General features: G+C 39.3%; 1 protein-coding gene across 1 annotated transcript; it reads left to right on the top strand.

The window, feature by feature from the left end:
- Nucleotides 1-39,380: 39,380 nt before the first annotated feature.
- Nucleotides 39,381-68,097, top strand: LOC148865183 (26S proteasome regulatory subunit 4 homolog B). Its single transcript, XM_088975066.1, has 6 exons — nt 39,381-40,259; nt 43,211-43,456; nt 46,969-47,138; nt 47,244-47,460; nt 47,586-47,726; nt 67,805-68,097. The coding sequence occupies exons 1-6, from the start codon at nt 39,780-39,782 to the stop codon at nt 67,886-67,888; spliced, it is 1,338 nt and encodes a 445-aa protein (XP_088831192.1). The 5' UTR covers nt 39,381-39,779; the 3' UTR covers nt 67,889-68,097.
- The last annotated feature ends 3,992 nt before the right edge of the window (nt 68,098-72,089 follow it).

Below are 72,089 nucleotides of genomic sequence, written 5' to 3'. Positions count from 1 at the left end.
TCAATATAAGGCACCACATATTCTTTTAATCTTAACCCTTCAACCCTAGATGTTATAATGTACACCCTTCAACCCCACAACCATCTTATCCATCCATTAGAAACCCTAGGGCATCCCTAACTTTGCTAAATCCCAACTGTCGCCCCCCCATCTTTCTCCCTATTTCTAGTTTTGTCCACCCTTCTCTATGAAAATGGTTTCGGGGGCCCTGTAGAAGGGGTTGGTCAATTCACCCAAGTAAGAAGGAAGGCTGATCTTAAGAAGTTCAAGGGTAGAGGAAGAGGAGGATGCCAGGCAAGAGGAGAGGTTCCTACTTGTAGTTCGCCAACACCACTGCTGCCACCTCTAGATTTGAATCCTAACCATTTTTTCTTCAGTTTTAGAATTACTTTTTGTTCTTTAATTTCTAGTTCATTTTTCCTTCCTGTAAATTTTACTTTTATTAGATTTAATTCACACTTTATTTCTTTTCTATAGATCTGAAATTCGGCTAGGTAAAACGGAAGGCCTAGCTCAAGAAGTTCGAGGGTCAAAGAAGAGATCTGGAGACTGCTACCTCTGATTGGATTCTCAGACATTTTTTATTTCGTTCCTTTTATTTATTTGTTTCTGTTATTTATTTATTTTTATGCACGTGTTATTCTCAACACTGTTCGAATTTGTTTATAATGAATTCAATTTTTTAATTAATCAATTTTATATTTCTGCAACTCCCCTTTGTGTTCTCTCTCCTAGATCTAAGTATGTAATTATTTTCCCCTGCTTCCCTGTGGATATGACCCGTTCTCATCACTTTACTGCGTTATTAGTTGTTTGAGAATCGGAATAAAATTATAAATGTTTAAACTGGTGTTCCGAAGTGGTTAACGACATGCTCCGGATCATACCAAGTTTTTGGTGCCGTTGCTGGGGAGCCACGATTGGCCCCAAAAATTGAAAGACCCAGGTGCTCCTCTTATTAGTTGTATAATTTCTGGAATCACCTTTGATAGGGCTCTATTGGATCTAGGGGCTAGTGTGGACCTGCTTCCGTCCATTATTTATGAAAGGTTCAGGGTCGACGAGTTGAAACCTACCCTAGTAATTCTACAACTTGCTGATCAGTCGGTCAAGACTTCTCGAGATGTCATCGAGGATGTCATTGCTAGGATATAAAACTATTATTTCCCTGTAGATTTTGTTGTCCTAGACATGACCCCAACCGAACAACTGAACTACAACCCGATAATCTTAGGACGACCGTTTTTAACAACAGCTAATGCAAATATCAATTGTAAATCAGGGGGAATGGACATCTCATTTGGGGAGCAGAAGGTCCAATTGAATGTTTTTAATGCCTCCGAGTATCAAAACCTAAGGGAAGATGAAGGTAGTGTGGACATAGCGGGCAATCTCATGAATGACCTATCTACCCCTTGGTTAGCCCAACCTGGTCCTGGTTGGTATGAAAACGAAAGTGAGTATGAGAGTTTGGATGAGAGAGATGAATAGTTGCATTTGGTTGAAGACGTTAAACTTAGTGCTGGTTGGGAGGCAACCCAACGAATTTTGTTTTTAGTTAATTTTAGGATTAGAGTTTTTTTTCTTGATTCAAGACCAGGTGGCATACCTTGAACCCCTCAGAAAAACCCTACTCATTGTTCCCTTTGGCCCAAATCTTCTTTGCATCATTCTAGTGATGCCATTAGGGACAATGGCATTTAAGTTGGGGTGAGGAAAGAGAGAAAAAAATTGAAAAAAAAATGAAACTAAGCCTTTAAAGATGGAGAATTAAAATTTCACTGAATTTTTTAAAATTTTCCATTAAAAGAGATTCCCAAACAAAAAAAGTTAAGGAAACTAATAAAGGAATATTGAATTCTGTAGAAATTGGTAGCAAGTGATAGGAGTCAAAATTGGTCTTGTTTGAATATTGTCAAAACCGTTCGGAAATTGAAAAATACTCCCAAGTTTGCCCATGTCAAGATAGGAAGAGAAAGATTGAGAAATTAGACAAATTTCTTCAAGTCAATCCCTAGAAGACGAGCATCAAGTCAATCCTCAAGGCCCAGTAAAGGAGCATCAAGCCCTACCAAGTCGTCAAGTCAGCACCATGCAGCAAAAGAGTCAACCATTTGATCCCACCAAGTACATTAGGCCTATCCAGTCTATGAAGGTGTTATCAATAGCCAAGGAATATGCAGCTTTTGATCTGACAAAACTCATCAAGCTGATTCAAAGGTTAGGAGAAGAACCCCCCCCCCCACACACACAAAAAATGGTAATGCACATTATCACTGTGATGCAACAGAAAACTGAAGAAGATCAATCATTTGATCCAACTCAATTCATCAAGCCCATAAAGTAGATAGACATCAATGAACTAGTTCAAAAAGAACATAATGTGCAATCTGACCAACTAGACTTAGAACAAGGTTCTATTGCTTCAATTCAAGTGATTCCCACAAACCGGAGGCAAAAAAATCTCAGTACGAGTATAGACCAATGGCAAAGTTTTGCCCTAAAATCTTAATAGGCCACCTTTGAATTTGGTATAGGAGATCAACATGGTATGAAGCAAGACATAGACATATGGCATGGTACATGGAAATTGGAGCAAGACTCAAATTGGGTCGATCAGGACCTCATCACTAAATTAGAAGGTCATCATGATGCATGGAAAGAAAAGCTATAATTGAAGCAAGCTGACCTAGAGCCCATCTCAAACATAGACACAGAAGACTGGCATGACACATGGCAAGTAAACCAAGAGCCTCGGTAGAACAATCTAGAGCCTATCCCCGTCATGGAAATAAAAGATTAGCAAGGCAAAAGGCAAGGAAAGAGAAGCCAAAATTGGTTTCACCAAGATCCTACCACTGTGAGAGAACCAGAAGGTAGGAAACATCAAGAGCAGGTCAACCATGACCCTAATCAGCCTAACTTGGGGGTAACTGACAACTTGAGTCTAGAGATGCAACATGGAACCTATCATGCTGAATGGGCTAGCCATGACCTGGATTTGTTTGATCTTAAACCCATCTATGACTCAAATATAGAAGAAATGACCCTGGATCTCCTACAAGAAATTAAGCAAATCAAGCTTCTCCTAGGCTGCACTTCAGATCTTCTCATTAACCCGAACATCAAGGTAGAACTCTTGGATTAGTGGCCAAGCTAGGCCTTCGTGGCCGGGCGATAACTGGGTGGCCATGTGTCCTCGGGACCAGCTTAGTCATGACCCAAACACAATTATACATAGTCAAATTATTCATTTTGTTACATTTAGTACATATGTTTTTTATATATATTATTATAATTGAATCAAGATTTTTTCGTTATTCATTTAATGAATTGGACATGGTTACCCCTCTCTCTACTTGGCATATCATTTAGATAAATTTACCATATGACTCACATTTAGTATATCCCTTTGATCCTTTTTTATCATCAAATTGGACATTAAGTTTTCCGATGCATCACATGGGTATCTACTAGTTGATAGATATAGATGTCATGTGTTTTATTTATTTATTTTTGGTTAACATCATTCTTTATTTAGTAGAGGATATAAATGGTAAATTTAAAAAAAAAAAGCCTAACCCCAAAATAATTCCACTAAAGTTGCACTACTTAAAAGCTTTAGGCATGGCATAGTATTGCCATTGAATATGCGAGCATATATATAGCCATCCAAAGGGTTTGGGGATATCCTATTGGTTTTTCATTTTGCACCTCCTCTCTCTCTCTCTCTCTAGTTTTTTATGGTGGTGTCTGTGGAGGATAGCCATATTTATGAGTAAGAACAGTACTCTGACGACTAGACTTTCATTGCCGAGGTCAGTCTGCTAGTTGGTGACCATCCAATATTAACTCCTGATGTCGTAGGGGTAGTGGATCTGCTAGGTGGTGATGATGGTCATCCATTTCACCATACGATTTTTAGAGAATATGGAGTCCATGATTTTTGGCGCATTAAGTGGTCTTTCTTTCTTAGAATTTTTAAACTGTATTTCACCTCAGAATTCTGATTTGAAATGCAGACCTACAATAATTCAAAATTTAAAAGTAACTCCACCTGTAACACTTATATCCACCCGTGTTGGCATCAATTCTGAGCTACCACCTATACGATAGAACTAAGATTTCTGTGGTAGACTGAACAGTAAAAACTCCTTCTTTCTTTTGGTTCCTGCTTTTTAACTATTTGTGGTAGATGGAACATGTTGCTGGTTGATGGATATAAGGTGCAAGAAGATGATTACTTTTTTTGGGGAATTGGGAGGGCTGGATGGGATCATGCGTTTTGGGCTGTAATTGCATGTTTTTCCTTAGCCCAACTGGGGATCTTGGACTTTTCCATTAATGGAGGTATCTAATTCATGGGCTGGTATTTTCTTGTATCGAGCTTCAAGCCTTCAACTAGTTGGGCCCATCTTGGCATCTTGGCTTATCTATGGTATAGCAAACAATCTCATATGGACCTCATTCTTTTGGTTATGTTGTTTTGGGATTCATCATGTTCACTTTGCAAGAGACTTGCTTGTTGAGAGGAAGACATTCCTCCTTTTTGGTAATTCAGAAATTCGTGGCCATTTGCAGAGGTCTCAGAGTTCTCCTTTTCCCGCTGCTTAGATTTGCATGTTTACTTGCTTCAACAGATTGGTCTAAATGAATGGATTGGTTTCTTTTTCTCTACTCTTTGTCTTGGTCATTGTTTGGTCTTTCTTGCTAATTGTACAATCTTGATGTGTATGTATTTGAGTATTACTCAATGAATATTGCCTTACCAGGCTTCAAAAGAAATAGAAGAGTCATTTAGGTAGAAGAAAAAATATAGTTTGAGTAATTGATAGGGAAAAAGTTTTAATTAAGGAAAAAATCCCGATTAGTACCCTATATCAGGCTTCAAGTGTCATCTAATTCTCTTTATCAGCCATCCAAACGTTGATAAAAAATAAACAGTCTGAAAATCTTGCCTCTTCTATTCAAGAAAGTTGAGGACATGTCTCAGTGGGTATTCAAGAAGAGACAAGAATTTGGGACTGCATGTTCATCTTTTATCAATGTTTGGAGGGTTGATAAAGAGAATTAGATGACACTTGAAGAACATTTGTGTCTTTTCAAATGCCATTTAACAGCTGGTTAATGGACTAGTTAACGACATGTACTAAATTGACACATTTTCAAAGCTTGGGTTCTGAATTATCACATTTTAAAGTTTAGGGACCAAAGTGGCACTAGGCTACAGGGTATTAATCGGGAATTTTCCCTTTAATTAATCTAGGGAGGCTTTTTTGGATGAGCACACCAAATATTGCTTTTAAACCGGTTTGGTCAACTTTCAAGGCATCATTATCACAAGCAAAGAATGCTAAAAACAAAATTTTAAGAGATGTATCATGACACATGCACTTTGAAAACACATGGTCATGGTGGATGTACACATGAATATATTAGGGGAATACATTAATCACAAAAATACCTCAATAACAATAAATAACACATAAAAGGTACAGACTTCAATTAATAGTTTTTTTGTGAAGTATGATGACTGAGATACACTTCGGAAGCATAGGTGAATGGTAAAACAATTTAAAACATTCATATGTATCTTAGGAAATCGACTTCGTTAGTGTGTGAACTTGTCTTACTGTTGGAATTAATTTAAAAATTCATTAAATACATCAGTTTGAAAATGGAAAGCCGAAGGTTGGAGGTTGAGTAAGTTGCAAGTAAAAGTTCCTATTAATATTATTAATTAAGAGCCTAGTTATTTATTATTATTTTTTTGATAGTTATGGAATTACAGAAAACTAAAAGAAAAAATAATAGAGAGAAGTAGAAAGAAAAGAAAGGAAAGACTCAAAAGTAGGGGTGTAAATGGATCGAATTCGAATCGAAACAAGCAATATCCGAATTCCAATAATCAAATTTGATTTGATATCTGATGGATATTGAAATTTAATATTTGAATTCGAATTCGATTAAACATTCCAATATTCAATTCGATTTGAATTTGACCAATTAATTATTTTAGGTAATTAATAAATATTTTATTTATAAAAAGTATATAAATAGCATATAAAATATTTTAAATTTTTTTATATTATATATAAAAATTAATTAATTGGTCAAATTTGAATATTTATCAAATCAAATCAGGTCATATCTAAATTTGAAATCCAATCTCAAATTCAAAATCGGATTTTTGAATGCCATTGGCACCCCTACTCAAAAGGAGGAGTTAAAAGAGGAATTAAAAGTATAAGTAAAAGGTTATAGTTATTTCCTTGCAAGGAATTTTGTACAAGCCTTATTTGGGCCACACATCTCCAAAACAAATGTCTCCCATCTTATGTTTTTAATATTTGAGTGATATTTTCAGCTCAATATTACTTGCATTTTTATCTCTATTTTCTTTAAAGATCCTTGGCAGTGTAGTCTAGGAGGGTCGTATCAGATTAACACAGTTGACACTAAAATTTTTTGCCAGTCTATGAAATCATAAAATATGTACCACTTCAATCAAAAGGAAAATTCTATGAGATCATTGTAAGGCTAGATATGTTAATTCTATGAAATCATAAAATTCTATGAGATCATTGTAAGGCTAGATATGTTAATTCTATGAAATCATTGTAAGGCTAGAATGCATGGTAAAACTAAAAAGGAAAGAGTTATAAATGAAATCATATGGAGGAACCTAGGAATAACCTAATAGGTGTTAAATGAGAGATAGATTGATTATCTCATATATATATGAGTCAAGTTCATTTTCCTCAAGCCCTATATATCTTGTTCATAGTTGAACAATTGGTCTAGAGAATGAGCGCCTTATAAGATAGTTCACATCATTCAATTGGCAGGTTAAGTCGGGTGGTGGTCAACCCTAACCCTACCTGAGTCATTGAACCTCCAACATGCATTAATCCTAACCCAACCTAATGACTTAAGGTTTTGGGTTCAGATTGGCCTGATTTTTTCACTCTATTTTTCTAAAATTTCCTATTTTTAACGCATTATTATATGTACACAAGGGCATAGTTGTGGTATACTTCTTTTATACTATAAAGTTTTTGCCTTTAAGGGGGTGTTCTTTTTTAGAATTTTGAGAGGGGGGGAAGTTGGTCAATGGGATTTTGGTTCCCATTGACCAAGAATCCTATATTCTTTTTTCAGATTTGTGTGGTGACCAGGGGAAGTTTATTTTTCTGGGTATCATACTCATCTCCTAGGTGGGCAAATAACCTTCCCACATATGGGGAAAGTTGCCAACACTTGAATGGGATACAAATGCCCCTTTTAATAATGGATTTTTATGGCTAAATTAGTCATTGTTTTATTTACATGAGAAATAAAAGAGCATGAGTAACTGCACTTACCCGGGTAAGTGTTTCTCAGGAAAAACTTACCCAGGTAACTACATTTACCCGGGTAAGTAACTTACCGAAAAATGAACAAGGCCTAAATATAAAATTATGGTTGCATATATACTAACATGTACATGCCAGGTTCAGGTTGGGTTAGGTTGCAAGGTCGTCTCAAACTCTAACCTAGACTCAAGTAAAATTGTCTTCTTATGTTTTTAACCCTAACCCCTATTCGAACTTCTGATCAACATGTTTTTGTTTTTTGTTCTGGTTGGATTCAAGCAAACCCCAGCCCAAGTTGCAGCCCTATATAGTGAAAACAGGTGAGCAAGTATATAGATTGGATACCAAATCTAGCGTACTACATGGTATATCCTAAGAGAGTTGATCTAGAGTACTGTGATGCCGGAAAAACATGATACGGAAAACCTTAAGTTGAGTAAGAAATGGGTTCAAAAAGGCCCAAGAACAGTTTGCAGGCTAGAGAGAAACAGAAAAGAAAATGATATATCATACTCTCTATTTGATAATAAGCCTGTTGAAGTTGGAACATTCTGACCCGCCAAAGGAAACGATATCATACGTCTATTGAATGGACTGACCAGTTCAGCGTTCAGACCTTTTGTGGTTTTTAGTTGGTTCTTTCCTTATGTCTGATTAGTTTAGAAGCACTGTTTACCATTTTACCTACTACATAAAGTTGAGGCTTGGGTCATTAAAGCTGAAGCCAAAATTGTACTACATTTGTTTCAACTTTCAAAGAATGGAGGAAATCCTCTTAAATATACTGTGGTTGGTTTGTATTATTACCACACTGTGTGTGGTAAAAATTTTCACGACCCAGAATCAATGTATGAGCTGGGGCATTGTTAGAAACAAAGTAATTACTGTCACCAAACCGACTGCTGTGTATTTACTCTCTCTCTCTCTCTAGCTTGAGTCGGGCTCTATTCTTAGAGCTTGGATAATAAGGCCCAAGTGACCAGATGTTATGTAGATGCACTTAGTGAGACTCACAAGTCACAACCAGTTTCTCCTCTCTCTCTCTCTCTCTCTCTCTCTCTCTCTCTCTAGCTAGCTAGCTAGATTAATATTGATAACCTCTATGATTCCTTAAGTAAGGGAGTAGCAAAACCAGAAAGAGAGTAGCATTTAACGTCCCTTAAATACTCCTACCTGTCACGTACCGTTTGGTCAGTCAATCGTCTATAAAAGAAACTCAAGCACCAACTCAGGTGCTCAAGTGAAGTCCACTATCTCTTGTGTCTGTCTGTCTGTGTGCTCTGTGTTTGAGAGAGAGAGAGAGACTGAGAAAGATGGCGAGGTGGGGAGTTATGTTAGTGCTTGTTCTAACAGTTGTCAACACAACCGCTAGAAACCTACCTAATAAGGACGCTGGCCTCAACGACCAGAAGAACTTCATCAGCTATGGTGGCGTTGGCGGCTATGCTGGCCTCGGTGGAGGGCTACCATCACTTGGTGGCGGTATTGGCGGGGTGGCCGGTGTGATGCCCATAGGCGGCGGATTTGGAGGCACCACCCCGTTGGGTGGCTTCGGTGGTGGCAGCGGCGGTGGAGCTGGTGGTGGTGGTGGCCTTCCTCTTCCTTGACTGCTTCTAACTATCTTACATGTCTGTCTTAGCTAGTATATCGTTATCTCTATTCTCTACATTGAGCTCTTAACGGTTTGTTTTGAAAGTTAAGTAATCAGTTAGGCGTGTGTGCAAGTGTTTTAATTGCTAGTTTGCTTATGCTTTTTGCTCTTTTTTTATGTTGTCACAAGGTCTTACTTCTCATGTGATTTTCAGTCGTCTCATATTTCACAAGAAAAAGATCATCTCCATTTCCATGGCTTTCACTTTCATCTCAATCTCATTTATATATATATATATATATATATATACGAGATCGATTTAAGATGTGGGTGCATGATCTAAGGATATATGGTACCGGTCCTGCGAGGTCTGTGGGCTCCATTTGATGGTGGGTCCCACCTTTATCTTTATTTTGAGGTCTCCATTTGACAAGGACATGGAAATCTGAATTCTGAAACCTCCTTTAAATTTAAATACTAGTACGTGCAATTTAATTCAATATTTATAAGGATTGACTGAAAGTTGGAAGCAACTTTTAATGGGCTGAATCAGTAATAAATTGAGCCTGTCGTTGGGCTCTTTCCCACAGAGGTTGAAGCATAATATTAATGGAGGGTTGCTCTATCAACTTGGTTTCATATCCATTAATTCCACCGATATAAGACTACGTACTGCTACAGTACATTGTCTTAAAGAAGAAGAAACATATGACAACCTGCAGGCTGCAGCCACCTTGTATATATGGAATGGTGGCCCAGCCCCTTTAACGAACCAATCTAGAGATACCACTTGAAGAGTTCTACAAGAGTCCACGAAAATTCAAGCAATCTTTTGCCATTGCAAAGAAAAGAAAATAAAAAAAAAAACAATATCAAAATTAAAACCCAAAACCCAGCAAAACCGGAAAACCTTACTCGAGTCAAAGTTGATTAAACCATACATCACCATTAATTTCTGTAGCAGATCTGAGTCAGATTGGAGCACCCAAATCTCCACCAATGTTCATTCATGGCCTGACTGAACAATTGGAAGCACAGCCAACAGCCTAACAAAATTAAACGACCCTCCACTTGGGTAGTATGTGGAAGAAAAGTCAGGTGCCATTGGAGGCATATCATCAGGTCCGTGTTTGACCAGGATTACTGTCAGTGATGGTCATGGCAGTAGAAATGGATCATGTAGCAGAACTAAATTGCTAGCTGCTGCTGTAATCGTTGGGTTACCGATGGGAAATTGATTATGTAGATTATCAACCGGATATGATTTAAGTTTTGTGTTTCACCCGTGTTCTAGCCCATACAACTGAATATGAGAACCTCCAAACAAATTAATTAACTTGTTTCCAGTCCACTGCCAAAGCTTGTATTGTTATTGCAAATGCTAGCCTTACGGCCAAAAGGTAGCAAGTTTTGAAGCATTTAACATGGCTGGTTTATTTGGTTTAAAACCAAGGCTGCATTTGGCATTCTTTATTTTAAGGACTTATCTCCTTTTCACAGTTAAGATGGCCCTACCAACATTGAGTTTTTAAATGCAAAAAGGAGATACGTTCTTAAAATCAAATAAGGAATACCAAACTGTTAACTTAAATAGTTTACTTTATCAGAAGAATGAGACCCTCACTTAGGGATGCCAACTGGGTAGGGGTGAGCATGGGCCAGTTTGGTTTGGTTCCATGGCAAAACCTGAAACCTACCCTATTGTGGCTCGGATTAGTCGAGGGCAACGAGGTAAATTCACTCCCAAGTTTCGAAGGTAGGCCGAAGGTTCTAAGGACTCAGAAGGGGGTAAGCCAAGGCCGACGACTGTAGGCCGAGGTGAGGTGCTCCCTTCTAAGTACAGTAGGAGCCGAGGACTATAGGTTGTTGTCTCGGTAACGAGGTTCCTGGAGATCCGAGGTACTACAAAACAAGAGGTTTCAGAGGCTTTGGGTGGAAACCCGAGGCGGAAGCTCCGATGCTCAACTTAGTACAAGGTGTGAGGTAGGAGGAGGTGTAGACGAGGCCTCGATGGTAGTCCTCGGATGCACTGGGTCCCTAGGAGTAAATGCTAAGGAAGTGAGGTAGGTGCTGGAAGTAAATGAGAGAGTTGTAACAGAATTCCGGAATCTAGATCCCTTGTCAAGGGAGAGATACCTCTTATTTATACTTGAGCGAGCTGGAGGCAGGTGGAGATGAACGGACGAGATGAGGGCCATACGAAGTCAGGTGACAGGTCCTTGCGAGTATGCCTAACTGCTTCGCGATTGGCTCCGTACGAAGGTAGCAGGGCTTCCCCCCTGTTGTGGTTGGCGCTGTCAGGTGTTAGTAGGTTGGGCCTAGCTATCCCACATCACTTGCCCCCCACTCCCAAGGCCGAGACGAGGCCTTGGCTTCGACAAGTAGTGAAGATGATGGCTGAGGTAAGGCCTTGGCTTCAGTCATCGGGAGTAGCAGTCGTTATGCTTTCGGATACGTTAGCCGAGGGGTATCCTACAATGGCATCGCTTTCACTTCGTGTGCGTCTTCCCTCCTCATCAGGTCAGAGATGCATGTGGCGTGGATGCCTCGGGTTAGCGGGGATGGTATGTATCACGTATGGTTAGGCCACGTCAGCGGTCCATCATGTGAAGGACTGTCACCCAGATAGGAACGCGCTTGCCGAGCTGAGCGATCTGCCCAGTGGGTCACGATGGGTAGGCCACATGGTTCGCCCTGCGGGTTGTGGCGGATGAGCCTCACAGTTCACTCAGCGTCATTTCGTCTTCTGATGGCACACGCTAAGAGGTGCGATATAGTTGGTTCGTAGAAGCAGAGAGTCCTCGTGACTGTCAGATCCGTAGTGGTCTGAGTCGTTGCTTGGGCGTCGTTTCAGCTTCTGAGGACAAGTGCTGGGTGGTGCATTATGGTTGAATGGCGAAAGCGGAGGTGCCTCAGTTGTTGGATACAATGAGATCTGGGTCATCCATTTTCCTTTAAATAGGGGCCCTAGTGATGACTTTCCCCGTCATTTGAACTTAGGCGCCCTTGTTATCGAGTCAACTCATCTCCCAAGCTCTCAATCCTTCACGACATTCCTAGGTTCTCCATCCTTCAGGACACCCCATCTTCACCTTCTTCACTGTCTAGGAATTCAATTAGACAGTTGTATGCCCTTAGCTTCAATCAGAAATATGTACATTATAAATTTATTGTAAATGAATAAAGTACACATTTGATTCATGTTCCTGTGGTATGTTTCTGTGTAATACCCTTAAACTGGACACTTAATGAGACTTGTGTTAGTTTAGAATGTTCACAACCATTGAGTAAGTCTGGGAAGATTTATCCTGCCAAGGCTGACACTGGTGTGCTGCCAACTGTTGGGGTGGCTTGTCTCAGCTACCAGGGTGAGACCCGAAGCACATGTAGTGTAGGATTAATAGAACCTTTGAACCGGACCAGATTTCTAGTATTGCCCTGGACCTTGGATATAGATGAACAAAACTGGAAAGTTGCCCTGGACCTTGGAGATAGATGAACAAAACTGGAAAGTTGCCCCTGACCCCTAGACTCGATTATGATACTACACTAGGTGTCGGATTGGGTCATCTTTGTACCAATCAGTGAGATCCTTAGCGGAGGTCAATACCTGGGTATTTGGGACACTCCGAGAAATCATCTGAGCGGGTGATCATAGTGACAGGATCAGCCCCTTTGTCAGACGAAGGTAATGATCGGGGATGCACTCTCTCTTATGGAAACCAAGACTGCCAGCAGCCGATTTCAATTGTTGAGATTTTGTTTTGCAAAATATATTTATGTAAAGATATATATATATATATATATGTGTGTGTGTGTGTGTGTGTGTGTGTGTGTGTGTGTGTGTGTGTTGACTTTGAAATGATTTGCAAAAGGTTTTAATTCCCGGGATCCATGTAAGCAGAGAGTGCAACACTGTTCCTTGCAGTCGAGGGAGAGGTCCTCCCTTGTCAGGCAGTGTTTGATCATTATGGGCTGAGAGGTTAAGTGTAAGACCATTGAGGATAATACCTAATGGGCTAATCTTGCATCTGCCCACAGTCCCTAGGTGTTACAAGGTAGCTTGGCCCAGGGACCACTTAGGGTAAATGTTGGGCCCATAGAGCCCATAAGATGGGTTTCAGGGGGTGCACTGTCCATAATAGTGTATTCGGCCAGGCCTTGTAACAAAGGCTGGGCTGAACCCATGTGGTTGATGTTTAGATCAATGTTTGGGTCCCACGCCATACAAGGAAGTCCAACTGGGTAGTAGTTTGGAAGGCTAAGTGAGTACATAACCTTAAATGGGCCTTAAGCCCATTTCGAACTGGACCGATTTGATCAATCAATTAAAAAGGGGGTGAATTCTGAGATGGATCAGCTAATAGGATTGGGCCTAGACCCTATCCACTTAGAGAGTCCAAGATCTAATTTAGATCTTGAAGCCTTCTAATTGGATTAGGAGATGGTTGATCTGATCTGCATATAAGATAAGTGTTATCCCTTATCACTTAAAGGGACTTCTAATCCAAATATGATTTGGATCAACAACTCCTAATGGGATTAGGAGCTGATTCCTTTAAGATTATGAAAGGAGAAAGGGGCGGCAACTATTATTGATTGATGTTCAATTCTCTTCAGAGCTGAAATCACAAGAAGAGAGAATTTTGCACCCTACGAATACTCTCTTTCCGCCTCCATCCTACAGCCGCCACCTCTAGTAGTTTGATCTCCTACTCTCTACAGGAGTAATCGAGATTTGATCTTGATACCAATCTTTTGGGGAAAAGATTGATTGGAATTGTATTCACAAGCCATCCTGTTGATTCTTACGAAAGGTCAAGTTCTTTTGGAAGAGCATTGTTGATTCTGCTCCATCCTATACTACGCCATCTTCAGTGGGAGCAGATTTTGGATCCTTCCTTGGGCGTGAACACCTCCATTGGGAGATATTGTTTCTCCGTATCAAGTACACCCTCCCTCCTACTCCTTTTGGTTCAGATCTGGTTTGGTTCATGGTTCAAGATTGATCCTTAAAAAATATGTTTTTCTAAAATAGGGAATTCGATTCCCTACAAAGATGGGAGAAATTTTTTGAAATTCGCCCAGTCCATTCCGCAAGACTTGGGCGTCCATGTGATGGATATCCCATCCCTTCAAATTCACTATATCGTTCTCAGACTCTGGCCCTAAATGCCATGAACTTCCAAACACCTCAGGAGGGAGCTTTCCTAAAACCCCTTCCCCTCTCTCCTCCTTAAGATCTTTTACCCAAAGCCCCTCTTCGGCAGGAGGTAGTTGTATTGAGAGAAAGGGAAGCCTCGGGGGGTGCCAAGGGCTGCCGTTGGGGCAATAACTCTCCCCATGAAAGCGTTGTTTCGGCGTCGCCGAGGGAGCCCAAAGGGTCTCCACTCTCTAAGGAGGAAGATGTTGTAGAGATTGCCGCTAGACCGGTGGAAGGGAGTGCTACCCAAAGGGTAGCTGACGCAGGTGTTCCACACTCGGAGTTTGGCAGCCGTGGACCCCAAGGAGGGGGAAATCTGTGTCTACCATAATTTTTTAGAGTCTGGCTTTAAGTTTCCCCTCCCTTCCTTAATCTCTGAGTTATAGGAGTGGTACGGTATCATTATCAGTCAAATCATCCCCAATGCCCTTAGAACCTTCATAGCAATGCTAGTGTGGGCTCGGCTTCGGGGTGTGGAGTTGACGTCGAGAATGTTCAGCACCATGTTCGCTCCGAGGAAGCACGTTTCCGAGGCCAAAATGTATTACTTCCACCCCAGAGAGGGAAGTCGATGTACAACCCCTTGTTCGTCAATGGGTGGAAGGATAAGTTCTTTTACGTCTCCTACCCCAAATGCTAGAGTTTCAGGTTTGATTGGGGGGAGGCCAACGTAGTCATCGAGAGATGTCCCCCTCCATTCCGAGATGAAGAGGCTACTGTCGTAGCTCATCTGATTGTGACGGAGACATTCCAGGTGAAGTCGTTGGTGGAGGAGGAGGTCCCCCGAGTGTTTGTTGGGATTAGCCTTGCCCCTCCGGTAGGAGAGTTTTGTAGTTACTTAGCACGCCTTCAACGTATTTGCCTTGTTATACTAACCGTTTTCTTTTGTTGTTCATAGAAGTGCCAGTGGATGCCAAGCAACGACGAAGGCCTGGGCAAAGCAAGTCAGGAAGAAGGTCAGGGGACAAACGCCGAAGCGGCCCGGCGAAGAGGTTGCCCCCTGTCTTAGCGAAGAGGAGAACTCGGCAGGTCCCCGCCAAGGGGAAGCAACCAATGGTGGCATCCCAAGAGCTTGCCAGTGGGGTGAAGAGGCCCTCGGAGGGGGCCAAGAAGACATCAGAGGCGCCGAAGAAGCCGGTCGAGGGGGTCGAGGTGCTGAAGAGGCCCACAGATGGGTCTGAGGCGGGTCGGAAGAAGCTCACCGTAGATACGCCAAGGGAGGAGCCGTCGCGGAAGGTGGCCAATGTGGAGCGCCAGGCAGAGGAGGTGGCGAGGTGGTCCACACCTGGGGAGTGCCCATCCGGGCCATCTTCAACTCCACCATCAGTACAAGGGCTCCCCGAGAGAGCCGAGGGAGCCAATAAAATCTTCCGTCCACAATGGCAGCTCCAAGAAGGGGACTCCATCCAGGATAAGGGGATCAGCCAGGCCCTAGTGAGTGGGGCAATCTTGCTGAGGGACCACTACCGTTTGTTGCATAGTGACCCCAAGGCCATCTACGATGAGGGCCTATACTACCTGGTCGTGGTAAGACACATACATTTTTGTTTTATGTATTTCCTTCTCTTCCTACTCTTTCAGTCACTAACCGGTTCTATTGCAGGCCTGCCTACACTTCGTCGGTTTGGGGGACCGGATGAGGCTAGCGATGTTCCGCATTGATAAGGTGGAGAAGGAGAAGAAGTCTGTCGAGGAGAAGCTCTAGAAGGAATGAGAAAAGTTCCAAAAGACAGTTTCTGCCACCGAGGAAAAATACCAAAAGTTTAGGAAGGCGTTCTTGGACAAGCAGTCCGTCCGGGAGTGCCTCAAAATACAGCTAAAGGAGGTGTGGCAAGGTCTTTCCAAGGAATAGGTGGAAAGAGTCTGGCTGGAGAGGCACGAGGAACTTTTTGGAGCTGAGGTAGTCCGTCCGCGAGTTTTTTAGGACTTAGGACAGACATTCATTCAACATTTGAGGTGAAGAGGAACATTTTGCTTCATTCATTCATTACTTAGCCTTAGGCAACTACATTCATTGAAAGTACATTTGGAGGTTCTCCAAGTTCCATGTCCGTGGGACAGGTCTTCCATCCAAGTGTTCCAAGTGAAATGTTTTAGAGCCGAGGATTCGCTTGAATGTATAGGGGCCTTCCTAGTTGCAGCCCAACTTTCCTACTCTAGGTTCGGAGACCATGACCTTTCTGAGAACAAGGTCCCCTTCTCGGAAGTGTCTTTCCTTTACTTTCGAGTTGTAGTAGCGGGCCACGCATTACTAGTAAGCAGCTACCCTGATCTGCGCCTGCTCTCGGGCTTCTTCTAGCAAATCCAGGTTGGCTCTGAGGGCTCCATTGTTCTCTGCTTCATTGTAGGCTTCGACTCAGAGCATCGACTGGTCGATCTCTGTTGGGATTACCTCTTATGTATCATAGGTGTGGTTCAGTATGCCAAGAGTACATTGTTCAGTTTGTCGGCCCATAGGCCTCTAGCTAGGTCTAACCTCGTCTTCAGTCCATCTTGGATGGTTTTGTTGGTGACCTCGGTTAGGCCATTTGTCTGGGGGTAGCCCACTGAGGTGTACTGATATTTGATGCCGAGGGAGGCACACCACTCTTGAAATTTGCAATCATCGAACCGCTTTCCATTGTCGATGACTAGAATGTGAGGGAGGCTGAAGCGACAAATGATGTTTTTCCAGAAGAATATCTGGATTTCCCAAGCTATGATAGTGGCTATGGGCTCGGCTTCGACCCAATTTGTGAAGTAGTCCATAGCGATGACGAGGTACTTCCAGCCCCCCGTTGCTTATGGGCAAGAGCCAAGGAGGTCCATTCTCCATTTAGCAAAGGGCCAGGGGCCGTTGAAGGCTGAGAGGGTTATCGCAGGTTGATGACATATGTTGGCATGCCTCTAGCATTGATCACATCTTCGCACAAGTTCGGTTGCATCTTTGGGAAGTGTTGGCCATAAATATCCCTACCTCAACGTCTTCTAGGTGAGGGTCCTACCGCTGAGGTGGTTTCTGCATATGCCTTCGTGAATTTCTTTCAGAACGTACTCCCCCTCCTCGGGGTGGAGGCATCGGAGGTAAGGCAGGGTGAAGGATCTTCTATATAACTTTCCTTTAAGCAATGTATAGTGGGCCACTTGACGTCGGAGTCGTCTAGCCTCGTTCCTATCGTCGGGCAGTTGTTCCATGAGGAAGTTGATAATGGGGTCCATCCATGATGGCTCGACCTCTATTGATAATACTTGAGCTTCTCTAGTGGTTGGCCGAGGTAGCGTCTCCATGCAAACAGTGCGGCTGAGGACCATACCCGAGGTGCTTTCCAACTTGGATAGGGCATTGGCCCTCACGTTTTCAGCTCGTGGGACTTGTTGTAGGGTAAAGCACTGGAACGGCATGCTATCTCTTGGACTTTGGGGAGGTACATGGACATACTTTGCTCTCTGGCTTCATACTCGTCGTTCACCTGGTTGACCAACAACTGAGAGTCGGTGAAGGCTTCGATATGCAAGGAGCTAAGGTTCTTCACCAGTTGCAATCTGGCGATGAGGGCCTCATACTTAGATTCGTTGTTGGATGCTAGGAAGTCGAACCTTAGCGCAGATTCGATGATTGAGTTGTCCGGGGTGAGAAGGATAAGGCCAGCACCACTTCTTTTGGCATTAGACAACCCATCTGCAAAAAGCTTCTAAGCAGGGGGAGCATCTCCAGCTGAGTGCCCTTCTCCGATTCATCTTTTGGGGCCCGGGGGAGAGCTCAATTGAAGGTGCGCACTGTCATAAAATCTGCGAGTGCTTGTTCTTTGATGGCGGGCCTCAGCTGGTACCATATGTCAAATTCGGAAAGCTCGATGGCCCATTTGATCAGATGCCCCAAGGTCTTAGGCTTGACGAGGACAACACTGAGGGGATAATTTGTCAACACCGTGATTGCATGAGCTTAGAAGTATGGCCTAAGCTTTCTGGCTTAAACCACGAGAGTAAAGTCTAGTTTCTCCACCTCGAGGTATCTGGTTTCGACATTGCACAATACCTTGCTAACGTAGTATATCGGTTTCTATGCTCCATCTTCTTTGATCAAGACTGAGCTGGGATCGGGCAGGCAAGGAGGGGAGGTGAAGCGAGGTACTCCTTGAGTTCGTTGAAAGCTCGCTGACATTCCTCCGTCCACTAGAAATCTTTTAGTTTCTTGATGGCTCAGAAGAAGGGAAGACATCGGTCAGCTGACTTTGACATGAAGCGGTTGAGCACTTCCACTTGGCCAGTGAACTTCTGGGTTTCCTTCACCGACCGAGGAGGTGCCATGTCCAATATGGCTTGTATCCTATCAGGATTGGCCTCAATACATCGGTGAGTGATGGTGAAGCCTAGAAACTTGCCTGAAGTGACACTGAAGGCACACTTGTTGGGGTTAAACTTCATATTAAACTTTCACAAAGTGATGAAGGTCTCAGCTAGGTCTGAGCTGCGGGCCTCGGATTTTAGGCTCTTCACCACCATATCATCTACATAGGCTTCATCATTCCTCCCCATCTAATCCTTGAACATTTTATTAACAAGACGTTGGTAGGTAGCTCCTACATTTTTAAGCCCGAAGGGCATCACCTTGTAGCAATAAGTACCATGTTCGGTGATGAACGAGGTCTTCTCTTCATCTATGGGGTGCATCTTTATCTGATTGTATCCAGAGAAGGCATCCATAAAGCTAAGCAATTCATATCCTGCAGTGGCGTCAACGAGGTGGTCTATTCTTGGCAAAGGAAAATTGTCCTTAAGGAAGGCTCGGTTAAGGTCTGTAAAGTCAATGCAGATTCGACATTTCCTATTAGCTTTCTTAACCAAAACACAATCGACAGTCAGTTAGGATAGTATACCTCTTGGATGAATCCGGTGTCGAGTAGCTTTTCAACTTCCTTTCCTATGGCCTTCCATCGCTCCAGTGCAAAATTCCTTTTCCTCTACCAAACCAGCCTAGAGCTCGGGTCCACACTCAGCTTGTGAATAATGACCGAAGGGTCAATTCCGAGTATGTCAGCAGCGGACCAAGCGAAGACGTCGGCATTAGTTTTGAGGAAACTTACCAGTTCAGATAGGCTCTTTGGGGAAAGGTTGGACCCGACACTGACTGTCTTCTCGGGCTCGTCCTCGTTCATGGGAACTGAGATGAGGTCCTCAGCCGGTTAGCCTCAACTCACCGGCTCTTCCCTGAGGTCAAGGCCGACAAGTGGAAATCCTTCTTTGTTCTTGTTCTTTAGCACCACCACATAGCACTAACGGGCGATATATTGATCCCCCTGAACAACTTCGACACCATACTCAGTTGGGAATTTGAGGAAGAGGTGGTAGGAGAACATGACGGCTCACAGCACATAAAGGGTTGGTCTCCCCATGATTGCGTTGTAGGGGTAGTTGATCCTCACGACAAGGAACTCTGTCATCCTTGTCACATGCCAAGGCTTGGTTCCTACAATGATTGGTAGGGTGATCTTTCCTTCCGACCTAACGACATTGCCAGAGAAGCCGACCAACGGGATGTCAGTAGGTTGAAGATTCTCTGGCGCTATCTTCATTTTTTTAAAGGCTTCATAGAAGAGGATGTCTGCCGAGGAGCCAGTGTCGATGAGAATCCTCTTGACCAGGAAGTTAGTTACTATAGGCAAAACCACCAGTGCATCATCATGGGGGACTGTAATCCCATTAAGGTCCTCGCCTGTAAAGGAGAGGTCCTCATACTGCTTTGGCCTCTTAGGGGCTGGCCCTAGGATGTTCAACTGCCTGGTGTAGGCCTTGCAAGCTGAAGTCGAGGCTCCACCTAAGGCCGAGCCCCCAACGATGACGTCAATGACTCCGATGACCTGTTGGTGTTGCTGCTACTGTTGTTGTTGCTGCTGGGAGGACAAATCGCCAACTTCGCCTTCGACGAACTGCTTTAAGTGTCCGCAGTGAATGAGGGACTCTATTTCGTTCTTCAACTCATAGTTGTCCTCAGTGTCATGGTCGACATCGTGGTGAAACTTACAGTACTTTATGGGATTCCCTCTTGGGGTTCCTCTTCATCTTTTCTAGCCACTTCACAAACTTCTCCTCGCCTATTTGCATCAAGATTTGAGTCTAGGAGGAGTTAAGTGACGTAAACTGGCTGTAAGCCGTGGTCGAGGCTGACAGCTTCCTGTTATCTTTGCCGCCATCACCATGACAATCTTCATTCTTTCTTTCCTTTCCCAAGGGCACACCATTGCATTCGGCCTCCTTCACCTGGTGGTCCCCGACTAAAGCCTCTTCGTCCGTAAAGTACTTTTGGGCTTTTTTGAGGAATTCTAGCTTCGTTTTTAGCGAGGTCTTGGCGACCGAGCACTTGATGGCGAAGCCAACTTGTAGTCCATTGATGGCGGCATGCATTGAAACCACCTCGACCTCTTCCATTTTAAAGCGGTCAATGTAAGACCGCAAGCTCTCACTTGGCTTTTGTTTAATGGACATGAGCAAGATGATGCTCTTCTGGCACTATCTGCTGCTGATGAAGCGAGCGAGGAACATATTGGAAAACTGCTCTCACAAACTGATTGACCTCGAGGGGAGGCTAGAGAACCAGCAACGTGCTGCCCCCTTGAAGGTGGCTTGGAAAGTTCAGCACGTCAAGGTGTCGGAATACCCGTAGTGTATCATTACTGATCGAAAACTTTCTAGGTAGTTGTCAGGGTCCGAGGAGCCATCGCACATCTCCAAAGTATGAGCCTTGAAGTGTGGGGGGAGAGGCTCCGAAATGATTTCCATGGTGAATGCATCCATACGGCCAGTGGAGTTGTCGTGACTAGTTGAGGCATCGGTCGGCTTTCCTTGACTTGGTGAAGCTCGTCTTTGACGACTCCGAGCTCAGCTCGCAACTCGGAAAGCCCCAGACCAGCGAAGGTGTGGGCCCCACTTCTGTATTCACGGACTCGGTGCGTATCAACTCAGATTCCTGAGTACTCTGAGGTCAGGTTGTCCATCATCCTTGGGAACCTCCCTTCGGCGGTGGTGGTGCTGCCCCGAAGGCTAGTGATTGTCTTCGGATCAAGCAAGCACTTCTTCCCTTCGGTTGGGAGGTTGGGCATTCCTCTGAGGTGAACTGGGGGGTCGGTTATTGCTCGACTTTGATTGCTTGGCCAGCAGGTTGTTGCCCTGGCCGAGGGTTGAGGGTCACGTCAACCTTGATCCTTTGACACCCCAGTAGGGCGGTCGCCTTGAGAGGGACCTCCTGCTCGAGGCAAACTTCTTCCACGCACTGAGTGAGGTGGTCTAAACGATCAAGGATAGCCTGAAATTGCTCATAGGTGACTAGTTTTTGGTTATTCCTGGTTCTTCACACCAAGATTTTTAAACTTAGGAGGGCTTAGAGATTTTATAAATTGTTTTTTTTAACAAATCGCCTTAGCAACGTTCCCAAAGACGGCGCCAATTGTTGCGGCTTAGATTAGCTGAGGGCAACGAGGTAAATTCACTCCTTTGAAGGCAAGCCAAAGACTCTGAGAACTCTAAAGGGGGTAAGCCGAGGCCGAGGGCTGTAGGCCGAGGTGAGGTGCTCCCTTCTGAGTATGGTAGGAGCCGAGGAAGGTGGGTCATCGTCTTGGTAAAGAGGTTCCTAGAGATCTGAGGTATTGCAAAACAAGAGGTGCCAGAGGCCTCAGGTGGAGACCCGAGGTGGAAACTCCAATGCTCAAGTTAGTATGAGGTGCGAGGTAGGAGGAGGTGTAGACGAGGCCTCAATGATAGTCCTCGGATGCATTAGGTCCCTAGGAGTAAATGCTAAGGAAGCGAGGTAGGTGCTGGAAGTAAATGAGAGAGTTGTATCAAAATTTTGGGATCTAGACCCCTTGTCAAGGGAGAGTTACCTCATATTTATACTTGAGCGAGCTGGAGACTGGTGGAGATGAACACACTAGATGAAGGCCATACGAAGTCAAGCGATAGGTCCTTGCAAGTACACTTAATTGCTCCACGGTTGGCTCTATATGAAGGCAGCAGGGCTTCCTCCCCCCTATTGTGGCTGGTGTTGTTAGGCATTAGTGTGTTGGGCCTCCCAACCCGTAATGGGCTGGTCCTGGCTAGCCCACATCAGGTAGTATGTGGAAGAAAAGTTAGGTGCCATTGGAGGCATATCATCAAGTTTGTGTTTGATCAAGATTACTACCAGTGATGGTCATGGCAATAGAAACGGATCATGTAGCAGAACTAAATTTCTAGTTGCTGCTATAATCATTGGGTCACCGATGGGAAATTGATTTTGTAGATTATTAACCCGATACAATTTAAGTTTTGTGTTACACCCGTGTTCTAGCCCATGCAACTGAATATGAGAACCTCCAAACAAATTAATCAACTTGTTTCCAGTCCACTACCAAAGCTTGTGTTGTTATTGCTACTATTGTATCATCTCTTTCTCTTTCAGAAATAGGGAAATGCTAGCCCTACAGCCGAAAGGAGGCAAGTTTTGAAGCATATAGCATGGCTATTTATTTGGTTTAAAAGACCAAGGCTGCATTTGGCATTCCTTATTTTAAGGACTTATCTCCTTTTTATAGTTAAGATGGCCCTACGAACACTGAGTTTTTAAATGCAAAAAGGAGATAAGTTCTTAAAATCAAACAAGCAATGCCAAACTGTTAACTTAAATAGTTTACTTTATTAGAAGAATGAGATGCACACTTAGGGATGCCAACTGGGTAGGGGTGAGCATCGGCCAGTTCGGTTCGGTTCCATGGCAGAACCAGAAACCTACCCTATAGGAGTCAGATCCAAGTTTTTGGAACCAGAACCTACCATGTGAAGGTTGGTTCCAAGGTTGGTCCTAGCCTTGGTGGTTTTGGGTCAGTTCCAGGGTCTACCCATGGAATCTATACTTTCCCCTCTTTCACAAAAAAAAAGGGGGAAAAAACATGTTCTTTAAAAACTTGATTTTTAAGAAATATAATATATAGTTTAAAACTTATATTATCTTTATTGATTAAATTGAATAACTTAATATGTAAATTATCATTATATGGTTAAAAACTTATAAATTAAAATTAAATTTTATAAATATTACCTTTTACACTACTTATTGTACACATTCAAATATTAAAATGAAAACAAATCAAATCACTTAATAACTCAATGGTCAAGATACACCATGGCCTTTGTAACCATGAATTCTTAGGTTCAAATCTTCACAACCCCAAAAGTATTCTAGGGTTTATTTCAAGGAATGTTTGGTTCCAAGGCAGGTTCCAACAAGGTCAGTTCCGTTCCACTAAGGTCAACCAAGGCTTGTTCATCGGGTCATTTCGGGTAGGTAAACCCCTCGACCCTAGAACCAGCCTAGGTGGGGGTCGGTTGCAAGAATTTGGAACCAAACCCTACCTTGTAACAGATTGGGTAGGGTCAGTTCAAGGATGGTTTGAGGTCGGTTCCATTCGATTCCGAGTAGAACCTCCCCATTTGCTCACCCCTAAAGAGGGGTAAAAATATTTCAATGCTACAATGCCAACCGATTATGATGATCATGGGTGCACCTCAACCCCGACCCAGCCGAAATCCGTGCAATTAAGGCTGATCTAATCCTAACCTAACTAGATCAAGTTAGTGCAGGTTTATCACTTAACCCAATCCACTATACTCCCACCCTCACACTAATGTAACACTCACTAGTGGGTCCAAAACCTTTGATTAGAGGAGACAAGCATTGTCATAACATTTGAGTATTAAAACAAAGAATTGAGGTTAAAATGTTTTCATTCTAAACATTTGAAGAGAAATAGATACATTTGACCTCTTTGAAAAATAATTACCACAAAATTATCTTCTTAACAACATCAATATTTTTTATGAAATGTGCCTAACATTTCAAGGATTTTGAAATGAAGTCTGAGTACAAAAAAATCTTTTTACAGCTTAAAACTGCCATAACAGAAAACAAAAGTTGGCCTTATCTTCCTATAACTAAAAGTCTGACTTTGACCAACTGTTGACAGTCCCAGAAATCCAGCAGTAGTAATCTCCCTTGATGAAAGCCCTCCTGTAATACAACTAGCTTGAGATTTGGAGGGTTTCCTATGTACTTTTTAAGCTTCACTATATCCAAATTTCAGCCCAATCCAATTACTGGATTGGGAGAAATTGAATATGCAAAAATATGCCCAGGCATTGGACTGATGACTTTGGCATGCATTGAAGCTCGCCTAAAGGCAAAGCTCAAGGAGAATGCCTTGAGGTTGATCACACCTCAACTTCTATCAAAATTAAAGGAACCACCATAGTTGAAATTGTAATCATTAATTCTCTGCCCAATTTGTACATCCTTCAATCAAAAGGAAAAATGCTAATAGAGGTGAATCCAGAATCCAAATACAAATAACCACACTTGCCATTAGAGCCTAAAATAAAATTAGATCCATGGGAAATTCTATAATTTTCAAGACAAATGCAAAGAAATATAGTGATTAAAACTATGGGAGATGGTGAAAATAAAAGTAAGCTCCTATGATTCCATAGAAAAAAAAGTGATATTAGGAATATAACATTTTAATTTACAACTATCTGACAATTGTTTTCTTTTGTAGCATCTCCCTAATTGGTGATAACAAAGAAAGTGATATTTGATGGATTTGTGGTGCCATTTTCAGTTGCAGTTGTGTGGGTTTATGCACATATTGTAACTATAGCTAGTGCATAAAAGGACAGACCTCTTTGAACTCAGATCAATTGTCAAACCTATCATTCTGGGCTCCTTTGTTGAGCTATCTCTTCCATTTACTTAGAATAGCTCCTTAAAACAATAAATCTGTTGTGGATTGGAAATCTCCAAAAGATGACTTCATCAAATTGAATTTTGATGGCAACAGTCTAGGGAATCAAACTAGTATAGGGGGAATTTTAAAAACTCTGAAGGTCATGTTGTTATTGTTTTCTCAGGTCCAATTAAAATAGGGGACTTAGTTTTGTGGAGTTTCAAGCTGTCTTACGAGGAATACAGATTGCTAGAGAATTAAATTATGATAATGTTAGTTGAAGGTGACTCTAAACTGGTAATAGGGTGGTCGAAGGAACCTAAAACTATAGCTTGGATATACAAAGAATATATGAAAAGATTCAAATGGCTTGTTAAAGGCATAAGAATAGTTGTCCAATGGGAAAGGCATTCAGCTAATGGAATGGTTAAATTCTTTGCAAAATAGGGGAGTGCATAAGTATGAATTATTTTGGGCCCAGTAGGAATTTTGTTTCTAGCTGGGGCTGCATCTCGTGCCTCTGCTGGATGTATTCCGTAATCATGTGATGCTTCCATTTGTCCTAATAAAAATTTTATCATTTATCAAAAAAGAAAAAAAAAACTCTTTCATTTACATCCAACCAAACACAAACTTGTGAATAAATTATCTCCTTTATCAAATTGTATCTTTTGCAATTTATCTCATCTATTTTGTCTTAAAACATTATATTATACTTGATGTCCTTGCTTACTTAGGCCATGTTTGGTTCAATTCTCATTCTTTCTCATTTTAACCTAAGATGAAATTCTAAAATGGAAAAGAAGGGGTAAAAAAAGGCCGAATGAGAAAATACCACTATGAAGCAAACACTTTTTTCCTAAAAATAAATTCTTTTTAGACTGACAAGTGTCCTATGTTGCTCATTTTCATTCTTCAAAAAAAAATTGTCGGTATTCACAAACCGCCAGTCTAGGTCTCCAATAGTCAATGTTTACTAATTGGCATAGATGTTTTGTAAAAGTACTTTCACAAAAGTGCTTTTGTAAAAGTACTTTCCTAAAAGTGCTTTTGTACTTTCATGAAAATACTTTTGTAAAAGTGCTTTTATAAAAGTACTTTCATAAAAGTACTTTTGTAAAAGTGCTTTCATAAAAGTGCTTTCATGTAAAAGTGCTTCGTAAAAGTATTTTTGTAAAAATTGCTTTCATAAAAGTATTTTTGTAAAAAGTGATTTCGCAAAAGTAAACATCTATAGCAATAGTTTTATAGGTAGAGTTTCTTCAACGAATGAAATGAGCAATGGGGCATGATTTTTTTCATGTTGTAGGCTAGTCAACTTTTGTGCTATGGGGCTGACTTTTCATTCTAAAAAGAATGTGGTTGTGGGCAAGAATTTTGTAACATGTTATTCATTCTTGTCCATGTCATTAATTTCTCAACTATGATGTAGCCATCTAACCATGTTAAAATTTTATTTTTCTATGATTTGTTTTTTACATTTTTAGCAAATTTTTTGCACCTTCTTCATTTTTTGAAATATTTTTGCATTTTTTGTTTCTTTTGTATATTCAGACTTCAGATTTACCAAATGCCACCTAAGATGCAGCTAAATCATTTATGTAGTAACATAAAATTTGAGCCTATTCCCCATCATTAAAAATCAAGGTTATTGACATAAATTGTAAACACTCTAGCTATCCATATGAGAACCAGGATTTTCAAAATAAATGCAAAAGGAATGCTATTTTGAAAACAAGAACAAATAAAGAAAATTAAAACAGGTTTGCTCAAGAATTTATTCACACTATATCCATATGAGAACTAAGATTTCCAAACCAAGTTGGAGCTCTAACAGTTTCTGCAAATGAGATGAGATGTTCCATTCTACCACATGGACTTTTTTTCTTTTCCACTTTTTCAGTGCAAAAGGAAAGAATGGTGAACCTTTTTTTTGTGGAGACATGTACCAAAAACTAGTAGTTGTTCAAAAGAGGTTGTGACAATAGGCATTGTCTGTTGGCAGAGGTAGCTTGACCTTGGATGTGAGGCAAGTCATTTGATTTCCCCACCAAAGCTAAATCTTAGAGGGAGATAACAAATCATCATCTCATAAGACATTTGTGCCTTGTATATATGGGACAATTAGTTGAGTTTGAAACATGGTCGTATGTTTCAACTTATAAATCTTTTTGGGCAATTCAAATTTTTTGTAGTTTAGGTTGTGATCATTGTTTACATAAGCTAGGTTGGTGCCTAGGCTAACATCAACAGGATTAGCTTGATAAAACAATTGATACTTTGTAATCTTGTCCCTAGACTTAGGATGTCATATGTGGCCAACCCATATCCATGACATTAATATCAAATTAAGCTAGTTGGGTTGAAGAGGACAACCATTACAAAACTACAATTGGATTTGAAGTTCACTAACTGTGGTTTTATGCTAGAGGGCTTAGCCATTGCCAAAAGGAATGATATTTTGAAAACAATATGAAATAAATGTAAGTTAGACAAGAGAAACAATGCACATGCATCCACAAAATTACATGATTTCAAAACATCATATAATTTCCATGCCAACTATTTTAACCATATGAGAACCAATATTTTTGTTACCTAGATGAACCTTAACCCTGTGAGAACTTGTATCAGAGTGGACTCATTGAAATAGAAGGAATTGTTGAGGGATACACTCACCTTTGCTTTCACCTAGGTGTTTACTGATGTAGTTTGTTTGTCTAAGAAGAAATTGCTTCAAAAATCCCTTTGGTGTCTTTTCCAACTTGACTATGGTGAAGAAGAAAGGGGATCCAGTTGTTTTCAAGAATTGTTGGGTGATCAAAGTGTAAGTGAAAAAGGTAAAATCACCCGCACAAATAATAAAAGGACAACTTTGACATTTAAAAAGCTTTAAACAACCAAATTAGAATCTTTTCCAAAATTAATTGACAGAACACTATCAAAAGGGGATCTTTGTTGCAACATAAAAGTTCAAGAGGTCTTTGTTGCAAAAGAAAGTACAAGAGGTATTTGGTGTTGACCCCTGGAGAAAGCAATTTAACTAGTCCCTATGGGGATCCACCCTACATTGCCTTGGTCAAGGTACATTTTTTAACCATTAATCGGAGTTTGGGAAACCCAAAACTCTAGGAATCAAGGATGGGGCATGTGTAGTATAATATATAACTATTAATATATATATATATATATATATATATATATATATATATTATATTATATTATACAAATAATACAATATAGTTCTAGGTAGGTTTTAGAAAAATAAAAAATATATATATTTACAAGTAAGAATCACTAGGCCAGGGTGAGAGAAATTCGAGATCCTCATGTATTTGCATTTGGGGTCAAGGACAAGATTTGCAAAACCCAGCCAAACCCTACCTTGCTACCATTTCTACTAAACCTATAGTACAAATTCAGATTTTATCCTTGCAAAATCTGAACTCTGTCTTCATAGCTCTTATAGTCATGCATTGCAAAGAATGTGATTTGTAAGGATGAAATTTGCGCTCCTAGTTCAGGGGATCTTTATAATTTAAATTAAATAAAATTAAAATACATTTAATAAAATAAAATGGAATTAAACTTCATTAAATTTAGATTTGTCATATTCCACTCATTAAGCCTTTGCATCACACAGGTACTAACTAGTAGAAGTATAAAGGGAAAATTGCATATTAGTACCTTGTACTTTGGTCCCCCGAACTTCAAAGCGTGCTTATCTAACACCTGAACCTCCAAAACATGCTAGTTTTTAGTTAGTTAGTTATTTGTATCACATGCATTTCAAATATTTCAAAATTCCCAAATTACCCTTGAAAAACATTGTTCATCATCTTATTTCTTAAGACATTGTTCATTGTTCACCATTGATTATGGTTACACTATCAACTCTAACTACAAGTCAGGTTTGGTGATGACTGTATCACTCCTGGTTGGTGGTAAAGATGAGAAAGAAAAAGTTGAAAAAAAGAGAGGAGAAATGAGGGAAGAAAAAAAGGAAGAGGGGGTAACTAATGATTGTGCAGGTTTGGTTCTTATTCTTTGTTGCATATGACTAAGTAGAGTAAATGGAAGGAGGAGAGGAGACTAAAGGAGAAGAAATGAGAAATGGGGAGGGGGAGGGGGGAAGAAAGAGAAAAAAAGAGGGAAAGTAGAAGGAAGAAGAAAAGATGAGGAGAGAAAAGAGAAAGGAGCAAAAGAAGGGAAAACAGGGCAAAGATGCCAGTGGTGACTGGTTTTGACTTCCTCTGATTCATCCGGTCAAAAGGGAAGAGAGTGGAGGAGAGAGAGAATAAAAGAAGAAGAAAGAGAGAGAGAGAGAGAGAGAACCCCTTGTAAGTTGTTTGAGTATATTTTTCCCAATATATGTACCTCTTCTCTCTTCCGATTCAGGGTTCTCTTTGTTCTTGTCAAGTTTCTTTGGCTCTTGGCCAAAGGCTTTGGGATTGGAGTTAGGAGTTCCACAAGCCTATGACTCTTCCATTGAATTTATTCCAAGACCTTCAACAAATCTACCATTTTTCCCTTCACCACCACCTTATGAGTCCTGCAATTGGTCTATACGTCTTTGACACCTAAAGAACATAACGTAGGGGAATATTCAATAACGTTTGATGTAAGAAGGAGGGAAAAGGAAATAAAGAAAAGGAAGCAAATGAAAGGAATTAATCCGATGAAAGCTGAACCTTCAAGTCCTCTTAAGCATCTCTTAACCTTCTTGGCACATCGGTAATGGTGATGGGTCTCTACTGCATTTGTTCCGATCGAAAAGAATAAGAGCCCCTCTGTGCGGACGAAGGCTGATAGAGACATGGTCAAAGGACAATCCGATTGATTAGATAAGGGAACTCTATACAGAAGGAAAGCTTCATGAAGCGAGGGGATTCAAGGATTGCTAGAGAGTATACATAGAAGATATGGAGAGGATGTTGAAGGTTGTGGCAATGCTTCTAGGTGAGGAGGTGTTAGCCATACTTGGCAATTTATTGTTAGAGCTGACACACAACAAAGATGATGGTGATAGGGGTGAGGCATCGATGCAACCACCTCCTCCTTCAACTAGATTATTCTTTCCTTTTTTTATTTTTCATATTGGTGGTTAATTATTATTATTGTTTAACTTTTAAGCAATTACAGAAGTTAATTAATAGTTTTTATGTATTTGGTTTATAAAGAAATGAGTTAAATACTTAAATTACCCTTGTGGTTTAGCAAATGGACACAAAGGTACAGTGAACGTACCCCACTATTTAAGAAATTACTTAAAGTACCTTAGACATTTCTAACAATGGACAATCATTAGAAATCCATAATGAAACCCTTGATTTTTCTTCAAATTTTCAAAATGTAACATTTTTTCTCTACCTATCTCTAAAGTGACAATCCATACTAGGGGTAAAAGGAAAGTTTTTTCTTTCCTTTTTCTTGAGAAAAGCACCCTCTCCTCGTGTTGGAATCTCATAGGGAAGGGACTTCTGGCAAGTACATTCTATAATATCAATGCGCATTAAATCTCCCTCCCAAGTTTTGAAACCCGAATGATTTCTCATCCTTACTTTTTTCCTCTCTTTGAATTTCCATATTAAATGAACTACTGAGCTGGTCTACATCCGTCTCAGGTTCAAACTCACTATTGACAAATTTTTCATCCGAGCATATATACCAAAAAGAAACCCATTACTCAATTTGCTCTGTTTACAAAGTAAAATCCTGAGTTGGAAGAAACAACGATTTATTTTGGAAAGGCAGAATTTATGATGCACATCTTGCAGTGTCTGATTAAGCTCATAAGATGATCGTCCAAGTGAGAGGAACATGAAAATGAAATCATTGACTAGAAAACCCCAAAAAAAAGTTTGTTGCATAACACCGTGCTCTTCTAAGAGATGTAATTTGAGTTGGTGTGAGTTAGCATTTTACACTGTACTGCCCTTTAGCCCTAATAGTTGTGTGGCTACCTGACTCGAAGGGGGACGATGAATGAAGTATGGATGGGATGCAGTGAAGTCGCCACTTAAATTTTTGGGAAATTTGAGAATTTAGGAAAATCATGAACTTTTCAAAAAAAAAACAATTTGCTTTTTATTGATGATTCATTGCCAAATGGGAATGCGATTCTAGGGATCCAAGGACCAAGGTACGGTGTAGGAAGGTGTTAGTTACTCCACACATGCCCAGTTAAACCGACCTCTACTTCACCAATTTTCCAAGGATGATTTAGTAATTTTGAAGCCTTTTTTGGTTTACCAAAATACACACATTCACTAAACATGGTAAATGAAATAAGAGAAACATGGTGAACGAATATTTATGCAAAGAAATATTTAACACACTAAATAAAATATACCAAGTTAATTGATGAACAAGAATCTAACTATTCAATTTCAAAACTAGACAAGGGAAGGTAAGCTACCTAAACTAGATAAAGAAAGAGTAAATGAATGTAAACTAAACCAATCAAGATAATGTTTGATGAAAATAACAAGAGGATGACAAGGGCTTAATGAACTAACTAGGACACATCATCTATGCCATGCAAATGATTTAAAGAATAAAATAATGAAGGTCGTAACCTACAAATTCTAATGGTGCTAATTAAATGGATGTGGAACTAAAACCAAAATAAGCTAAATATCTGAACTAAAAAAATGGATGTTAAATGTTGTATTAGGGCTGTCCTAATTAAATTCACGGGATGGAAACCCATTTAAGCACATAAGAGATAGGTTGAAATGAGGATCTTATAGGTTAAGCTTACAATGACTAGAATACACATGTTAACTTCTAAATGAAAGACAAAACAAAACTTTATGCTAAGAGGGATAGTTTAAAAAATTAAAGACATAGTTGTAGATCAACTGAAGCACTTTTAGTGAACTAAAGATTAAAGTGCGTTAAGACACTAACACTAATTAATATGTACTGAAACAAGCAAAGAACTAAATACTACTAACAAATTAAGAACTGAAGAAGTAGCACTAAATAAACAAAAAAAAAAGAAACAAAAAGAACTTCAATGCATAGGTTAAATTAAGACAAATCTAAATAAAAATACAAAGTTGATGATAATGCTAACAAAAAGTGTCAATAAAATTAAATATGTTTCTAAGAATTATCAACTATTTTGCATGATTTAAGAGATGAAAAAGAAGAGTAAGATCTATACTCATAGCCTCATAGGCATTTACATGGTTGGAAATGTGGCATGATTGGTGTATAAACAATGCTAGATCTTCAACATTTTTGCAATAACTTTAGACTTCAAGAATGTTTCGGCTTTTTTCTTCAATGTAGCTCAACTTATGGGGGTTCTTGGACTTCAAACATGTATGGAGGATTCTAGGGACATTGGAGAGTGAGTGGGCAAGGTCTTGAGACATGAAAGGGGGTATTCTCTAGGCTAATGGGAGTAGAGTTTTCTCTCTAAGCTAGATTGTGTGTCTTGAGTGTGAGAAAATGGGGTATTTATAGATTTTTGAAAAATGGCTGAGATAGGGAGACAAGGGAGATCAATGGCTGAGGTTTAAAGGGTTTTTGAAGGGAGATTGATTGAGAGAACGGTCTGTCAATAAGGGTTTTGGGAGAGATCCCCTCAATCAATCAAGACAATAAGTGAAAAGTTTCACTAATTTACTTAAATTAGACATTCCAAGTTTAGGTGATTGGCTTGATTAATTAGAAGCTCATAGCTGGTCAGGGATTTTAGGAAGGTTCTAGAGGGTGGGAGGACGTTCTGACCATGGTATGCCTTAGGATTGAAATTATAGTGAAGAGGATTTCATATGGAAGGCCCAAATTGAGTCTAGCATTGAGTCTCAAAATGGAGGGGTTAATGTTATCAGAATTGGTCGATCTTAGTACCATTGGGCTTGGAATTTTGAGCACTATCAATATATAAGGTTGGATTTCATATTTCATATGAAATGAAGTTTAGGATCAAAATGACTCTGATTGGGTGATTATAACCATTTTCGGCTTTGAGTCTTAAGATGAAGGGGAAAATGGTATTAGATTTGGATGATCTTGGTGTCGTTGAATTTGGATTTTTGAGATCTATGTACCTATGGTTTTGGATATCTAATTTGATGTAAAATAAGGTTCAAAATCAAAATGACTACGATCAGACGATCGAAATCGGTTTCGGCTACGGGTCTTAAGATGCATGGGGTAAATGATATCGGATTTAGGTGATATTAGTGTCATTGGATTTGGATTTTTTGGCTCTATGTACCTATGGTTTTGGATTTTTGATGACCAAACTTTTGTAAAATTCTAAAAATGCCCCCATGTCAACTGAGAGGTTAGTTGAAGCATGTTTAAAGCTTAAAATGCTACAGAAAGACTAAAGAGTGCAAAAATGGGATGTCTACAATAGTAATATAATTATTTTTTTATGGCTCATGGCATTGAAAGACATGAAAATCATTTCTCATCCAAAGGGAATAAAAAAAAAAGGAAAAGAACAAAAGCTAAGAAAATTGTGCTAAAAGGCCCCATTTGTCAATTTAAGCACCTGAAACCTATGTCAAAAGAATATTTGAGCTTCCTATCTTTCGATTTCGAACCATGTCCTAAGCCACATTTCGTCCTATCTAATAGGATTTCCTCGATCTTTGAGAAATTAGCAAGCTGACCTTGGGCACTCCATTTTTCGCAGACAATGACGAAATCAAGTGTAGGCACCCCAAATGAAAAAAAAAGAAGTTGGACTTAGAAACACTAAATTAGGGGCAAAAAAGCAAAAAAAAAAAAACCAACAAAAAAAGAGAATGATACATTTCAAACTCGGGACAAGCATATCGAAGCACAAGAAGTTTGATTCAGCAAAGTTGTGAAGATTCAATCTTTGCGTGAGGGGGCGACTACCTCTTACTCGAACATTTTTCTCGAAGTGAATTTCCAATTGGCATCTAAGATTTGTAAGACACATATCTCTAAAACCAATAGTGTTAGCATCATCAAATCTCACACTATATTAAGGGAAAGCAGACTCTTTTGAGTGACATTGTTTTGTCAGAAGTAAGCTACGACCATCCACTTAATCCTTGTCAACCTCTTGTCATTTTGACCCCACCCCTAGATGATTCCAATTTATGCATCATTTTCCTAATTAGCATCATATACATTATCCTCTATTCTAGCCCATATGTCTCAAAATGGCCAACCAACACGGGAAAAGAAGAAAAGGTTTACCATGCTTTTTAAAATTATCCAGCTTCTAGAAAGTCATATCATTTTTTGCACTATGGCAGAGAAATCAATGATGGGTCATCAAACCTATTTTAAAGTCCCTTATGACATCAAAGTCCCCCATGGCATTAAATTCCATCGCGGTATCAAAGTCCATTGTGGCATCAAAGTCCCTCGTGGCATTAAAGTCTCTCACGGCATTAAAGTCCCTTGCGGTATCAAAGTCACTTGTGGATAAGAAATTACTACTGTTTTGCATCGTCGCATAGCAAAAAACTCAATAACGTCATTTTTTTCTTTTATCTACAGCATTCAAAAATCTGTTTTCAAATCATCCAAAAGTTTTATAAAACCATTCAAAAATCTTTCATCCCAACCATCCAAGAATTTTCATACCAATTTCCTTCATTATCCAAAAATCTTTCATCAAATCCAAACTTTTGGCATGAACCTAATCCGAAGTTCTTTGCGTCATCTATCCGAATCCAAAGTCACCTAAAAATCTTTTTCATAATCCTTTTATGCAAGTTGCTAATCATCAAACTTTCTTTCATCTAAATCATTAAAATTTTATAATGAAATACCCATCAAAATTCATCAAAATCTCTTGCTTTGTGTAATTCACCTTCAAGCATAATCAAGTACCCATTGAAATTCATCAAAATTTCTCATAATTGAATATCCATCAAAATTCATCAAAATCTATCATAATTGAATACCCATAAAAAGTCATCAAAATCTCTCGCTTTATGTGATCCACCTTTGGGCATAATCGAATACCCATCGAAATTCATCAAAACCTCTTACAATTGAATATCCATCGAAATTCATCGAAATCTTTCATAATCGAATACCCATTGAAATTCATCAAAATCTCTCATAATCGAATACCTATTGAAAATCATCAAAATCTCTTGCTCTGTGTGATCCGCCTTGGAGCATAATTGAATACCCATTAAAATTTATCAAAACCTCTTATAATCAAATACCTATCGAAATCTCTCATAATCAAATACCCATCAAAATTCATCAAAATATCTCATAATCGAATACCTATAAAAATTCCCTAAAATCTCTCATAATCGAATACCATCGAATTTCATAAAAATCTCCCATAATCGAATACCATCGAAATTCATAAAAATCTCCCATAATCAAATACCCATCGAAATTCATCTAAATCTCTCATAATCGAATATACATAAAAAATCATTGAAATCTCTCACTTCATGTGATCCGTCTTTGGGCATAATCAAATACCCATCCAAATTCATCAAAATCTCTCGCTTTATATGATCCACCTTCGAGCAGAATCAAATACTCATTGAAAATCATTGAAATCTCTTGCTTTGTGCAATCCACCTTCGGGCATAACCAAATATTCATCCAAATTCATTGAAATCTTTTGTTTCGTGCGATCTACCTTCAGGCATAATCAAATATTCATAGAAAATCATTGAAATCTTTTGCTTTGTCCCAAATTCATTAAAATCTTTCACTTCATGTGATCCGCTTTCGGGCATAATTGAACCCATAAAAAATCATCAAAATCTCTTGCTTCATGTGATTCACTTTCGGGCATAATCGAATACCCATCAAAATACATAAAAATATTTCACTTCATGTGATTCATCTTCAAGAATAATTGAATACCCATCGAATTTCACCAAAATCTATCACTTTGTGTGGCTTGTTAATCAAAAAAAAAATCTCGTGTGAGCTACCTTTGGGAAAATCACTTATAAAAGAAAACTTTCAATTTGAGCATTCCTAAAATCAATTGTAGAATTCAAAAATATTTTGCCCCCGATGCATGGTAGTATGTCCAGAAGCATAGAAAACTTGATAAATTGTGACCAGACCACCTTATCCTCAAACCACCCTTATGTGTAGGTAACACCCATCTAAAGGGCTCTATTTACCTATCTAACTGATAACATGTGCTATAACAATCATAGGACCTTTGTCAAGTTTTCAAAATGGTTTCCTAAAATGATTTCAACATCAAATATAAAAAAATCAAAACCCCTAAAAACCGAAAACAAAAATCAAAATCCATATTAAACTTCCATCAAATGTTTTCAAAAATTAAAACTCGTAAAAACTTAGATAAAAAATAAAAATTCATAAATCAAATAACTAATCAAAACCCATAAAAATTCTAATCAAAAGTCAAAATCCATCAAATGTTCAAATCAAAAAACTATTTTCAAAAATCATAACCCATAAAAATAACTTCCAAGCAAAGATTTTGCACTACATCAACTTTAACATTGGCTAAAATTCTAGTAGTGAAATCTCCAACTCCAAACTTTTGGCCCTAAAAAAAATCTTCATGTGCTTCTTTTTCTTTGTTGTTCGGCATCTTGCTACCTCCAACAAAGAGGGCAGCTATTAGCACCTAATTTTTGCTCGGTCTCTTCACCCTACCTCTTCGTACCCTCCTCTTAGACATCAGAAACCTAGAAATACAACCAGATCAACTTGAAACATTCCAAAGCCTGAAATACCCTCCTTGATACAATCTACGGGAGGAGTAAGAACTTTGAAATCAACATCAATGTCCGATCAAACATCATCCCCAGATTTGAAAAACTACAACTTAGTTACACATTAGTTTTCATGACTAAACTCCAAAGATCCATCGTTCATCACGCCAACTCCCTTTCTAATAGCCCCGATCTATGTTGTATTCAAACTCCAACTCTTTAAATCAAACCTAGTACACCCATCACCTCAAGCAATCAACTAGCGAATTCCACCATGAATCTACGATGATTAACCACAAAAATACCAACATTCCATTTTGAAGGCCCTGAATGATTGTCAAGATCGACCATATCTTTCTCAGATCAGAATTATTCGGTCAATGCCTCACCTTAATCCATACCTACCCACCAAATTATAACTCAAAATTCCCTTATTTGATCCACCATTAAGAATATATCATATTTCAACAAATCTCATTAATTAGATTATACCATCTGTCATCCCAACTTCATATAACCAAACAGACCTTACCACTATGTTTGGAGACCCAAAAAACCCCCATCATATCAAATTTTACAACCAAACACTTCCATTTGATCGTTGAAAAAGTAAGATTCCATTTCAGACATTCTCATTGATTGGAAAATCATAAGCTAAGACCATGATATGAACTAAAATAGTCAATCTACACCTCTAATCAAAGATCCATAACTTTCATTAGATTCAAGACATTCAAAAGTGCCAACCCACCAAAATTCTCCTGTTTGACCATTTATTAAACAAATATTCTATTTTAGCAAATCTTGTTGATCCAAACTTAGCCATAGATCTCAATCATCTTGACCCTATTTGACCAAACAGGCATCACCATTGTGTTCAAATACCCAAAAAACCCTAGCATGTCAAATTTCACATCCTAATTCATTCATTTGACCGTTAAATTAGAAAGATACCATTTCAATGTTCCAGATTAAATAGTCATGACATCCATCCCAACTTGAAGCCTAAAAAGAGTGATGGCTGATGTCAATCCCACTTGAAACCAAGACAAGACAAAATAGCATTTAAAAGTTCATTAAATTACATTTTCTACCACCAACAACCCCAAATATAAGATTGACATGGCAGGCATGCTCCAAGCTCCAATTTGACACACAGAACCCATGAAAATCACTCCCAAATCGAAGAAAATGTTTCACCAAATAGGAAAACTTGACTGAGCATCTATTCCTTTGAAGAATCTTTGCCTATTTGTGTAAAAAATCTTTGTTGAATCCCAAACACTGTAGTTTAACGAATTCAGACTTGACCCCCTCCCTTTCTCTATAAATACTAATATAATTCGAGCTTAAAAGGGGAGAAGGGGGAGAAAATGAGAGAAGGGAAGAAACTTGAGGGAGAAAGAAAAAGAGAAGAGAGCTTTCCCCTAGCCCATGTACTACCTCCTGTTCATTCGAAATATGGAGGTACTCTGAACCTTAAATTCCAAACTCATCTCCTCTATTTTCAAGTAGAAATTGTTGCAACCAAAAGCACTCCCTAATTCAAGAACCGATTTGAACTTGATTTTATCTCATCCTAGCTACTAAAAAACTTTTGACAAGGTACATATGAAATGTAAGTCTTTTTTTTTTAGTTTTTCTAGGTTGCTTGAGGTTCTAAAATGTTGGAGAACCATCGTTTACAATTTCTTCTTAGCTGAGAATAGAGGCAAAGAGGCGAGGGTCTTAGGGAAGTCAATACTTAAGACCCGATAACATCACCTCAAAATTGGTCTTAGAAGAAATTGGAAGCATGTTCCTCCAGATTTAAGAAATTCTTGCAATTATTTATGTTTTTCTCTGAAAGAAACTGAGCCTCAACAACTTTCGTATTGGATTGCTACAGTAGTTTGGAAAGAGGGATGCCTAATACATTCCCTCTCTCAATCCTTGGAACCCAAAATCTCTCGATTGTATGCCTTTTCTATGAAAAAGTCGAATTTTTTGAATATGAAAATAATGGTCCATTTCCTCTAAAAAAATGGTGGCAACTCCATCTTTTTGAGTTGGCCATGATCTTCTCGGAGCTTATAGTCATGAATGCCATTAATTGTTACGATCTCCTTATGCCATATTGACGAACACCATTTTCAACCCCTAAAGGCATCCCACGAAATACCATTTTGATTTGTTCAAATTCAAACATCATCACTGTGTTAGATGCTACAACCTCCTTATACTCTTATTCATCCATCATGTCATAGAAGGTCCCACCTCTGATCTCCAACAAGCAAGCCATGAACAGCCAACACCCAATTACCAACCCACCTCTATTCTTCACCAAGCAAGCCATGAACAACCCACAACACCCAATTACCAAGCCAATTTGCTCTTACTAGCCACCAACATTGGACTGAACACACCACTAAACACCAATGCCTGATTCTTGTAGGATGCTATAGATTTGAACATGCTGCCAAACACCTGCCTGATCCTTATAGGATGCTGTAGATTTGAACACGCCACCGAACACCTATGCCTGACCCTTGTAGGATGTTGTAGATTTGAACATGCTGCCGAACACTTATGCTTGATCCTTTTAGTTCCCACCAATCTTACACTAAAAAATTAATTTTCTTACATATTTGGTATCAAAAGTCAAACACAGGATTCAAAGTTGGAAAATTACATTTCCGTTCTCATCTCATTTCATTCTTTTTTAGCAACTCACGATCCATCCTTTCACATGACAATTAACGGTAGTTAATAATTTAAGAATTTTATACTAAATTGGCATGTTTTGAAAGTTTAGGCCCTATTTGATTAGCGGGAATAAGTGTTTGAAATCAGAATCGGAATTCCAACTGTTTCGTTGGGCAGAATCAGAATCCCATTCCCATTTCTGTTAGAATGGCATTCCCCCATTTGAGGGAATGGCCATTCCCTACCCTTCCACTCCACTGGGAATGAAGTTCCATTCCTGTTGATTTTAATTCCCATTCCCATCCCTATGAACCATTCCGATTCCGATTTCCGAGAATTTCGATTCCAATTCGGATTCAGACTACGAACCAAATAGACCCTTAGTAGAGGTTTTAAAATTCGGGGACGAAAGTGAGAGTAGGCCCAATTTACATGCACTAATCTACAATTTTCCCAATTATAAAACGAATTGAATTTTTACTCCGATCTTCATTTCTTCCGCTTTCTACCTTCTTCTTCTTCCTCTTCTTCACTATGGGTCAAGGTACTCCCGGCGGTCTGAACAAGGGAGGACTTCCCGGCGACCGAAAGCATGATGGCGATAAGAAAGAGAAGAAGTTTGAGCCAGCGGCGCCACCGGCCCGCGTCGGCCGCAAACAGCGAAAGCAGAAAGGTCCTGAAGCAGCCGCGCGTCTCCCCACCGTAACCCCTCTGACAAAATGCAAGCTTCGGCTTTTAAAGCTAGAGCGCATCAAAGATTACCTTCTTATGGAGGAAGAGTTTGTCAGTAACCAGGAGAGGTTGAAGCCCCAAGAAGATAAGAACGAAGAGGACCGATCGAAGGTCGATGATCTCCGAGGATCGCCAATGAGCGTCGGAAACCTTGAAGAGCTTATCGACGAGAATCATGCCATCGTTTCGTCGTCCGTTGGCCCGGAATATTATGTTGGGATACTGTCGTTTGTGGACAAGGACCAGCTTGAGCCTGGATGTGCCATCCTTATGCACAACAAGGTTGGTTTGGATTAGGTTATATTTTTCTCTTCTTGAGAAAAAATAAATGTTCAGTTTTATGGGCCTTGGATATGGGAATTTTATGCTGGATGAGATTGATTTAGGGTTAACTGAAAAAAATGTTATTTGTTGTTATTGGGGGTTTGATTCCTCGCTTGTTTGTTTATTATCATTTTCATCTTTTGGTATTTGGTTTGCTTTTATTGCTTAATTAGTGTTAGTTAATAGATGTATCATGTATAGAATTGACTCTTCGATGTGATTTGGAAGAGATTCAACTTAAACCGAACTTGATATATTGTAACTAGACAGTATTTTATGGTGTCATTTTTAATCGGTTCCGTATCTCATATTGTCTTCTGGTGTAAGTGTGGGAAATGTGGTTTTGCTTAGTACTGTAGGTTAGTAGTTTTATTTACTTATTTATCTGGACGTGATGCAGTCATTTAAGTTGAAGAATTATGAGTTCTAGAGTTGAGAGTTGTGCTTAGTTGGCACTGTAACATTATAGGTAGTGTGTATATTTTACGACAGCTCTGTGATGCCAATTGGGTCATGCTAACAGAATAAGCGCATCTGGACTTTAATCCCTTATTTATCGGGAATTTGCATTAGAAACAGATGCCAATTGGGTCATGCTAAGTTGCTAATAGAATAATTGCATCTGGAATTTAATCCCTTATTTATCGGGAATTTGTATTACAAACTGAGGTTTTGTATCTCTTTAATTTCTTTTGTGCAAGGAGAATGGATTCCTTATTGTGGAATTGCAAGTCAAAATAGGTAGTTTACTGGGCCAGTTGACTAAGAAATATGATAATTTTTTTTGATCAATAACAGAATCAATTTCACTAATTAGAAACAAGTACAATGGATGAAAAAAGGGGAGAAATAAACTCTCCTAGCTCTCCCCAGCATAAATTTCAGTTACAAAATAGCCCAAAATAAGCTGTTCCTTCCCACCCCTTGTTTGACAAGTGTGTCAGCAAAAGCATTGGCATCTCTTCTCACTCATTTGAAGTTCACTTCCACCCCTTGTAACAGTCTATTGATTGTCCTCTTCTCGTAGATATAACACCACCACCCAACCTCCTCTTCCTCACGAAACCACTTTATCACAAGCTTTGAGTAACCCTCTACTAAAAGCTTCTTGATGCTTAACTCTCCTTTTGATGCCTTCCAAAACATCCACAATTTCCACCCTCAATGAATCACCTATTCCAATTATTGGACCTTAACAGATTGCAATGACTTTTCCTTCATCATCCTTGAAGATTCTTCCAATGCCAGATGGACCTAGATTTCTTCATTGCTGCCATCAAAGTTGAGGTTAACAAAACCACCAGAAAGAGGGGACCAAGAAGGCCAAACAACCTCCTTGATAGAAGAAGAAGAAGCTACCTTCGTCCAATTCCTCATCAAATCGTCCATAGACATATCCTTAAAAATATCCAATGTCTTCACCCAATGGACTACTTTGATTGTGATGGCTTCAATCATAGCATCCCTACTCCTTTATCAAGAAAAATTCTTTGATTCCTCTCTTCCCATATTGTCCAACAAATGGCTGCACTTGTACACTTCCATAAAATTCTTCCCCTTTTCATTGGCCAGCTAGCAAAGGTAGAGGAGAACAAACTTTGTACATTAGGAGGAGGGTTCCACTTGCATCCAAACAAAGAAAGAAACCATTCCCAAATTGAATAAGAAAAAGGGCAGGCAATTAATAAGAGATAGCAATTCACCATTGACCTTGCACAGAGAAGACCAGTGTGGGGAAAGACAACAATTAAGTCTTTTTCTTTGCAATAAATCACACGTATTAATTCTTTCTTGGAACACTTCCCAGCACAAATCACCCACCCTTATGCGGAATAGGTTTACTCCATGCTTCCTTGACCTGGAAAGGCAACCCTAGACTATCACTTGGCTGAATAAGGGATGGGAAAAAGGAAGCACAAGTGAAAGAACCGAGGGAGACAAAGTCCATATTCCTTCTATCCCTCTTTGTTGTATCTAGCCAAACCCCTCAAGGTTTAAATCAAACTCATGACAGTTGAAATTTCACACTCATCTAGTCCCCTTTTAAACTCCAAGTCCCAATCATACCCAATACTTGAGTTAGATGGGACCAAAAAAGAAGAATGGGTTCCTGCTTACGGTTGGAAATGGCATAGAGGTTCATCCTACAAGTGGTTGGGGATATGCTATATTATAGTGTAAACTTAGGGAACTCTTTTTCTCTATCCCTTTTGAAGCTCCTTGACCTTTTTGACTTCTGCAGAGCTCCTTCATCTTGTACCAACCCAATTGAGCAACCTGTGACCCTACCAACCCAATTGAGCATTCCTTTTCTCAAACTAGGCCCCACTTTGAGAAAAGTAGTTTTTAAGTACATATAAGAATAAAAAGATCATGCGAGCAAGATGTCAATGATATGGTGGCTAGTTTCTAAACCCTACTTTTTGTAGTTTTCAAAAGTGTTATTGTTTGTGGAAGTTGTCACTTGTCACCCACCATTTCCAATTTTTGATATATTAGCACCTTCCCACAAACTTAAAGATTGTTTCCATTTTTAAAACATGATGAAAATAAAATGAAACCAACCTTCATCTGGAACATCTCTTTTTCTCAGCTCAAGTAGGTCTAGGTGAGAAACTAGGGTAAACTGTACGAGGTGGTTCTTACAACATATATGTTGTCTTGGAACATTATTGTCATATCGAAATTTCTCTCACTTGCTTTTTTTTGGGATTTTATGGGTCATTTAATTTTACTTGCTTCCAGTTCCACCCTTGTTATTTTTAAATTTTCATATGTTGTGTGAGTGCATCTTTCTTCATTTATTACTTTTTGGTCATTTTGGTTTATTTAATCTGTAATCTTATCTATGGAGACATTGTAGAAAGACGATTTCAGAAGTGCTTATGTTGTTTAGATGTGCTTTTCAGGTACTTTCTGTTGTTGGGCTTCTTCAAGATGAGGTTGATCCAATGGTTTCTGTAATGAAGGTTGAGAAAGCTCCATTGGAATCATATGCTGATATAGGTGGATTAGATGCCCAGATACAGGAAATTAAGGAGGCAGTGGAGCTTCCACTTACTCATCCGGACTTGTATGAGGACATTGGTATCAAGCCTCCAAAAGGTGTCATACTATATGGAGAACCTGGAACAGGGAAGACATTACTTGCCAAGGTGCATTCTTTGTCTATCCCTACTGTGAATGGGTGTTTAATCTTGCTACATGTTCATTTACCTCATAAAATGCTTTCTTTGTATTGCTGTGCTTTTTACTTGATTCCCATATGTATGAATAGTTTGATAATCTCTTCTTCTGTAAGAACACAATGGTTCTGCTATTTGCACATAAGATTGGAAAATGACTTGCACTATATTAGATCCTAAGTCATTTTCCCCAAAAGAAAGACAAAAGGGAAATTAAAAAACATTATTTTCTGAAAGCAATGTCATTTTCCAAATGTTCATTTGCATGTAGAATGACTAGGAAGTAAATGCTTTTTCTAAAGAAAAAAATCAAAGAAATTGAAAACGGAGCAGTTGACTTATACAGTTATACCTGTTACCCTTTGTCCCTTTCTCAGAAAAGGGGAAGGTAATTGCTTTTCTTGAAAACTAGTCATATGGTTGGGATAAGGCATGGATGATGTTGAATTGCTTTTCTTGAAAGCATTTCCTTTTTTTGTTTTTCTTATTTGTTTGGTTGGGGGAAGGGGGGTTAGTAAATAGTAACTTATATTTCTGCTGAGCTATTCTTTTCGTAAAATCACTTAAAAATGGAACTCAATATCTGACACAGAAATTAAATGAATGACTTTTTTGCATACATCCATGTTTTGGAAATGGAAAAGTTATACTATGGGATATAAGCTTCTGGAATAAAATTCCTTGACAGTGCAGATATTTTACCCTGTATTTGGGAACTCATATTTTGCTCAGATAATCTTTTAAGCATTCACCTAAACCTTATTCTCATTAAATCTAAAAATATTGGTAGTTAATTTCTTGCTGTTGGATGGGTTGTCTCCTTTTCCTATGATAGTAAAATAAAAGGATGGCTTATTAAAATGAAAACTGTTACAAAAAGAAATAAAGAAAGGGTTGAGATAACATCCCAGATGTGTGCCTTTTGAAAATTCGACGCTTTTTCCTTTTTTTGAGTCTAGCGGCTGGGCCGGGGTCTCTGCTCTCGGGCCCCTGTGCCACACCCCTTGGGGCCAGCCCAAACAAGTCCATGTTAGGGTCTTAAATTCTGAGTTTTCACGCAAAAAATAATGATTTTATAGTTTTAATTGCTTTTAAGAAGATATTTTATTAGGATGAATGAATGGACAGCATTACCAAATAAGGGGTTCTTGAAGCTCCGGTTGGGCTTGCCTCGAGGGGCGTGGCACAAAGGCGTGTTGTAGAATTAGGAATGTAATATGTCACATTAGCTACTTGATTTAATTGAGAAAAAAGAGATTGTGGGTTTTATATGATTGAAAATGTTTTATATGTTTGATTTCATTTTTAAATTCTCATTTGAATATGCTTTACATATTATGTTTATGTATTTTAATTTTAGATAATAGGTTTTTTAAAACACTTATTTTAAAATTTAAGTTTATATTTTCATTAATGTTGTTTTATAATTTTTTTTACTTTTTTGATTTTTTTTGAATTTTTTACTTTTTTTTTTAAATTGTGCGCCTTGCCTCCAAAAAGCGCACACCTCGCCTTGTGCCTTGCGCCTCAGGTGCAAAATGGCCCTTGCGTCTTTTTTGCGCCTTTCACTTTTAAAACACTGCATGCATGTCCTTAGCTTTCTGAATTCTTTCCACAACAACAAAAATTTTCAGCCCTTGGAGAATCACCTACGGCCTACCCCAATTGGACATTTGGACCGGAATAAAATGCAATGATATTACCCTCATCATTCCTGAAGACTCCTCCAATTCTTGAAGGACCCGGATTACATTCATTGCTGCCATCAAAATTCAGTTTTTCAGATCCTACCTCAGGAGGGGACCACATAGGCCGAAGAACTTCCTTCATAGGATCCGTATCAGCTACATCCTTCACTTTCTTACCACATCACCTTCTGGAATGTCCTCAAACAGCTTCAAGGTCTTCACCCAATGAACCACTCTAATGTACCTCAACTATACACAAAAAGCAAATATCTCCTTGAACTAAAACTTCTTGGAGTTATGTTTTTTTTTGGTAAAAAGAATGTTGCTTTTATTACCTCCCCTCAAATTACTGACATTTTCACTCTTTTGGGGACCCTGAAGACCACATGTAAACCTTGTTAGAATCAGTGTTTTAAAACCCGGCTTGGAGGTTGAATTGCTTTTCCCTCCAGGTCAACGGAGTGCAAGTTGGGTGGGCTGGGCCCAGTTTAAGTTCAACCTACACCAACCCTAAGAATTGGGCCTAAGCCCGAGCTTGGAGTGAGCCCAAGGTCAAGCCCAAACTATACAACTTGGGCTTGGGCTCGGGCTGGGCTCAGGTTGGTCAATCAGCACACACTAAAAAATGATATATATGTATGTGCAAATGAGTGCATGTATGCATATATGTATGATTTTCCAAAAAAAGCATGCATATATGCTTGTAAATATGTGTCTATATATGCATATATGCATGCATATAGTTGGGTTGAACTTGGGTTGGGATAGGGTCTGGCCGGGATTAGGCTACCTATGGGCTGGGCCTGAGCTCAGCCCAAAAAATAAAAAAAGCCTGAACTTATGGACCTAGGCCCAGCCTGAGGACTGAAAATCCAAGCCTAGCCAGTGTTTTAAAAGTGAGAGGTGCAAAAGAGGGCAGGATTCCAAAGCGGCGCACAAAATTTTTGAAAAATTAAAAATATAGAAATACATATAAAAATTTTAAGAAATTCAGAAAAAATTACAAAAAATACATCTATGTTTATTAAAAAGATAAACTTGAAATTCAAAATGTCAAATGAAATTAATTGATTTATTAGGTCTATTAGATAATTTAGATTATTAGTTCAATTGATTAGTGGCTTACTTCATCCACCACCTCTCAATTTTTTAATCATAAATTTGGTTGTCTACTTTGTAAATGATAGAAGTTGTATGCAGTATGGGTGGAGAAGAGAGAGAGGGTGGAGAGAACAGAGAATATGAGAGAATTGAAAGGTTGTTCTGCCCCTAATAAGTATGGGGATGGTACTGACATAAAGACCCCCATAAGACGTATTCACTCTTAACATCCTTCACCATAGTGATATTCTTTGAGTTTCCAAATTACCTTCTACACATGTCTCAATGGCTTCTGGTCACTTGTTGGTTTTCTACCTTCTCTGTTAAACCCCCAAAGCCCCACCCCACCGAATAGGATGGATATTAGGTAACTTGAACTGTTTTAATAAAATGCGTGTTCCTTTGGCATTTAGAGTGTGAGGTTGGGTACTGGCCAAATTCTGTTATTTTGTCTGCTATCATAATTGCAATGCTATTTATTACCTATAATTGCATAAAATTATGAATTTGGTTTTAATGGCACTTGGTTATGTCACTGATGCATACCAACATGTGAGATGCTAATCCTGTATGGCTCTACCAGTCATTTTACTCCATTTGTCCTACATAACTGTGTAACCTAAATTGTGTTCAGACAGTTTATTTATGTTTAAAAATTCTTGAGCATGGAAATTTATTTTTGCTTTCATTCAGGCAGTGGCAAACTCCACATCAGCGACTTTCTTGCGTGTTGTTGGGAGTGAGTTGATCCAGAAGTACTTGGGTGATGGCCCAAAATTGGTGAGGGAACTATTTAGAGTTGCTGATGATCTTTCACCATCAATTGTCTTCATTGATGAAATTGATGCGGTAGGAACGAAAAGGTGCGTTCAGGGGTACTAGTGCCTGGAGCATTTGGACCAGGCATATGTATTGATTGTGAATGATGCTGCTGGAATTATTTCTAATAAGTAGTTTCACAATCACAGGTATGATGCCCATTCAGGTGGTGAGCGTGAGATTCAGAGAACCATGTTAGAACTGCTTAACCAGTTAGATGGTTTTGACTCAAGGGGAGATGTCAAGGTGATTCTTGCAACAAATAGAATTGAAAGTCTTGATCCTGCATTGCTTCGTCCTGGGCGGATAGATAGAAAGATTGAATTCCCTCTTCCTGATATTAAAACAAGAAGGCGCATTTTCCAGGTACTATGTAGCACAACAATGTACCAAAAATTGATGAACATGTGTTTATGACCAAGGGTTTACTTTCTAGTGCAATCTGAATGAAGATATTCTTGCTTAATTCTGTTATTAATAATTGTTTACAGATACACACATCAAGGATGACATTGGCAGATGATGTCAATTTAGAGGAGTTTGTGATGACCAAAGATGAGTTCTCTGGAGCTGATATCAAGGCTATTTGTACTGAAGCTGGGTTGCTTGCATTAAGAGAGCGCCGCATGAAGGTGAAACTCAATATACTATACAATTTATAATAGGAAACATGTCTTTTTGCTGGTCTACCTTATTGTTTTCCATTGTTTTTACTTCTTGATTTTGTTTTTCGGTTTGAATTTTGAAATTTTGTTGTATTCAAATTTCGCCTTTACTCTCTTTGCAACTTGGAACTTAAATGATTTTGACATGCATTAATGTTTACCTGTTTTAAATTTGCATTGACGAACTTAATTTTTTATTGACAATTAGAAACTGTTTTGAACTTAGATCCTTGCTGCATATCATATCAACTTGTAATTAATGCATTGCTATTTACTAGAAAAAGAAGGAAAGAAGTTGTAATGTATAAACACTTTGACCAGAACTTAATTTGGATTAACTTTAGTTTGGTTTTATGAAACTTATATTCCCTTCAAGAAAAAACAATCCACTTATTTTAGTAATCATGGTGAGGAATTATAGTAGTGGGCCTCCTTTCTTTTGGCCCTTGGAGAAGTAGCTACACTGCCACAAAAATGGTGTCTCTTTAGCAAACTTGACATGCTTCATTTCCTTTGTGGGGTTCCTCCCAAATCCTCCCTTTATCTGTGCAACTTCTGCTAGTGGAATGTCTTTACAGACAAGCATTCTTTCATTTTTTTTTCTTGTTGATGATCATCATTCATTCATATTTTCCACTTTGAATATCATTTGGATTGGGGGGAACTCAAGAGTCATGGCTGGTGGAGATATATGTACCCGTCCCTTCTCCATATCATATCTAAATGTTGTAAATTTAAGATGTTCATAGTGCTTATATGGAGGATCAAATCTATGGTTACACTTTAGTAAATGCAGCAACAATGGAAAAAATGTTACATAGAAATGAATAAATTTTTGGCAAAATTTAATACCTTAATACAAAAGAAGTTATGGCACTCTGGCTGCTGAAGGTCAAGAAAGGAGACAATAAGAGAAGAATGCGGGAGAGCTATCCCAAGAAAATAAATAGAGTGGAGGCAATGAAATAGGTTGCGGTGAATCAAAGAGGTTTTAACAATACCGAGTTTTTCCGCAGGGAAGTCGAGGAAGTTATAGATACCATTACTTTTAAAGTTGTTCATTGGGTTAAAACACTTGATATTTTTGTCCCTTTTCCATTAATGATATTTGTAGAAATTGGAATACAGTGGCTGAAGGAAGCCACTATTTACTGTTTGGATGGAGACCTCCACTGGTGCCCTTTGTCAAGTTCAATTTTGATGGATGCAATGTAATTATAGGCAATCCAGGCATGTGAGAATGTCTGGAATTGGAGGTGTGAGTATAAACAATGAAGGTAATATAATTGCAGTTTTCTCAGGTCCTATTGGGGTGGGCAATTCAACAAGGGCAGAACTTGCTGCTGCTTTTTTTGAGAGAAGATAAAGTATAAATGTATTAATATGAACAGAAAGTACAGCAAGATGATATACTCAGGGACCCTAAAAGCCTGTTCCCTCTGACCTTGATCTCCCGCCCTGCTGTACATAAAGATTGTCATGTACAACAGTACAGGAAATGACTCAAAACCTAACAACCTATGACTAGCCAACCATGAGAACATCTTGCCTAAAATTTTCTGATAGAAAGCATCAGCAGAACTAGACTTGTTTCTGAAGACCCTTGCATTCCTCTCTTGCCACTGACACCAAATACCACTGCTGGGGTTATATTTCAGATCATCTTTCCTCTTTTGCACAGCCCTTGCACCCTACAGCCTCTTACAAACTCCTCGATTGATCCTGGGAAGCAATTTTGTACTTCAAATAAACCTGAGATTCAGCTCCAAATCCTGTGAGAGAAACTACAGTGCAGCAAAAGATGATTTACTGTTTCCTGCTGTCCTTTACACACTGCACAGCCATCTGAATCTAGCAATAAGCCTTTCTATGACAGGTAGTCCCTTGTGACTTTTCTGTCAAGGTAGGCGGTCCATATGAAGAAAGGGGGTTTTAAAGTTATACTTTTACTCCAGATGATGTGAACTGGGACTGATTGTCCTCCTGCAGTGTCCAACACCTTATAAAAGGACATAACTGTGAAACCTCTAGTCTTCTTGCACTTCCAAACTCTTCTGTCATACTTGTCAGCCTCCACCTGTGAATTATACAACTGCTCTAGCAACTCCATCCACTCATCCACTTCCCAATCATTTAAATTCCTCCTGAATCGTGGAGTCCAGACTACATTACCATCTTGAATCTGCAAGCAGTCAGCAACTTTGACTTCTTTGTCCATTGCAACTTCAAATAAAATCGGGAAACTCTCAGTCAAGGACCTCCCTTATCACCATACATCCTTCCAAAATTTGACTTGTTCTCCATTTTCTATTTTGAATTTCACTCCTTTTGCAAACATATTATGTGCCTTTTCAATTCCTTTCCAAACTCTCAGCCAAGAAATTGCTGCTGCTTTGGAGGGCCTTAGAAGAGTAAAGTGATTGAACTACACAAGCATTATAATTGAAAAGGATTTCAAGGTAGTAAAAGGTGGTTGGTTGGCAAAACAGGGTGCTGCAAGAAATCATTTGTTTTGGGGGATTTGTAAATCTAACAACAGGGGTGGCTAGCCAGGGTTGTCTACCTTACTGTGAAAGTAATCATATTATGTACTCTTTTCTTTTTGATCATTGATAAAATTTCATAGTAGCCATTGATCAAAAAAAAAGTGCAAGGAACACTGTATTAGTAAGCTAAATGCAGAAGTGATAAATAAATAAATATTTTTTTGTTTATAATAGAAAATAAATAAAGGACTGAAAGAGTCTTTTTGGAGAAGGAAAGAAGGAAGCAGTGATGGAATTTATCATGGCTAGGGTGATACAATGGGTGAGAACATTGGACATTTTCTCATCGTTCTCCTATGCCCTATGATGATATATGGAGAAATTGGGGAGAGGTGGCAAGAAGTTCGTTAAAAAAGAAACCTGTTGATAGACATTAATCACCCCCTACAGATAGATTTGTTAAACTAAACTTTGATGGGAGCAGCTGTGGTAATCTGGTTCTTTTTGGGATGTGGGAGTGTTTATAAATGAAGAGGGTCACATTGTTGCTTTACTTTTGGGTTGAAATTTTTTCATGTTTACTTAATTGCTATTGTGCTTTCTGCTGGTGACGAGACTGGGAATGACTAGTATGAGTGAGGCAGGTAAGCAAGAGCAGAAGGAATGGTGCATTGCATTATTAAACTAAACTTTGATGGGAGCAGCCATGGTAATCTGGTTCTTTTTGGGATGGGGGAGTATTTATAAATGAAGAGGGTCACATTGTTGCTTTACTTTTGGGTTGAAATTTTTTCGTGTTTACTTAATTGCTATTGTGCTTTCTGCTGGTGATGTGACTGGGAATGACTAGTATGAGCGAGGCAGGTAAGCAAGAGCAGAAGGAATGGTGCATTGCATTATTTTGATCTTTTCCTTAAAAATTCTCCTTATCTTAGAGCCCTTATCGGCTTTCTTTTCCTTTATCTTATCTTTTACTGTAGCTTAGTATATTTTTAGCAATATATCATGCTTCTGAGATAGATAAGGCCTTATTCTTTATTTATCATTTGTTTTTTAAGTCTATATCTTATGTATACTTGGGGACCATAAGGGTTGAGCTCATAGCTGTATCTTGAGGGATGCAAATGGCAAGAGACATGAATATGGAGAAGTTGATCATTGTAAGGGATCCTAAGGTGGTGGTGGATTGGTTAAGAATCTGGGACTTGTGGTTTGAGCTTATAGAGATGAAGTTAAGAAGTTTAAGTGGTTTACTAGCAATTTGGTTACAAGGATAAAATGAGTCCAAAATTTGGCTAATGGACTGGCTGATTCTTTAGCTAAGCAGGGGGTCAATAGGGAGCAATTGTATTCCACTAAGTTGTAATGTGTCATTAAACTGAGAGGTAGCAACTTGTAAGGGATTGTATGTACATATCTTGTTTCTTTTAATGAATAAAATTTAAAGTTACTGATCAAAAAGAAATAAAATAAATAAAGAACTTAGAAATAAATAACAGCAATAAGTTTGGGCAAAATTCAAGATCTTAATGCAAGAGAAGTTGGGGCAATCTGGATGCTGATGGTCAAGAAAGGAGGCAATAAGAGAAGAATGGGAGAAAGCTTTCTGAAGGAAAGATTGGAGCAACGGTCTACGATGCAGTGGATCAGAGAGAGTATTGATTTGACATTGTCAAGCTCTTCTACAGGTAGTCAGGTAAGCAAATGGAAAGTGCCGGATAAAATATATTAGCAAGCTAAATGCAGAAGGGAAAGAAATCAAGAATCCAGAAGTGAGAGAAAGGGAAATCGTTATCTATTCCATAGAGATTTGCTCAAATATGTTTGGAAGGCCTTATCTGAGAGAATGTCATGATCCTTCCATTAGATAAAGGGGCAATATATTCTTCAATGAAGACAAGACCTTGAGTCCATTTTGTTTCTCAATGCACTTCTATGATAAGTGTTATGAAATTTTATAGGACCTTTTGGATATTTCTGAATATTTTCACTGATTTGCTATTTTGATTAAAGGAAACAACTCTACTTGTGTCGTAAGCAACAGATTTTAGGCACATCACTGAGTTGGATTCTATCCCAGCCAGCCATCCACAAGAAGAAAATGGTCTTCAATGGAACCTGTACTCTCTGAATCCATCTCCATGTGACCTTCTGGAATGCACCTATGAGAGCCTTGTAGCAGGATTTAGTAGGGAAAGAGCCAGACTTCTTAGCCACGCTGTAGAATCCTTCAAGTATGGGGCTGAATAAAGAATACTCAATTTCTCCAACAAGACTCCAAACAAATCCATCTCCAATCAATCCAATTAAGCCTGAACCTGGCGTACCCACACTGACTGAGCACCGATCCATTCAACACTCCTTAATAGAGAACTCTTTATTTGTTGCAATATGATATACAACTAGGAAAACATCACAAAGAGGTTGGTCAGCACACTAGACATCACTTTAAAAGTAAGTTTTTTCTCCAATCTCATTACCTGGTCTCAATCTGATATTTCTTTCAAATTCCGGCTTCAATTTCATGATCCCCTTCCACAAACTGGATCCAAAGATTGTGAGGGCATGACTCCCAGTCCATAGGGGCTCTTCCATGTTTACAGCCTATCACCTACCTCAACAACTGATTTTTCTCTTCTCCAAACCTCCACTACCTCTTAACTAGGAAAAGCCTTTGTTCATAATTTTCAACTGCCTTAGTCTGGTTCACCTTTCTCCTTGTGTTTACAGATTGTGCTCCAAGCCAGCAAGTGGAACTTCTTCTCATTTGGTCCTACCCATAAGAAATCCTTTCAAAGTTTATCCAATATAGTTGCTACCAATGACAACATTGGCATCGATGACATGTGGTGAGTGGGGATGTTCGATAAAACACTATGAATGAGGATGGTTTTACCTCCTTTGGAGAAGTTTCCGTTTTTTTTTTTTTTTGTGTGTTGGCAATTCATTAATACGAGGAACCCCACCATTTGGAGTTTACTTGCTCTTTTGTATATTGATCTTCCAGTCGAAGGCAACCTTGGAGCAAATAAATAGGCATTGAAGGAATAGAATATATGCTGATTTGTATGTTGTTATCTGGTCTCTAAACCGGATGTTGTGTTGTTGCAGGAACTAAAATTAGCTGATTTGGATAGAAGGTGGGTTAGACGTCTATGGAGTTAAAGAGTAAGCTGGACCTTGGCGCCCTCTTGGGGAGCTTCAGGGGGATTATCACCCCTTGGAGGAATGAAATAATGGAGTTAGTGGAGGAATTGATTGGCATGTTCTCGTCTCAATTAAATTCAAGAATGTGGAGCATGATTTTAGTTGGGTTTTAACCAATTTATATGGAGCAAATAGTTGTAGGGAAATGAATGAAATGTGGGAGGAGTTTGTATGTGATTTAGGGTTTATGGGATGGCCCTTGGTGTCTAGGTCGCGATTTTAATGTAATAAGGTTCTCTGACGAAATAAGTAACCCCTAGTAGTCGATATTACTACTAGTATGAGGAAGTTTAATGAATTCATAGACACTTGTGAGCTAAAGGAGATTCCTTTGCTACTAGCCAATTCACCTGGTTTAATTTTCAAGAAATTTGACTTTGCTTGCGTAGGGTCACCTTTGATCATTGTTTTATAAAGATAGGTTCTGAAACACTATCGAGTGGATCTAGACCTTTTAGATTTGAGAACATGTGGTTGACACACTTGGATTTTCTGAACAAAGTGAAGGAGTGGTGGAATGAAGAGTTTGGGGGGGGGGTTAGTAAAGTGGAAGAGGATTAGATTTTAGAAGAAATTATAAAGGCTTAGGTCCAAAATAAAGTAGTGGAACATGGATCATTTTTATTCATCAAAAAAAGAAAACATGGATCATTTTGGGCATTTTGGGAGACTATAGGAACAAAAGCTTAGCCTGAGTTCCCAGATTGAGGAGTTAGATGAGAAAGGGCATCAAGGGAGCCTTAACGAACAAGAGAGCAAATTGAGGTGGAACTTGAGGAAGGAGCTGGAGCAAATTCTCATCAGTGGATTAAAGAGGGAGATGGAAACACTAAATTTTTCTACACATTGGCCAATGGAAGAAGAAATAATTTCATGATTAAGTTGAAAATAGATGGGGAGGTGTTTGAGAGTCAATGTGATTTAAAAAATCTTTGTGGATCACTAAGTTCAAACCAATCTAGAAGACTAGAAGGCCTTTGAATGATCGATTAAGGGTGGAAGGGGTTAATTGGTCAAATTTAAGTGAGGAAAGAGTTAGATGGCAGGAGAAAAACTTTAAAGAAGAAGAGATTAAACAAGCGGTTTTCTCTATGGATAGATTAAAGGCCTTGGGGTACAAATGGTTTTACTATGGATTTTTATCAAGATTGTTGGGAAGTGCTGGAAAAATATTTAGCCTAGGAGTTAATGCTACTTCTGTAGTGTTAGTTCCTAAGAAGAGTGATGTGAATCACCCTAAGATTTTAGGCTATTAGTTTGGTGACTAGTATCTACAAGATAGTGGCAAAGGTTCTTTCTTTGGGGATTAAAGCTGTACTTCCTTCTATTGTTAGTTATAATCTCAAGGGACCTTTTTACAAGGAAGAAGAAATTATTTATCAAATTTTGATTGCCAATGAATGTGTAGAAGAAATAAAAAGATCAAGGCAGGAACGATAATTTAAAAGGGGCGCCTTGGCACTAGGGGTGATCATGGGCAGGGCCGGGCTTTGCACTTATGATAAGGGCTATAGCTTAGGCCGAGGCCCGGCCTGGCCCGGGGTTCGGGGCCTGAAACATAAGCCCTAGCCCAAGTCTACATGGGCCCGGGCCGGGCCTAATTCTGGGCCAATGTCACTCATATATAAAACATTACATGTCTATAATATTTTATATTACATGACATAATATGCATATAAACTTATTTTATACATTATATAATATAAATTATACATGTCATGTTATAATATTTATATATAATATAATGTAAAATAACATTTTTACATATGTATACATTATACAAAAAATGTGTAAGTTTAAAAATATGCGGGCTGGGTCGGGCTTGAAATTTTAAGCCCAAGCCCGACCCTAAAATTTGCGGGCCTGATGTGGGCCTGGGCCTGAACACAAAACTCAGACCCAAGCCCGGAATTTCCGGGCCGGCCCGGCCTGAAATGATCACCCCTACTTGGCACATAGTTGAGGTGCATTTTAGGGTATGAGCCTTGCTTAGGTCCCAGGCATAACACTTTCAAAAGGTGTACGTTTCTGCAGTTTTTTTTTTGTTTTTTCTTTTTATAAATGAGAGTAATTTTATTAAATCAAATAACAAAAATACAATCAGCCTAGGAGGAGGCACGAGATGTTACCCCCCCTAGGACTGAACCATATACACCAAAACTGCCCAAGCCGGAGACACAATTACAAAGTAGCCCAAAATAGATCTCCCCTTGACACACCCCCTGCTTGGCCAGAGAATCAGCCATTGCATTTGCTGATCTTCTAACCCACTGAAACCTGACAGTCATATTCCTTGTCATCCATTTAACTTTCTTTAACAGATCCCTGTAGCCCCAACAAGCTGTTTCTGGGCTAATTAGCCAGCCTGCTACCACCTTGGAATCCCCTTCTACTAGCAGATTTGTCACTCCACTTTGACTAGCCATCTGTATACCTTGTACCTCTGCTAGTAGCTCTGCCCTTATTGAATCACCTTCACCCACTGGTCCTGAAAGTAGAGACAACATATTGCTGTCTTTGTCTCTCAGAATCCCACCAATTCTTGATGGCCCTGGGTTACACTGGCAGCTTCCATCAAAATTCAATTTCACCACTGTCTGGTGGGGGAATCCATTCAGCTTGTGATTTGATCTTGGTGGAAACTGTAGCAGCCACTGCAGCCCATTTTCTCTTGCTAATGTTGCGGATTCATTAATCCTAATAAAAGATATTTTTAAAAGACAATTAAATTATAAAATCTTTTTTATAGGGATTAAGAATTATATAGACTCTAATAATGACTTGTTTGGGCTTGCCTTGAGGGTCTTGGTAGAAAGGTGGTCAGAGAATCAAGAATGCATAATATTTAACATCACATTAGCTATTTGAGGAAATGCAATTGAGAAAAAAATGAAGATATTGAGAGTTTTACATGCTTGAATATGTTTTATATGTTATGATTGATTTTGTATTTAAATTTTTATTTTAAATTTGTTTTACATGTTATGTTTATGTATTTTACTCCGAGATAATTGTTATTTTAAAATATCTATTATAAAGTTTTAGATTATATTTTTAATTAATATTGTGTTTGATACTTTTTAATTTTTTGGAGCCATTCCCTAACAAGGCTGCATTATTTTGGAGCACATTCCCTAACCCCAAGAATAGGGATAACTGAAGACTCTATTGCCATATTAATCAATTTTCCAATGGATCAAACTCTAACAAAAACAAGAATAGGGATAACTGAAAAAAAAAGAATAGAGATGAAGATTATCCTTGTCTTAAGCCCCTTTCCCTTGGGAAATAGTCTTTAGAGTGCCATTAATGAGACACGACAACGGATCCACTTCCTCCACAAAGTGGCAAAGGCCATCCTTCATAGAATGTAGTCCATGAGGCCCACTGGATATGATTGTATTATTTTTCTAGTCAAGCTTACAATTAACACTGGGAACGGCTTTTTATCATTGACAATGACATGGCCATCAAGAATTTGGTGCCCATCCACAAAATCTCCTTGAGAAGGTAGAACGAGATGACCCACCACTCTGATAAGACCTTAGATAGCAACTTGTACAAGTTTTTTTTTTGCTTGATAACAGAATTAAATTTATTCGTTAAAAATATTGAATGGTACACAGCAGAAAAAAGGAGATATAAACTCTCTTATCTCTCCCAAAAGAAAAAATAAGATTACAAACATGCCCAAAATAATTGATTTCTTCCCACCCCTTGTTTTGCCAAAGAACCAGCAAAGGAGTACATCTCATTTCACCCATTGTAGGGTAATCTCCATTCCTTGTAGCAGCCTTCTAATTCTTATCCTCTTGTGAATATATTCCCACCAACCCTCTTCCCCTTCCTTTTGCCGCCATCTAATCACCAACTTTGAGTCTCCCTCAATTATAAGTTCTCGATTAGGGTAATTGGGTAGAACTGTAGAAATCTCTGAAATCCAAGGCACCCTGAAGTTTAGGAATAAGGGAAATAAATGTAGATTTAGTAGCATTAGATAGTTTGCCCTCAAGGCTGCAAGTAGATCTTCTTGGATAATAACCCAACATTTATTGTAAAAAGCCACGAGAAGCCATTAGTCTCTAGAGCCTTGTCCCCTTTGAGTTCTTTCAATGCAAGCGGTACCTCTTCTTCCTTAAATTACCTCTCCAGCCCATTCTTATCTTCATTGTTGTATAATCTAAAGCAATCATCCATGTAGAAAGAAGCAAACAAGCAGTTGTAGAAAGAAGTATTACCATCAGCAACCTCCTATTAAGTCTCCATTCCCTACCCCATAATATCGTCTTATGTCTACGTTGAATATTAGCAATTTGATGGAAAAAATCTGGTGTTTTTTTTTTGATAAATGAAGAAAAATTTTATTAGAAAGTGTATAGAACAGGTACAAGTGTCCTGTGGAGAGGCACGAGCTACGACCTCTCCAAGAAATCAAAAACAAAAGCTTACTACCGAGATCCCCAATACAATTGTTCCCTGTTTGCCCCTTGCTTGGCTAAGCTATCAGCCATAGCATTTGCTGATCTCCCCACCCAACATATTCTAATACACAGACTTCTTGTTAGCCACTTGAATTTCTTAATTTCATTCCTAAAACACCACACCATCGACTCTGATTTTTGTAACCACCCCACAACTACCTTGGAATATCCTTCTATTATTAGATGTTCCATTTCTGCTGTACTGCAAGCTGCACCCCTCGAAGGGCTGCTAATAATTCTGCCCTAATGGAGTTCCCCACTCTTAAGGGGCCCAGGTATAATCTAACCTCATTTCCTCTTTCACTCCTTATAACCCCTCCCATCCCAGAGGGACCTGGATTGCCTTGGCTACTACCATCGAAATTTAGTTTCATAAAGCCTTCACGGGGTGGGGTGGGGCGGGGGGACAACTCTAACACAACCTATTCTTAAGGGAGGAGGAGCTTGCCACTGCTGCCCAACTCCTCCAAAGATCATCAAAGGAAAACTAATGAAAAAGATCCAGAGATTCCAGCCACAAGATGGCTCTATACAAGACACACTCCTTCAGTTCTTATAGGCTTTTCTCCTTCTCTTGGAAAAAATCCTTGCGTTTCTTTCTTCCCACACTGTCCATGTTAGAGCTGCTCTTGCACACCTCCACATCATTCTTCCTCTTCTATGTCGCCAGACAAAGGTAGATGGATCAAAAAGCATACTTACTTCTGCTGGCCTGTTTCACCTGCACCCAAAAATCAAGAAAAGCCAATCCCGCAATTCTGCAGTAATTGAAAAAGAGATTAGTACATGATAACAGTGATAACCATGTGACCTGCAAAGAGTACACTAGTTAGCAGAGATGCAAAGAAAAGGTATTCTCTTTTGTAGATTATCCAAGGTGTTTACTTTCCCATAGAACATGTCCCAGCGAAATGCCAAAACCTTGAGGGGAATAGGCTTGCACCAGACCTCTGTAATTGGAAACATCTGGTGGGAAGGAGAATGACGAAGGGATTTAAAAAAAGAAGCACAAGAGAAAAGACCGGAGGGTCGGGAAATCCAGATTCTTTTGTCTAGTTGAGAGGGATCCAAACAAACTTTATCATGCAGACTCAAGATGAATTAGGCTCTTACTTTTCTTATCCCTTGATCCTCTACGGGAACCAAAATCCCAAACTGGTGCCATAGGAGTTTCCAAAGGGGAAAAATTTGAAACAACCTCATTTTTGTATAGAGAGACAATATACAAGGATGGAAAGAGGTCCTTCAAAGGAGCCTCTCCAACCCAAGGGTCTTCCCAAAAACGGACCGAGTGACCACCACACACATCATACCTGATGAACTTAAGGAATTGAAGAAGAATACTATTAATTACCTTCCAAGGTGTTGCCAAATTTGTTCGTCGAGATACTCCAACATCCCATCTATTCTTTGATTGAGCATGGATACTTCCCACCACCTTGTGCCAGTCTCTCTTTCTATTGGCCATCTCCACAACCATTTCTCCAATAGAGCTGTATTCTTTTGCACAATATTTCCTATTCATAATGCTCCCTCCTCTTTACTCCTAAACACCACTTCCCATTCCCATTTGACTAGATGATCCTTCCTATTCTCTCCCGGTTCCCAAAGGAAATCCCTCATTAATTTTTCTTGCTTCTTGGCTTCCCTAGAAGGAATCCTAAAGACCAATAGGAAGTAGGTTGGTAGGTTTGCAAGGGTGGCTCTAACTTTCTTCCATTTGAGCCAATCTACTATATTCGTCCCTTGCTATGAGCCTTCTCTATTCATCATCCTTCGGAAGAGGTGCCATATTCTCCTTCTCATCTAGCTCTTTTATTATTGCAAGCATTCTCTCCTTACAATTAAAATGCCTTTTACCTCTTAGTGGTTTACCAAGTTGAATGGAACATTGCTGACCCCTGGCTGGTTTGAACAAACTTTACTTAACAGCTGTTCAACTTTTGGTGGAGCCCTATCCACCTCTGAAAGCAAGTGCCATAATTTTTTTTCATCTGCTTGGTTTCTACCTGATCTTCCTGGAATAAACATGAAGATCAGCCCAACTTGTGGCCGTCTCAGCCAATTCTAGACCTCAATTTGGGTGTATGTTAGATCCTTGGTTGTTTCCCCTGCTGGAATTATGTCTACACTCTCATTTATTATTTTTCTTGTATTTGGTTAAAACCATGTGTAGGAATCAAAAACAATAACTTGAATCAGTGCCTTTAGATTGTTATTGTCCAGTGCATGTTGGACACTTGTTCTCCCATTTTGAAATTCAAATTTTGTGGCATGTCTTCATCTACATATGTGAAACTTGATTGTTGTGGGCAGTCTTGAAGTAAGAATGTTTCACTAACAGTGTTGGATTGGACATTTGGAGACTGAGCTTGACAGGCTAGGGATTACCATCATGACCTCCTTCCCTGGTCATTGGACGAAGCGTTGTTGCCCCCATCTCCATTCTTTGATTCCCATTATTCTTGGAACTCGTCTTGCCAACAGACTTAGCTTGAGTGGTAGATTGATGTTTGCTATCTTCTTGGTGAGCCCCATTGTCCCCAGTCTTTGGGTGTGCCAACTAAGATTCTTTGACATTGGCGGTGACTAGTCTTAGATCACAAATCGAGGATCTGGTATATGCACCATCCTCTCCCCATTTCTGTGATTGGAAACTATCATGGAGATTGCTTCATTTGGGATGAGCTTCAGTTCACTAATCCCTTCCATGATGTGTATACCCCCGGTAAAAACTTGGTGGCAAGGACTGAGCTCTTCCATCTAATCTCCATTCTAACCCACTTGCAACCTATTGAGCAGGAGACCAAGAAGAAGAAGAAAAGAAAGAAGAGGAAGAAGAATAAGTGGCATCTGAGTTAAGGCCTCAATCTAAAAACTCAGCTTCAGTAGAGTGAAGCTTTCTATTTATACTGTTCTGGCCGTACATACCAATGTGACTACATAATTACGAAAATACCCCTACGGGTACTAAGACTGTGTACAGTACATATAATACACCTGTTAACACTCCCCCTCAAGTTGGGGCATAGATATCAATCATGCCCAACTTGTCACAGAGACCTTGATGTCTAGAGTGGTTTAGCCCTTTTGTAAATAAGTTTGCTAGTTGGTCTTCAGAGCTGATGTATGGAGTGCATACTTCGCTTGTGATGATTTTCTCTCTGATAAAATGCTTGTCCACTTCAATGTGCTTTGTTCTATCATGTAGTATCGGGTTGGCAGCCTTGTTGTCCCAGAGTAGAGTCATGGGTTTACCAACTGGAAACCCCAACTCTTCCAATAGATTCTTTATCCACATACCTTCGGCTACTCCGTGTGCCATTGCACGGTACTCAGCTTCAGCACTGGATCTAGCTACCACGGTTTGCTTCTTACTCCTCCAAGTAACAAGGTTCCCTCCTACAAAGGTGCAGTAACCACTAGTAGACCTTTTGTCACTTTGAGATCCAACCCAATCTGCATCTGTGTAAATTTCAACCCTCAAGTGTCCATGTTTCTGGAATAATAAACCAGCACCCGGGAACTTCTTAAGATACCGTAGAACTCTCTCCGCTGCTTCAAGATGGGGTGACCTAGGCGCATGCATGAACTGACCGAGGACACCAACAGCATATGCTATGTCTGGACGAGTCATAGAGAGGTACAACAATCTCCCTACAAGCCTCTGAAATTGCTTCACATCCTCAAGTGGTTTACCTTGGCTGTCACTTAACTTATGGTTGGGGTCAATAGGAGAGTCAGCTGGTTTAACCCCAATCTTTCCAGTGTCCTTAAGCAAATCTAGGACATATTTCCTTTGGGAGATGATACCCTTTTTTGATCGGGCAACCTCAATCCCAAGGAAGTATTTGGCGGGTCCTAGATCTTTCACTTCGAATTGAGTAGCAAGGAAGCCCTTCAAACTTTGAATTTCATCCTTCCAGTCACCAGTAACAATTATGTCATCCACATATACTATTAGGGCAGCCATCTTACCTTCTACTCTTTTTACAAATAGTGTGTGATCTGACTGGCATTGCTTGTATCCCCTCTGTTGAACTGCAGTATGAAATTTGCTGAACCAATCTCTTGGTGATTGCTTCAGCCCATATAAAGACTTCTTCAACTTGCACACCTTTTGTTCACTTCCTTGAGACAAAAAACCGGGGGGGTTGAACCATATAAACTTCCTCTTCAAGGTCACCATTCAAGAAGGCGTTCTTGATGTCGAGCTAATGTAGATCCCAATTCAGATTGGCAACAAGAGAAAAAAGGACTCTAATAGAGTTCATTTTGGCTATATATAGGGGCAAAGGTTTCTACATAATCAACCCCATATACTTGAGTAAAACCCTTTGCCACCAAACGAGCTTTTTACCTCTCCACGGTTCCATCAACCCCATGCTTAACATTGAACACCCATTTACATCCAACTGGATTCTTTCCCTTAGGGAGATCAACGAGTTCCCACGTCCCATTCTTATTGAGAGCATCAATTTCTTCCTTCATGGCATTTGTCCATTCTGGTACTGAGAGTGCTTCTGCCACATTCTTGGGAATAGGGATACTGTTAATGGAGGTAAGGAAGGCATGAAATGAATGTGAGATGTTCTCATAGGAAACAAAGTTGGAAATGGGGTGTTTAATGGTGCACGACCTAACACCTTTCCTGTGGGCAATGGGAAGGTCAAGATCATTAGCAACAGGGAGGTTGGGAGTCAAGTTACCTAAATGAGTATGATCTTCCCCCAAGGAATTTGATGGCATTTGAAGCACGGCTTCTGGATTCTCCACAACTCTTGAATTTGGTTGGCCTTTACGACGACGAGAAAAAACACGGAAAGGAGGAGGATCGGAGGGAGAAGGGGGAGAAGGAGAAGGAGTAGGCAGAGGAGGAAGTTAAACCAATTTCTCCTCATACCTACACTCCCCTTGAGGAGAAACAGGAAAGAAGGGCTCATCCTCAAAGAAGGTAACATCCATGGAGACATAGAATTTTCGAGAAACAGGATCAAAGCAACGATACCTATTCTGAGAGAATGAGTAGCCAAGAAATACGCACGGGATAGCACGAGAGTCTAATTTCCCTCGGGTGGGAGATAGGTTTTGGACGAAACACCGACAACCAAAAACATGAGGAAGGATAGAAAGAAGAGGGGCTTTAAGGAAGAGAAGTTGATGTGGGGCTTTGTACTCTAACCAACGGGAGGGCATTCGGTTAATGAGGTATGTAGAACAAAGAACAGCCTCAAGCCAAAAACGTTTGGGAACATTCATGTGGAGTAGTAAACCCCGTGCCACTTCAAGAAGGTGTCGGTTCTTCCGTTCAGCCACACCATTTTGTTGTGGTGTGCGGGCACAAGAGCTCCGGTGAAGTGAGCCATGAGAAGCAAAGAACTTCGTGAGGTCACTATGAAAAAATTCTTTTGCATTTTCTGATTGGAATATATGGATTTCGGTCTGAAATTGGGTGAAGACCATCCGCTGAAAGTCTTGGATAACTTTTGGTACTTCCTCACGGGTTCGCATTGGATATACCCAAGTGTATCTGGAGTAATCGTCAATGAAGGTAATGAAGTACTTGTAGCCACTCTTAGAAGGTAAAGTAACAGGGCCCTACACATCAGAATGCACAATGTGAAAAGGAAACTCAGATTTACTATTTCTTTGAGGAAATTGAGTTCTACAATGCTTGCTTAACTGACACGTTTGACAAGAAAAATTAGAAACAGACACAGACTTACACAGTTCTGGAAAAACAACTTTCAAGGACTCAAAAGACAAGTGACCCAAACGACAATGCCATAAATACATTTTACTCTTTTTGAACTGACTCATAGACTCTATGACAAGAAGACTAGCCGTATTCTCCAGCATATAGAGTCCATCAACCATACGACCCCTACCAATCGTCCTCCCTGAGGCCAGATCCTGAATCACACAATAGGAAGGGAAAAAAGTCACGGAACAATTTAAGGAATTTGTAACACTACTGACTGAAAACAAATTTATAGGAAATTTTGGAACATGAAGAACATTAGAAAGAGTAAGGCCAAGGGGAAGAGATAGAGTTCCTTGACCAGCTATGGGAGAGTATGATCCATCAGCTAGTCTCACTTTATCTCTTCCGAAAAGAGAGTGATAAGTTTGGAAGAAAGAGGACATACCAGTCATGTGCTTTGACGCTCCAAAATCAATGATCCATGGAGAGTAAAGGTCAGGAGAAGCAACATGGAAAGTTGTGGCAGGATTACCTGATGTGGATGCAAAAGAGGTGGTGGGAGGATCATCCATCTGGCGAATTGTTCTACCATAAAGCTCCAAATGGTCACGGAAGGAGTTGACAATATCCTCCCTTGGGTCGGATCCAGAGTAGTTATGTTGGCCATGTGGTGTTTGAGTCACAGTGGAGGTGGAGGGCTGATTCTCCCGAGTAACCATATTGGCCATGTGGTGTTTCTTGGTACCTTGCTGCCCAGGTCTTCTACTACCATCCGAACCTTGCTTCTTAGGTAAATCCTGAGCCCACTTCGGTTTCCCATGGAGGTCCCAATAGGTATCTTTGGTATGCCGGGGCTTCTGACAATTAGTGCACCACAATTTTCCTTATTTTCTGCTTTCTTCTGGAAATCCCCTCTCTTGAAAGAAGGTCCTCCACTAGTAGAGGGACCCCCCTTTGCCACCAACACAATTGCATCCCCTCCGGTGCTGTCCATCAAGTTCCTTCTGCTCTCTTCAGACTGGACAAGAGCATAGACCTCATGACTTGAAGGAAGATCCTCAGAACTCAAAATTTGTACTCCAATGGGTTCATAGATAGGATTGAGACCATGTAAAAAGGCAAACACCCTTTGTTGTGAGACAAGTTTCTTATATAATTTTGCATCTTCCTCACACTTCCACTCAATATTTTGGTAATGGTCCAGCTCCTTCCAAACAGTTGTTAGGTTAGAGTAATAAATTGATAAACTCCTCTCCCGCTGTTTACAAGCAACTGAAGCTGCTTGCAGTTGATAAATTTTGGCATAGTGTCGAAGTTCAGAATATGTGGACTTTGCCTGATCCCATATCTCATTTGCAGTTTCAGCCCACTTGAAGTTCTTCCTTATTTGCGGTTGCATGGAGATCAACAGTCATGACATGACCATACTGTTCTCCTGATCCCATCTATCATGTTCTGCATTTCCAGAGGGTGGTTCTTTGATTCTTCCATTTATGTAGCCTACTTTTCCCCTTGCAGTTATGTATAGTTTGATCCCCCTTGACCACTCTAGGTAGTTTAACCCGTCAAGAGGAACAACAGCCATAGGGAAGGATAGGTCACTGTTCTCACTCATTCCATTCAGCATTGTGGAGATTCCGGATGTAGCTGAATCTTCACTACAAAGCTGCAATAGTCCACAACTAGTCACTTGCTGATTTTTGGCCTCACAGAGAACCAAGCACAAACACTGCAGCTGCAGTACTAGGGTTTATGACCTACACTGTGTAGGAGTCCATAGAACAATATACGAACTGCACATGTAGTGCAACCAGGTCTGAATGACCTACAGTTCACAACTTTGATACAGCTTCTTCAGCAAAAAAAAAAACACACAGTAGGAACAGCAATACAAGTGGTGATTCACCGCACCTAATCGGCTGATGTCCTCTTTCCAGGGCAGCCGAACAGTCACTTTAAGTTCTAGGGTTCATCAACAGTCCCTTAGGGAGTAGACTAGTGCAACAAACAATCGTGAGGAAGGTGAATAGTCCCTACTCAGATTTTGGGACATTAACAGTCATGCAAGAAGCCATAAACAGAAAAAAAAAACAGTTCAGTACCAGCACCTGATACTGTAGCCGAACCCTTTTTTTCTCAGTACCAGCAATAGGCAGCACAGTCATGACTCGAACTTCCCTTCAGCAATAGGCAGCACAGCCTTCCTTCAAACATCTGATATAGTTTTTACAGTCCTCTTAGCTGAAGCAACCTCAGTTACCAGCAAACATACATGTAGAGGAACCCTTTTTCTGTGCTAGGAAGTTGAACAGTCAGTTTACTTGTAGCAGAGCCCTACTCGGCAGTGGAGACTAACTGCAGCACTAGAGAAGCTTCCTCTTCCTTGTCTTCAAGCATCAGAACCATAGCTCAGCAGCAGTGGAGAGAGACCTCAGCAACTATAGCTCCTTTGCAGCAGGCCTGGACAGACCTGCTCTGATACCATGTTGAGCAGGAGACCAAGAAGAAGAAGAAGAAAAGAAAGAAGGAGAAGAGGAAGAAGAAGAGGCAGCTGAGTTAAGGCCTCAATCTAAAAACTCAGCTTCAGTCGAGTGAAGCTTTCTATTTATACTGTTCTGGCCGTACATACCAATGTGACTACATAATTACGAAAATACTCCTGCAGGTACTAAGACTGTGTACAGTACATATAATACACCTGTTAACACAACCCTCTGAATGAGAGTTGTCCATCCTAATAAGCTCACATACCTTCCCTATATATTTGATTACCGTTATGCTCCATGGATGCAATGGAAAATCAAAATTCCTAACCCAACAGGTGTTTGTTTTCCATTCCTTCTCCATCATGCTACCCATGCTAGCATACCACCTACCATTGAGAGCTAAACTCCTCAACCTCTAGGTCCTGGTACCATTCTCTTAAAACCTGACTAGCTTCCTGTTCAGATGCTATACAGAACAACAATGAACCACTGGTAAGTCTTCTCACCCCTAAGGGAACAAGTAGACCCCATTTTTGCCTCAATAGAAAAGGAGAATCCACTTCGAACTTGCCCACCAAACACCTATGGAGGTAGTGTATTCAGCTCTCATTTGTCTCCATCCTTTATGGCTATGTAACTGACTTTCTTCCCCTTGAACACCTTGCAAACTCCATCCAAAGACCATTTTTGGACTTTTGTTGCCTCCCCAAAACTTCTGTCTCTCCATCAATCTCCATAGACAGGTTTTTGTTCAACTGGAGCAAGGTTGGCATGGAACCTCATCATTGGTTCCACAGCCTGCTGAACAGCCATCGCGTTCAGCTAATCCGAATTCGTTCAACTGTCATCTGATGCTCCCTGGAGTGCAACTAGGGGGGAAGATTGTGATTACCACCATCCATCTTCATCTACTGTGCTGAAAGGCAGCCATTGTTGATATCGGCTTTCTTACTCTAAATTCTTGGTAGCTGTTAATGTTTATTGCTCATTTAAAAAGAATAATATGTACAGCAGTGAATTACATCCTCAATTTGTTGGGCTAGAAGTGACCTCCCAAAACAAATGTCTCCTATTTACTCCTTGCTTATCCATGGTATCAGCCACATTTAGCTTATCTTTGGATCCATGAGAAAGTTGCTTCAAGCTCTCTTAATAACCATTTGATTCCCTCATTTCCCTCGTAATTTGCCTGTACTACCATGAGCCTTTGTTGTTATTTCCTTGGCCATCCCACTCTTACTCTGGAATCCCTCTCTACTAGATTAATTGAGAGATTCAGCCCTTGTTGAGTCTCCTACTCCTAGGACCTGAAAGGATGACTGATGTTCCCATACCTTCCCTTTTCCTTGGAAAGGTCTACGATTTTTTAAACTCTTTCTTTCCTGAAGTTCTGATATATAGGGAATAGATTGAGTTCATATTATCCATAATGTTTGACATTTTGACATAGGGTGGGGGCTTAAGAAGATATCTCGATGTTAAGTAACAAAATTGCAAGAACTTTTCTGGATGGTCAAAATGACTGCTGAAAACTATTTAAAGATGTGCCCTTCTGTCGTCCTTGATTTTAACCTTGGACATTTTAATTGTTGGATTCTGCAATTATCACTACTATCCTTGCTGGAATCAGTTGCCTAAAATGCTGATTCGAAATTTAACATGTTGTCTTCTTGCATTTCAGGTAACACATGTGGACTTTAAGAAGGCTAAGGAAAAGGTTATGTTTAAGAAGAAAGAAGGGGTGCCTGAAGGACTTTACATGTAGAACTTCTTGTCCTGTGGGCTTCAAGGGCATTTACATGTTTTGCTTTTCCTTTCTTCCCTTTTCCCCCATTTTGGATATGACATCTGTTGTTGACTTATCGTATAACGTTAAGCTTATCAAGCACTTGAAATGACCATCTTTCATGGGAGTGTCATACATCTATTTGTATTTAACTCTCACATATTTATCCAACATTTTGTGTTCCAGAAGGGCGTTATTAACTGATTCAGAGATTGATGTCACTGGTTTTGCAACAATTAAAAAAAAAAAAATTTTGCAACTATCCAGTTCATACTGAAACGGGTGATGATTCTCGCGTGTATATGTATGGAATGGGACCTTGGTGGGGTGCAAGATGAAAATAATTGAAGGGGACAAATGTGGGGTTAGATACATCATACATGTGAATATTGTCACTCCTTCAGTAGTTAAATTTCTGAAACGAGTCATTTCAGGTTAAGATTAAGTATGTGTTTGGTATATTTTCTATTTATTAAATAAATAATTATATTTGATTTGTCTTTAAAGCTGAGAAAAGTATTTGATAAACTGCTTATTGACAACTAAGCATCATTAGGCGTTATTTGAGTGAATAAATACTCAACTGTTGGGGAAAGCCTTTAAATGAAGTTTTCTTTAATGGTTGGTGCATACATAAATCAAAACTCACTTTTGTAAATATAAATAATATGTACAAATGAACATAATGAGAAAAGTACAGATTGAAACGTTCACAGAATAAAACACGCTAAGTTATGCCTTTTGGGCTTCTGGCCATTGATGATTCTATCGGTGTTTGTAACTTTGTATTCTGCGGATGGTCCAACCAAGTCATCATCGACAAGCATCTACATTCCCGTTTTTCCTTCCTGAGTCCTACCCTAACGTTTTCCAGTTGGAAGCTGCGTTTTGAAGGTGTTTGTAACTTTGTATTAAACCATCTTTGAAGTATTTGTATTGGTCATGTATAATTTGTATTTTTTCTCTCCCATGCTAGTTTTTCTCTTTGTTAAATTATATTGGGTGTACGTAACACACTGCTTCGTACAGACTCAACTATTACCGATAAGTTTATTACTTATTATTAGTTTGATACATATATCTTTTGCAATCTGGATCTCTTTGTTGTTTGGGAATCTAGGTTCTTTATTGTTATAGTCATATTACTTCATATTTTCTAACAATCTTAAAATTGATTTAATGGTTGTGTCGAATCCCCATCTTGATCTGTCATAGTTGGAACCATTTAATGGAAAGAACTATCGTAGGTAGTCCGTGAAAATTATGATTTTCCTTGACAATAATCTAGCTTATGTTTTGTCTAAACCTTTTGGGAATGACGTTAATCAGATAGTCAAGAAAGGTGATATTTATGTTAGCGACCAGATACTGAACTCATTGTCCAATTCTCCATTGATGATGTAGGCATAAAGAAGTATTGCAATTTTCCTAGACTTTAAAATGGTTGATGACAAATATGTGATGATTATCAAATAATCGTGCATGAAATTTTAGCAGAAGGGATGCACATTGATGAATCATTCCAGGCTGCAGCGTTGATTGAAAAATTACCCTCGCCTTGGAAGCCTTTTCTCCTCTTATGAACGTGTGAAAGAGGGAGAAGCAATGTTTATGGAACTCCAATACTTCTGTTGCTGGGAGGGAAAAGTGACGTTGAAATTGACGTTCAGGAAGATGCTTCAGCTGAATGATGCCCTGTATGTCTCTAATTTTAGGAGGAATTTAATTTTTGGTTTTTTGATTAATAAAGTTGGTGTTAAACTTGTGTTTGAGTCAGATAAATTAATTCTGTCTTGCAATGGAGAGTTTGTTGAGAAGGGCTACAATTGCAATGTGTTATTTATTTTGAATGTTGTTAACGAATCAATGAAAGCTAGTACTTCTATTAAAAGAATGGAGAAAGTTGGAATAATATTCAATTTGATAAATGCTGATTTTGTAAAATGCGAAGCTTGTGTGGAAGCAAAACATCATAAAAAACCTCTCAAATCAATTGAAAGTGAATCTGATATTATTGGAATTAATCCACACCAATTTAGGTGATTTTAGAAACATAATGAGTGAAGGAGGAAAAATTATTATATTACCTTTGTACATGACAACTGTAGGTACACTAGAGTTTACTTACTTAGAGCCAAAGATGAGGTGATGAAACTTTTATTAAATATAAACTAGAAGTTTAAAATCAATTAAATAGGAAAATAAAGAGAATAAGATCAGATAGTGGTAAAGAAATATGAAAATGCGCAATTTCTCAAATATTGTGAAGAAAATAGAATAATACATGAAACAATAACCCTGTATACAATTGAGTAAAATTGAATAACTAAAAGGAAAAATCGAACGTTCAAGGAAATATTAAATGCAATGCTAATAAGTTCAGGATTACTTTCCAACATGTAGGTGGAAGCTATTTTGCTTGCTTGTCATATATTAAACAAAATTCCCTCTAAAAAAATTAGAGAAAATGCCTTATGAATTATGGAAAGAACATGCACCTAATTTGAAATATTTGGAGGTTTGAGGGTGTCTAGCTAAAGTGGGTCTTCTTGAGCCCAAAAAGAGGAAACTACGATCGAAAATTAGTGATTGTGTATTTATCGGATAATAGGTTCTTAGTTTTACAAACAAAAAATAATATATTAGAGCCACTACAAGAAAATTGGCCTTCAGAAATAGCCAAAAATTATTCCCAATATAAGGAAAACTGTTACAAAATGTTTTACTTACAACTGAACAAGCAATTGCTAGCGTAGCCATTGTTAAAAGTTCTTAACAACAATCAGGTGTTGCGAAATATGATTTTCATAATAGTTGGACCAACTATTAGCAGCAATAGTGTTTTGCAAGAACCAATTGCAATTACTACCAATATTTTTGTTTCAACAACAATTAATAAAGACCATTTCCCATATATATTTTTAGCAACAACTGATTAAATGTTGCTTAAAATTATCTTCAACAACAATCATACTAATTGTTGTTAATTATACAGTTGCAATAGTTGAAAAGTTGTTTCTAATTATCATCTTATGCAACAACCCCTCTAGACTATTGTTTAATGAGCAACAATGAAGCACTTGTTGCCCCAAAGTTCTTTATACAACAATCATGTAAATTGTTGGTAATTGTACAATTGCTTCTTATACTTATTTATGGCATTAGTCTTTACAAACTATTGTTGAATTAGCAACAATCAAGCAATTGTTACCTTAAAAGTTCCATACACAACAATCAAGTTAATCGTTGTTAATTGAACAATAGCCACAATTGAACAATTGTTTCCCATAAATATTTTAAGCAACAAGGCTTGCAAACTATTGTTGAATGAGCAACAATCAAGTAATTGTTGTCACATATTAAAAAAAATAATTGATCACATTTGGTGACAATCATTAACTATTGTCAATTATCATTGTAATTGTTGCTATTTAATTTAGTAAATTATTACAAATATTGTAATAATTATTTATAAGCATGTAAATAAAAATACACCTGTGAAATGTCAATATGTGGGTCCATTGATATTATAAAAGATAAAAGTCACATTCCAATAATTGTAATTTATATGCAATTATGTTAAAATTATATTACAATTTCTAAATTCCTATCATAAAAACAATACAACTAATACAAAATTTGATCTAATATATAATACAATTAATGTGGAATTTGATCTAATGCCTCCATCCACATATCTGGAGTTGTGCTTTAGGCTACATAATCATGGTAACTGATGGTGCGCGATCTGGTCACTCCTACCTGGCAGCGGCTGCGCTCCTATTTGGCGACGGACGAGATACCTATGAGGAAGAAGAAGGATCCCCGGGGAGCTCTCCTGGCTGGAATACTCTGATGCTTAAGTTAGTGGCAGGAAGAGAGAGTTGCAGAGCAAAAATGAAAGGGCTAGAACGCAGATCACGCAAGTTACCTTTGCTCTTGGGGGGCGGAGCTCTTATACACTGATGTCCTGTCAAATCAGGTATAACCACCTCTGATTCTCTGCCGCATCCGTTACTTGCTAGGGCTGAGCTGGTGGGCGCAGGTAACCATTGCAAAGTATGACCTTGCCAGGCAAGGGACTCCTCTCAGGGTTGGCAGGCATGACGCCGCCTGACGAGAGACGTGGGTGTAGTCTCCAGATTTGGCAGGTACGGTTGTCAGGCAGGAGATCTTCCTG

This window comes from Nelumbo lutea, chromosome 3, assembly GCF_056320005.1.
Source record: "Nelumbo lutea isolate HS-2025 chromosome 3, American lotus-T2T, whole genome shotgun sequence".
NCBI classification, from domain to species: Eukaryota; Viridiplantae; Streptophyta; class Magnoliopsida; order Proteales; family Nelumbonaceae; genus Nelumbo; species Nelumbo lutea.
Note: the sequence above shows the minus strand (reverse complement) of the source record. Positions and strands in the feature narration are given on the sequence as shown.

Coding starts and splice junctions, on each gene's coding strand:
- LOC148865183 (XM_088975066.1), top strand. CDS start 39,780: ATGGGTCAAGGTACTCCCGGCGGTCTGAACAAGGGAGGACTTCCCGGC. Junction 40,260..43,210: donor CCATCCTTATGCACAACAAG/GTTGGTTTGGAT, acceptor TGTGCTTTTCAG/GTACTTTCTGTTGTTGGGCT. Junction 47,139..47,243: donor GATGCGGTAGGAACGAAAAG/GTGCGTTCAGGG, acceptor TCACAATCACAG/GTATGATGCCCATTCAGGTG.